We start from the raw sequence: 70,452 nt of genomic DNA on the forward strand, positions 1-70,452 counted from the left end.
TAAGGAAAATGGAGAATCTAAAATGCTTCTGAAAGTTCCAGTTGGATGTTTATAAGATGGGAGAAATTATAGCATGTTTGTGTGCAGATGGGAACGATAGAGGGAAAAGAGACCAGGAGACTTTGCAGCTGAGTTTTTTGAGGAGGTGTGGACAGGGTACAAGTGGAGAGGGGGTTAGACTTGACTTGAAGAAGGGCCAGCTCATCCTGGAAAAAGAAAGGAAAGTTTTATGATTTGACACCCCCTCCAAATTATAAAAAGCACTCTCCTGGTTTGTATATGTTAGCAGCTATTCCACACAACATAAAAGCTTAAAGCATGCCTTTGGACTGCCAGTCTGGTGTTGATGATAATGATACAGCTTCCTTTATGGACCATAATAAATAACTGGGCTGGGCATGGTGGCTCACGCCTGTAATCCCAGCACTTTGGGAGGCCAAGGTGTGAGAATCTCTTGAGCCCAGGAGTTTGAGACCAGCCTGGGCAACATAGTGAGACCCCCGTCTCTACAAAAAAGAACTGAATAAATGTTAGTGATGTTTATTTTTATTCTAAGTGGATGGGGCAAGAAGTAGGGGAGAGCAGCAGGCAGTTTGGGAAGGAAGAGGAGCCCTAGTGGCCTGAGCAGCCAGAACAGGGAGGAGAAGGGGAGGCCAGAAGACGGGGGGAGACTGAGCTTGCAGAGTCCCCGGGGTGAGGCTTGTGGGCATACTGACACAATGGAATACTACCGTGTAATGAAAAGGATGAGCAGCGTGGCTGAATCTCACCACCATCCTGCAGAGCCCAAGACACAGATACACACCAGGGCGTGCAGCAGGGTTCCTTCCAAAGTTCAAAGTTGAACAAAAGGAATCAAAACAGGTCAGGATGGTGGTTCCTGGGATGAAGGGGGCTGTTGGCTGGGAGGGAAATGAGAGCTTTAGGGGGCTAGACACTTCTAGCTTGATCTGAGTGATGGCTACTCAGGTGAATGTATTTGAAAAAATATATTGAGATTACATTTAAAATTTGTGTACTTTACTGTATGTTAAAATATATGTCAGTTAAATAAAAAAAGAGGGCCAGGCATGGTGGCACACAGCTGTAGTCCCAGCTGCTTGGGAGGCTGAGGCAGGAGGATCACTTGAGTGCAGGAATTCGAGGCTGCAGTGAGCTACGATTGTACCACTGTACTCCAGCATGGGTGACAGAGCAAGACTCTGTCTCTAAAAAAAAAAAAAGAACTGGACTCAGAGCTAGACTTTGACAGAAGGGCAGTGGGAAGAATGGGAAGTGTGTGGGTGTTAGAAAGGTCCTCAGGGGCAGTTGGGGGATTCATGAAGGGGAAAGGCCCGTGACTGGCTGTATGACCCTGGGAAGCCCCTGCCCTCTCTGGACCTCCTTTCCCCCACCCAGTCCTCATGAGAGTGCAGGCAGAACAGAAATAGGAGAGGGAAGGAGACAAAATCACCATGAGACTGAGCTTCTGGAGGACAGAGCCCTCTGATTCATGTCTGCGGCCCAGCTCCTGGCTCAGGGCCTTCAGGAAGTGTTGATTTGGTGAGGGGGCTGCAAAACCTGCCAGAAGTGGGGGCATCCAGGCCTGGGCCCCACAGTGGAGAATGAGGGCAGGTGGGCCAGGGCAGATCCAAGATAATTCAGAACACAGGATCTCTTGTATGTTCTCCTAGGTTCTTAGTCAAAAGCCCCTTTTCACTGGTTCTGACCTTGCCTCAGCTGAAACCAACATGGGATGGCTCAGCTGAAACCAACGTGGGATGGCTTCAGGCCATCCCAGGCATTCAGAGGGTTCATTTAATGACATTCGCTGAGGCCCTGCCTATGTCAGGCCCTTGGTGTTGAAGACGCAATCGTGAACAAAAATGAAAATACAATGTGATGGTCTCCTGAGTGTCTGAATGGGCTTGGTGGCTAAGTGCTGGGGCTCTGGGGCCAGGCTGCCTGGGTCACATCCTGGCTCCAAACTGCTTTGCTATGGCTTCGGGCAGTTACCTCATCTGTAAGATGGGACCAACAGTGCCTACCTTGCCTCCTTTTGTGAGGTCACTTATTAAAAGGGCTTAGCATGGTGCTTGACCCATTATTATTGTTATTATTATTATTATTACTACTACTTGAGACAGGGTCTCACTTTGTCACCCAGGCTGGAGTGCAGTGGCACAATCACAGCTCACTGCAGCCTCGACTTCCCAGCCTCCTCAAGTGATCCTCCCACCTTACCCTCCCAAGTAGCTGGGACCACAGGTGTGTGCCCCCACACCTGGCTAATTTGTTGTTGTTGTTGTTGTTTGAGATGGAGTCTTGCTCTGTCACCCAGGCTGGAGTGCAGTTGCACGATCTCGGCTCAAGGCAAACTCCGCCTCCTGGGTTCAAGTGATCTCCTGCCTCAGACTCCCGAGTAGCTGGGATTACAGGCACACACCACCACGCCTGGCTAATTTTTGTATTTTCAGTATAGACAGGGTTTCACCATTTTGGCCAGGCTGGTCTCGAACTCCTGGCCTCAGGTGATCTGCCTGCCTTGGCCTCCCAAAGTGCTGGAATTACAGGCGTGAGCCACCATGCCTGGCCAGACCCAATATTATTATCGTGATAGGGATAGGTTTATGAGGCTATAGGAGTATCAGACAGGGCCTCCTGGAGAAGGGGACATATTAGCTGAGGCCTAAAGGAGGCGTAGGAAGGAGTTTGCCAGCTAAAAGGGAGTGGAGGCAAGGAAAGAAAGGTCCCAGAAGAATGAGTTTGGCAGGGGCTTTGGCAACACTGCCAGGAGGGCTTCTTGCAGGGGAAGGGTGTCAGCAATATCTGGAGGTCTCATCCAGTTCCTTTCTTGAGTCCCCGCCTTTACTCCCCAGGTGGGCTGGCCTCCAGAGGAAGGGCAGTTCGTGGCAGTGGGTGGCGGAGGCTCCAATTTAGCTCTCAGGGATGAAGGGGCGAGGCTGGCTGTGGACTTTAAGGGAAATCCAAAGATAGCTCAACAGAAAAGGATGACTCGCAGCCTGATCTTCCCCTCAAGAGGAGGGAAGCAAGAATGAATCAGCCCCACAAGCTGAAATGAAGTTGCGGCGGGAAGTCAGTCCTGGCTTTGTGGCCCAAGGCCGCTCTGCCTCTGACTCACCTTGGCAGTGGGGCGGGTTGGGTGTGAATCTGGGCTCTGCAGCCCGGATTCCTAGCTTCCGGCTGGGGGCCTGAGGGGAGGCCTGGCTCCTCTTGAAACCTCAGTTTCTGCATCTGTGCAGTGGGGTAAGGAGGGTCAGGAGAGTGGTTATAGTGACTTATAAACAGAGCTGGGCACACAGTAGGGCCTCTGGAAGTGCCAGCCCCCCTCCTTTGCCCTCTTCCCTTTCACATCCTCTCTTGAGCGGATGTGAAACGGGTATGTGGGTGGTTTGGGGAGGTTTGGGGCCTCTGTTAGTCCCTTGATGGGTGAGTTGTCATCTAGATTCTGGTAAGGCATGAATAGAGGGAGAAAAGCAACAAAAAATCAGGAAAAGGGCAGCCACGCATTGTGTGTGAAAATCAAAAACAATAATAAAAATGATTCTTGGCCGGGGACAGTGGCTCACGCTTGTAATCCCAGCACTTTAGGAGGCTGAGGCGGGCAGATTGCTTGAGCCCAGGAGTTCAAGACCAGCATCTGCAACATAGTGAAACCCCATCTCTACTAAAAATACAAAAATTAGCCAGGCGTGGTGGCAGGTGCCTGTAATCCCAGCTACTTGGGGGCTAAGGCAGGAGAATCGCTTGAACTCTGGAGGCAGAGGTTGCAGTGAGCCGAAATCGCGCCACTGTACTCCAGCCTGGGTGACAGAGCAAGACTCCATCTCAACAAGAACAAAAAAAGATTCTCTCTTACATATTTGGTTCCCACTAAATGCCTCTGGGCTACTCTGTGTTTTAATCTTCACAGCAGTTCCGTGGGGAGGCAGTCCCATTTCACAGGTGAGGTAAACTGTTCAGAGGTGAAGCCACTTACCCAAGATCACACAGCCAGTGGATGGCAGAACCAGGATTTGGATCCTGATCTGTCTGAGTTCAAAGCCGTTGCTCTTTGCCTCAGATCTGGGCAGGGGACTGTTGCTGAGGTCTGCCCAGCCTACAGAGCTGGGAGGGCACTTAGAGGAGGAGGCCTCTGAGACAGGTTCAGACAAGGCAACAGTCTTCCACTGGATGGTCTGCCAGTTAGGAGTATAGATATGTTTAGAGAGAAATGGCAACTTCTGGCTTTAACATTTATTACAAAGATAAGAGCAGAGGCTGGTGAGTTACACTTCTTCCTCCCCACCAGGTGCTCTCTGCAGCTCTGGAAAAATGGTGTCCTCTTTGTTGGCCCGCCAGGGGGCGCCACCTCCTGCCCCGCCCCAGCCTCATACCCAGTTCTTCAGCTCGGCCAGCGGTAACTGAAGCCTCCCAGAATCCTGGATCCGGGCCCCTAGTACCCTCTTTCCCAGGGACCCAGGAGTCCGGCCTCCAGTCGCCTCCACTTGTAACTGAGAGCTGGAGGTCATCCATAGCAGCATAGTCAGAGTGTTTTTGATGAGGGTATGCAGAGTGGGGGTGACCATGTTCCCACCTGGGGCCTCAGGTGAGCCAAGGCCTCCCCACTTTAGCCAGCGTCCCCTCCAGCAGCCGTCAGCAGGCCAACCCACTCCAAGCCAGGGCCCCCTTTGGTCCTTGCACTTGAGGTGCTTTGTTCAGGGCTGGGTCAGGAGTGGCAGAGACGATGTCCACCACCTCAGTCCTGGGGAAAGTAGCCTGGTTCCTCCTCCGTGGGTCCTGGAGAGACAGAGAGACTGATGGAGAGGCAGGCCAGGAAGAGGGGGAATGAGAGTGGGACACACCGAGGCTCAGACAGAAACAGGTGGGCAGAAGTGGGAGACAGGGGGTAGGTGTTTCCGGGCCCCAAGGTCAGGAGGCAGGAGGGCATTTAGACAGAGACATTGGATGGACAGAGCCAGAGAATGTGCCCAGGACAGGCAGAGAGAGAGAGAGAGACCAAGCAAAGAGGGAGAAGGGCATCAAGGGTCAGTGAAGGGGAGAGGGTACACCATCTTCCTTCACTGCCAGTCCAGGCCCAAACTGAGTCCTTTCCTCCAGACAGTGCCGGAGCTGATGAGAAAAGGCGGCCTTGTCTCCCAGCCATCCCCCACCCCCTTAGCCAAATAGGGTGCCGGCCACAGGAACCCTGCCTCCAGGATGCCTTCCTGCCCAAGTCCCAGCCCCCTCACCAGCTATGTGGACTGCTGGCTGGGTTCTGGAATCTGCCTCGGCCCCAGGGCAGTGCTAAGCAGCTCCGTCAGGGCATCCAGCTTCCCCGCCAGCGTGTCAATCTGTTTCTCCAGGGCCCGGTGTGAGCTGTTCAGATTCTGCTGCAGGTCATACAGGATCATGTGCATCTGGGTGAGAGGAGAGGATCAGAGGTGTCAGGGGCTGGGGTCGACCCCCACCTGCTCCATAGCGTAAGGCAATGGAACCAATATTGACCACATCCTTATGGTCCTCTGAGGACTACCCTCAATAATAACTGTTACCATGTATTGACCACCTACCACTTCCCAGCTACCTGCCCAGGTGTTTCCCTATATGGTTTAAAATCCTCCTAAAAGCCACAGGGAGTGGGAATCCTGTTCCCGTCTTACAGCTGAGGAAACAGGCATGCAACAGTTAAATGACATGCCCAAAGCAGGTCCTGAAATAAGACGTAGAACATAGTAGGTGCTCATTAAATATTGCTAGCATGGATGATGCCTGACTTCCAAATCCATGTAATCTTTTACTACATTCTCTGGCTGGGATTCACTGCTTGATCCCTGAGGGTTTGTGGATTTTCTATGGAAATTCTTGAATTCTGTGTTTTTGGCTTGATAACCTTCAGAAATTACTGCCTGCCAATTCCTGCAGATCTGGGCCACTGCCTCCTCACTGAGACCTGCCATGCGGTTTTGGGGCCTGCATCTGTGACCGTGCTTACCATGGCATTTGTGCCAGGGGCCACTGTTTGAACTGCCGTGGGCTAACGAGAAAAAGCAAAGGCCACTGGATAAGCAGAAGATGCTGTGAGCCAGGCCAAGGGGGTGTTGTGACATCATTGTCCCTAAGCACTGGCGAAATCAAATGTTCTCAGCAGAAGAAGGGGGCAGGTAGCTGAGTCACGCCTTGGCCAGGCAAACGTGCGTGGAAGTCCCTGTGGCCCTGAGTACCCCTCCACAAGAGCAGCAGAGATTGAGTTTTACGGAAACAATGTCACCTGTGTCCTTGTCAGTGTTGTTCATTTTAATTGTATTGGTTTTGCCATCTATGGGCTTGGTTTGTAAATTTGCTTTGGTTTTATTGTATGAGTTGTAGTTGGAAGGAATTTTATATCCGTCCACATGTAAGTAACTTAACAATAAAGATAATTTGAAACCAAACACTGGGGTTCTTTGTGCAATTTTTTTTTTCCAGTTTGTAAGGGATCTGTGCCTTCCATGAATGTAAGAAGCTCTGTGGTGCATCATTCATTCCTTCCTTCCTTCATTCAACCACAGACCTTTACTGACTGCCTGTGTGTGCCAGGCCCCTGCCAAGGTTCCCTGTTCTAGGGCCAGATTTCTCTCCCTGTGGCCCCAACCTCCCCCTTCTTCAAGACCTCCTGCCATGGGATCCTAGTACCTTGGAGATGTCTACCATGGAGTTCACTTGTTCCCGGAGCTTCCGGTGTTTCAGCCGCACCTGGCGGAACCTGTGGGAAGAAGTGGGGAGTCAGTTTTACAAGCCTGGTCCCTGAATGTAGCTGTAGCTCAGGGGTGGAATGAAGGGAGGAGAGGCACATGAAGAAACGAAACAAAGAAAAAAAGTTGTCAAAGAGCTGAAAGAGTGGGAGAGGATGCACCCTGCCTCCCCACAAGTCCCCATCCCCAGTAGAAACCCAGGTACCCAGGTCCACAGACACGCCGAGATATGCAAAGACAAACCAGCACAGACACGTAGAGCCATGCATGGTCAGATCCAGGTGGACAAGCTGTTGAGTGAGACCACACCTGGGTGTCCTGACCCGGACAGGCATGGACACGCACACACACAGCCGTGCAGAGAGGTGACTTGGACATGGGTGCACATGGACACGTGTGCATACAAAGCGGCCCTCACGCGTTGATGGCGGCCAGCAGCTTGCGCTGATGCCTGCGGGCAGCATGAGACTCCTTCCTGCGAGTATGTTTGTAGAACATCCAGGCTTCTTGTAGCACTCGGGCAGCGGACTCCTTCATCTAGGAGTGGGTGGCACAGTGTCCGTGGAGATAGACCCTTACGGTTCTGGGAAGGCAGGGCTAGGGCTGGGACTCTTGGGTCCTAGGGGAAGCGGGGGGGCCTGGACTCCTGCCTCTTGGAAGAGGGGTGTGCCATGGGTGCCATATGCCCATCTCACCTCTTTGGTATACTGGATATCCATCATGAAGTTGTGCACGTGCTTCTCTGCCTTATTAAACTCCAGCTTCCGGGCCACCACGGCCACCAGCAGGGCTGTGCAGCAGACCCCCTGTGGGCACAACAGGCACTGTGGCATGAGGCTGTGCCACCGATTCCCTCCTTGAACCTGCCCAACAGCCACAGAAGGTAGGCACGACCATCCCCAGTTGACAGACAAGCAAAGAGGCTCAGAGAGGAGAGCCAAGGTCCCAGCTCAGAGTGGTGGAGCTAGAATCATAAATCGCATATGTCCGAGCCCAAATTTGATGCATAGTATTCACACCCACAGGATGGCCTCTTGAATGAAGGATAGGATTGGAGGAGTGAGAGGAAGGCTGGGTTCTGAGCCAGGGGCAGGCCTCTGGGTCCTCACTGCTCATGTGGTCAGCCATTGCATTGTGGAGGGCGACCATCCTTCTCCCACTCCCACAACCTCTTCCTAGCTCCAGCCCTGTCTTCTCTCTCCTGGACCATCTCCAGCCTCCCACTCATCCTCCCCTAACCCCCTTGGTCCCCTCTAATCTCCTAGGCTTCCACTGGCCTGAACTTCTCAGCCTGACTCCCAAGGCCTTCCAAGGTCTACACCTCCCACCCGGACAACTCAGCCCTGGCTCCACGCTGCCTGCCCTCCCTGAGCACCTTCCTCCGAACACTCATCCTCCTCCCTTCCTTCTCCCAATGCTCCTGGCCCTTCAAGGCCTTGGCGATTCCTAGCTGCTTGTGGCACCTGCTCACCTGTCCCCAAGTTAGAATGAATCTTCCTAGGAAGCATCCCCCACCCTATAGTTTCAGCTCTTGATCACTCAGAACAACTTCCAGTCACAAATACTGGCTCCAGGGGACTGCCTGAGTTCCAAGCCCAGCTCTGAGCAAGTTATTTAATCTCTCGGTATTTCAGTGTCTCATCTGTGAAGTGGCCTCATAGGGTTACTAGGTGGATTTCATGAATTACCCCTGGCAAGTGTGTAGGGCAGAGACTGGCACAGAGTATGTGCCCTGGAAAAGTAAGCTATTATGGCTCAACTGTGCCATGGAGCCTTTCTGCCAGGAGCAGGCTGTGAGCTCAAGTGCACAGTACCCTATCTCTCTAGGTTTCCGTTTCTCCTTCTGTCAAATGAGGGAGGAGGTCCTGAGCGGTGCTGCAGGTCCCTAACTGAATCTCTGCCTCTCTTCCCTTGCTCCACACCCTTCACCTGTGCACCTAGGGATTGGGGTCACCACATCCTTCACCTGTGCACCTAGGGATTGGGGGATGAATATGTCCTTCCTAGGCCCACATCTGGGCTAGGTGCTGGTGGCTTAGGTCCCCGAGAGTGAGGGGAACCCGATCTTGCAGGGAGGTGAAGGCCAAGGCATTAGGTGCTGGTCTCTAGAGGGGGCCAGGGCTGGGTGGGAGGACCTGAGTGACTGGGTCTATGGAGGGAAGGAGGTGGATGTCGGGGTTCAGGAAGAGGCTGACTCAGGCTGCAGAGCCTCTGCCTCATCCTTGAGGGCACAGGAGCTGGTGTGGGGTGGCTGGATGCCTGGGCACCCCCAGACCTGTTTACCGAGCACCTCCTGTGGGCTGGGCACTGTTGGAAGCACTTTACAAAGTTGAACCCATTTAATCATCTCAGCAAGCCCATGAGGAGCATCAGCATCCCCATTTTATAGATGAGGAAAGTGAGGACCCGAGAGATCACGTGGCTCGCCTGAGCTCCCCAGCCGGGAAGTGGCAGCCGCAGGATTCGGACCCAGGTAGCCTGGCCCCACAGGTATGGACTTGATAACTGGACTCTACACCCTTGGTGGAGGCTGGGAGACGATTTCCGCGTTCTGGAAGAAAATGGGGCTGCGAAGTCAGGAGCCTGGGTCCCTGAGGAGGATAAGGGCTGGGGCCCTAGGTTCTAGAGAGAGCAAGGACTTAGGGGCTGGATTCCTAGGTCTGATTTTTTATTTTATTTTTTAAGAGACAGGGTCTCTCTCTGCCACCCAGGCTGGAGTGCAGTGGTACGATCATAGCTCACTGTAACCTCAAACTCTTGGGCTCAAGTGATCCTCCCACCTTGGCCTCCCAAAATATTGGGATTACAGGTGAGTATCTTGTTCTTGAAGAGAGAATGGGGCTGTGTGGCCCCCAGACACTCAAGTTTCTCAGGAGCTGTCCCTGAGAGCCTGTGTTGAACCCATTTAATCATGGCTTCCTGGGGCCAGAGGATGACCAGTTTGGGATAGGCATCATGTCCCCAAGGCGGCTGTACTCACCATGACTCCAGTGCACAGGCAGACGATCTTGCCCCACATGGTGCCCGGCACCACGTCACCATAGCCGATGGTCAGGAATGTGATGGGGATCAGCCAAAGTGTGTCTGAAAGGTGCCCGGTGGCATTAACAGCCTGCCTATGGGGAAGGGTGGGTTAGTTCTAAAACACCACCATGGAGGTTTCCATGGTATTCACTCCCCCTCCCTCTATACCCTCCCCTCCCCTTCCCTCTGCTTCCGTCCCTTCCCCTCCCAGTATACACCCATAGTCCTAAGAATCACCTGGACAAAAAGCCATTAAGTTCTGAGCTTTGGAAAGCCTGCATGGCCTCCTTTCTGCTTTGTGACCTGGGCAAGTTGCTTAGCCACTCTGGGATTTGAGACTGGGTCTGGCCAATCCCAATGCCGGTATGGTCTCAGCTAGGCTACCCGGGCTGCTGTAGCATTCAGAGCATGTGGTTGAGGGTGGAGAGTCGAGAGGGGGCCAAAACCCAGTCAGACCCTGACTGGTGGCTACATCCACCTGGAGGAAGGGGTATATTTTTCTAATTTCCACAAAGATGCTGTGTGGTCCAGAAGTGGCCCTATCAGGACCAAAAAGGACTCTAAAAAGGCTTGGTGGGACTCGGCCTTCCTTTCCCCTCACTTCACAGAGGAGACATTTAAGTCCAGCCACGGAAGGAGTTGAAACATTGAGATTTGTCTAACTTTGTCCACAGGCCCCTTGCCGCAAGATCAGCAGGGAAAGCTTCATTTATGAGGGACCCAGACACCCCAGACCCACCGGGTTAGAGTTTCTAGGAGCAAAGATGGAATCTGCACTGTTCACAAACCCCACCCCCCCATTCCGAAGTACATTCTAGTTTCAGAACTTCTGCTTTGGAATTTGGAACTTTGACTTCCTCCCCATTCTCCCATCATTCAGATGAGAAACATGGTGGGGGGATCATTCATTAATCCTGATTCTGACCAATTTCCCAATTGTGAAAACTAAGGTCCTGGAAGGTGAAGGAGTTTAAAATAATGACAGAGGCCGGGCATGGTAATCCCAGCACTTTGGGAGGCTTAGGCAGGAGGATCACTTGAAATCAAGAGTTCAAAACCAGCCTGGGCAACATAGTAATGTGGTCTCTACTAAAAATACAAAAATTACTCAGGCATGGTGGTGCACATCCGTAATCCCAGCCACTTGGGAGGCTGAGGCACGAGAATCGCTTGAAGCTGGGAGGCAGAGATTGCAGGGAGCAGAGATTGTGCCACTGCACACCAGCCTGGATAATTGAGACTCCATCTCAAAAAAAAAGAACTGTCAGGGAGACTACAGATGGTGGAACGTGACACCCATTTTTCAGATGAGGAAACTGAGGCTCAGAGAGGAGAGATCTAAAGCCAGATCTTCTCATTCTCCTCCTGCCCTCAAGGATCTTTGCCACATACACTAGACCAGAAGTTCTCAACCTTGGTTGGGCCATAGAATCACCTGCACGGCTTGCTAAAGCGGATTGCTGGCCCTACCCTCCAGGATTCAGTAGGTCTGGAAGGGACCTGAGAGTTTTCATTTGCAAGTTCCCAGGTGATGCTGCTGGTCCTGAAACCACACTTTGAGGACCACTGGCTGAGATCACTCCCAACCTCTTTCTCTGTAAGGGATAGAAATTGAGGCGCAGCATCGGGTTACACAGTATCTAGCTGGCAATCAGGATCTAGTTCCAATTCTCTGCTTGGAATTATTTTCCAGAGCAGTTCCAAATCATCCCCTTCCTAGGGTCACAGAAAGCACCTACCTACAGTGCATTCCGTGCTAATTGGGAAAATATGTCCCCTTCCTCCAAGGCAGAGGCAACCCTTTAGGTAGGTCCCAGAGATTGGGAGACCGAACAGATGGCCTGGAAACCTGAGGCAGAGGTCAGGCAGCCGGAAGGGAAGGGCTTTCTAGGGTCTGTGTGTGCGTTTGGGGAGACTGAACGCTGCAGGTGGAGGATTGGTTGGGGGCTTGTCTGTTGGTTCCTCTCACCCCAGTTGATGGGAGTGTGGGCAAATTTCAGCCAGCAAGAGGAGAAGGGGTCAAAGTGTGAACTTTCTCCACTGCTTGGTCCTAGGAGGCCTCAACCTGCACGCGGCACACGACGGCCGCCGTGGCTGTCCGGGGTTCCCTGCCCTGCGCATTTATGCCTCCAGCACCCTCACCTCTCGGCCACGGACAGCACCCAGGCGGTGGTCAGCCAGAGGCCAAGCGTGAGGCCGAGCAGCAGGCGGCCAGGGTGCGTGTTCATGTAAAGCTTGGCCACGAACCAGTGGCGGAAGCGGACTTGGTTGAGAGCTCCGATGCTGCGGTAGGAAGCGTTGAGCAGGACGCCGCTGCGCAGGAGCACCGCGCGGGGCACCAGGTAGAGACGCAGCAGCATGGCCAGGGACAGCAGCGCTTCCCCTTGGCCCAGGAATCCCGGCCAGGGCTGCGGGGAGGTCAGCGGCGCCCCTAAATCCTGCACGCACGGCGGGCCCCGCACGGGCGCCGGGTGCAGCCCACACACCACCAGCTCCAGCACGATCTGCGCCGCCTGCCGCCGGGTCAGCGCCACGCGCCAGTCCCGCAGCCCGTTGTCGGTCATGAACAGCTGCCGGGAAGGGGCCAAGAAGGGAGGGGTCAGGAGCAGATCAGGCTCAGGTCAGGCGGCGGCCCGCGCCTGCCTGCGCCCTGAGATAAGTGGGGTGTGCCCGCCTGGCCAGGAGGGAGGGAGATAGCGCAGGGCGGGAGAGGGATAGGGAGGGAGCGTGACAGGACTTGAGGAAGACATCTCTCCACTTATTCCTCCTTCACCACCCACCCCACTAGTTTCAGCCCACTTCCAGCCTTTGAACACTGACTGAGCGCCGACTGTGTGCCTGACATTGTTCTATGTGCTAAGGATACACAGTGAACCAAACAGACCCCCTGCCTCCCTAGAGCTTGCATTCCACATGCCTGGAGCTCGCTCCTACTCCCGTTTCGGTTGACACGCGTAATAACTGTAATAATAATATCAGCAATAACAAAGCCATGGGCCGGGCGCGATGGCTTACGCCTGTAATCCCAGCACTTTGGGAGGCTGCGGTGGGTGGATCACTTGAGGTCAAGAGTTCGAGACAAGCCTGGCCAACATGGTGAAACTCCATCTCTACTGAAAAATACAAAAATAAGCCGGGCATGGTGGCGCACAGCTATAGTCCCAGCTTCTCGGCAGTCTGAGGTAGGAGAATCACTTAAACCCAGGAGACAGAGGTTGCAGTGAGCCGAGGTCACACCACTGCACTCTAGCCTGGGTGACAGAGCGAGACTCCATCTCAAAATAAACAAAACAATAACAAAATCAGCATGTACCAGGCACTGTGGATACGCCAGGCACTGCTCTATCCCGTTTACATGTTGTGACTTAGTAAATACTCACAACCCAGTGAGATTGATATTATTATTGCCCCCATTTTATAGATGTGGAAACTGAGGCCCAGGTCCCTTCCATGGGCAATGGCGCACTGGGCTACAGGCCACTTAACTACTCTATGATAAGATGATAATGTGCACTGTTTACTGAACACCTCTTATGTGCCAGGCACTGCTCAGAGAATTGCCACACATGGCCGATAATCCCCATTTTACAGGCAAAGTTATGACAGGAGAGGGGGAAGAGGGGAAAGGGAATGGAGCAACAGGATCTGGGGCAATGGGGCAATAGGGGATGGGATGTGTCTGGGTGAGACCCAAGGTGGGGTATGGATGGGGAGAGCTCCTGGGTCTGGGGCAAGAGGGAGGTTATTGGCACAGAGATAGGGTGATTAGGAGTGGGCACCCCGGGACTGGACCAGGTGCAGTGGCTCAAGCCTGTAATCCTAGCACTTTGGGAGGACAAGGTGGGCAGATTGCTTGAACTCAGTAGTTGGAGACCAGCCTGGACAACATAGTGAAAACCCGTTTCTACTAAAATACAAAAAAATTAGCTGGGCGTGGTGGCATCTGCCTGTAGTTGCAGCTACTTAGGAGGCTGAGGCATGAGAATTGTTTGAACCCAGGAGGTGGAGGTTGCAGTGAGCAGAGATCGTGCCACTCCACTTTAGCCTGGGCAACAGAGCAAGACCCTGTCTCAAAAAAAAAAAAAAAAAAAAAAAAAAAAGGAGTGGGCACCCCTAGGACCTTAGGTTGCTTGAGGACTGGATTGGGGATGCAATGTTGGAGCATAGAGATCTGGGAAGCTGAGTGCCTGGGAGCAGAGTGGACAGAGGCCTGGCGGCGGAAGCAGGGCTGCAAGGGCGCTCTCAGCATCCGTGAGTGTGCAAGGGGGGACTGGGGACTACAGGGGAAGAGTGGGGCTGGCTGGGGAGGCTCTGCCTGTCTGCTCATGGTTCATCCCATCTGGGTGGGTGAGGGTGCGGACACAGCATCTAGGACAGAGGAACTTCATTACTCAGATCAGGAGTAGGAGGAGGGTGGAAAGTGTGAGCTGACAAGGCGCTGAGGGGGTTGGAGGTAGCAAGGCTTGGGGGCGGGGCCTGCCCTACCTGGACCTCTTTGGCATGAAAGGCCACGATGAGGCAGAGGAGTAAGAAGGTGGAAACGCTGATCATGCATTTAACCAGGAACAGGTAGAGCGCCCACTGTCAGGGGGGACAGAAAAAGGGGTGTGAGATCCCAGGTCTCCCTCCACCTGGCCCTCCACCTTTCCTTCAAAACCACCATTTTTTTTTCGATTCCCAATTTTCCTAGCCTCCTTCCCCTGCAAATCAGTCCGTCTTGATGTGTCGGTTCTGGAGAAGTCTCAAAACCATCATCTGGGCCCAGTGCGGTGGCTCACACCTGTAATCCCAACACGCTGGGAGGCCGAGGCAGGTGGATCACCGAAGGTCGGGAGTTTGAGACCCCCTGGCCAACATGGTGAAACCCAGTCTCTACTAAAAAAACAAAAATTAGCTGGGCGTGTAATCCCAGCTACTTGGGAGGCTGAGGAACCAGAATCTCTTGAACCCAGGAGGTGGAAGTTGCAGTGAGCTGAGAGATCACGCCACTGCACTCCAGCCTGGGCAACAGAGCGAGTCTCCGTCTCGAAACAAGCAAGCAAGCAAACAAACAAACAAAATAAACACCATCATCTGGTCCCCAGGAATGCTCTCTTTCTCCCCAACAGGACAACCCTGTCCAGATGCTGGTGTCTACCCTCTTCCTCAGCTCTTCTCCCAAGACCCATACCCATGAAGGGGGACCTTGAAACTCACATTCCTTCTTATTCCTGTCCCATTTCCCATCAAAAATAGTTCTTCAGGTGTGTGTGTGTGTGTGTGTGTGTGTGTGTGTGTGTGGTGTCTAGAAAAAGACATCTAGCCTCTAGAGAGTGCCCCCTCCCCTTCCCTTCTACCCAGCTGGTGTTGCCCTAGAAACCAACTTCAATCAACCCCAACCCCAAATCTGGAAGAATGTAGAAACTACCATTCAATCCTCAAAGACTGAGTCACACCCTTCTCTGCTCTCATCCGGAGGGCTGAGTCCCTGAGACCCAGCCTCAGCTCTGAGACAGCCCCCTCGGTTCTGCCCCCCTGCAGCTCCCCACCCCCACCCCCTCTTCTGGCTCTAAGCCCAGGGCAGATCTGGCCGGAAGCACAGGGCCTCCAGAAACCACGGAGTAGTTGTTGCTTTTTTTTTTTTTTTTTTCCTCTCTTTGTGTGGCACAACCTTGGAGGAATCTAGAATTCTGGAGAGAGGGATTTAGAGGGGATTGGGACTGTTGGATTTCCTAAGAGGGGTTGGTCCCTGCCTGGCGGGTATTTGCAGGGGGAGGGGACCACCTGGGCGTGCTTACAAAGCACTGCACCTGTTTCTCCTAAGAGGGCTGCCAGCTCCCCTGGCTGGGCCAGCATCCCGCCTCTGAGCAGGGGAAGAGGGCCAGTTTCCTGCCCCAGGGGCCTGCTCCCCAACCCCCTACCAGAACAATAGTGCTGTTGTCACCAGCCCCCCCCCACCTTCTATGGCTCCCTGATTCCCTGCCTCTTTCTTCAGTCTGTCTTAACTGCCCACACCACTAGACAACAAGCTCCCTCCTCACACTGTAATTTGCTTCTCTGGTTGTCCTCTCTACTTTTCCATTTCCTCTTCCCCCAAATCCCGGACCTGTCTGCACTTGGGCCTGTACTCTGTTCTCTGAATTTCCCTGTTTCTAGGGACGGTTGTTTCTGTCTGTCTATGTGTTTTGAGGGTCTTTGTTTCTATTGTCTTTTTTTTTTTTTTTTTTTTTTTTGAGACGGAGTCTTGCTCTGTCACCCAGGCTGGAGTGCAGTGGTGCGATCTTGGCTCAATGCAAGCTCAGCCTCCCGGGTTCACACCATTCTCCTGCCTCAGCCTCCCGAGTAGCTGGGACTACAGGCACACGCTGCCATGCCTGGCTAATTTTTTGTGTTTTTAGTAGAGATGGGGTTTCACCGTGTTAGCCAGGATGGTCTCGATCTCCTGACCCCGTGATCCGCCCGCCTTGACCTCCCAAAGTGCTGGGATTACAGGCGTGAGCCACTGCGCCCGGCCCTCTATTGTCTTTTCTAACGCTGTGTGTGTATCTCTCACTGGTGGATTTCTCAGTAGCTTGATAGCCCTATTTGTCTTTCCCTGTAGCTGTACCTCTCTATCTTTCTGCATCTTTGTCTCCATCTCTCTGTCTTTTTCTCTCCATGTATCTCTGTGCCTCTGTCTCTCTCTGTACCTCTCCCCATCCCTCCTCCTCCACCCCACCTGGTACTTTTGGATATCTCTATCCGGTTCCCTTGGACTCCCTAGGGTTTTGCACCTGCCTCTCTGCCAGCCCCTCCCCCTGGGGAGCAGGTGTCTGGGTCCTTTGCAGAAATGAGCTCATTAGGTTGAGATGGAGGTGGTGAGGGGCGGTGGATGTTATTAAGAGAGCCCTCAAAAGGGGACTGAGGAGCTGTGGCTCAAGCCTGTAATCCCAGCACTTTGAGGCAGGAGGATTGCCTGAGTCCAGGAGTTCAAGACCAGCCTAGGCAACAAAGCAAGGTCCCATCTCTACAAAAAATAAAATAAAACGGGAGGAGGGTGACCCTTAGGTTCGTGTATTTTAACCCTCATCCCAATTTACAGATGGGGAAACTGAGGTTCAGAGGGTTGTAACAGCTTCCCCAAGGTCCCACTGATAGAGGCAGTAGCCTGGCCATGGTGGAGGGAAGGAACAAATGAGGGGTGACAAAGCAGAGGGGGGAAGTGGAGTAGGATGGACCCCGTCTCTTCCCATCTGCCAGGGTCACTGTGTTCCCACCTCGGCTGCTGGGTGCGGTGCTTCAGCGTGGGAGCGGCGGGCAGGCCCTGGCCATGCTTCCTGTTGGCATGGACTTCGGCTGCCCCACCCCCTCGGTGCCCGCCGCTGGCCAGAGGAAGCTGCTTGCCTGACCCTCCATGTGGTCCTGGTCACTTCAGAGCTGCCCACCACCCCCTCCAGATCCAAGTCGGAACATCAGACCCTCAGGAATCTACCCAATCTTCAAATCAGTGTCCGCATCTGGCCCTACCGGCCCAGTTCCACAACCCTTCCGCCAGAGAGGTCTCCAGCCCCTCCTTTCCTGTTGAGCAAGTCTGTTCTCCCCTCAAGCCACTTATTCCAACCCTTGTCCTTGATCTGCCCCATCACTGGCCTGACCAGGGCTGGAATGTGACGGAAGCCTGCTGAGACCTGCCCTGACCCCACTTTCCCCTTTCTTCCCTACTCACCACTTGTCTTCAGAGTCAGCCCCTCTTCCCCAAAGACAATCAAAACCCCCTTCTCCTTAAGACTCAGGAATCCAAGACCCAGCCCCCTCCTCCCCTGGTACCTAGGAGTCCAGGCCACTGTAAGCCTACCTCTCCACTATTTCCCTGACTAATCAGCATGCAGATTTGGGGAGAAATTGAGCTTGTAAACAGTGGAGACTGGGTTGGGGTGGGAGGGAGGGAGGCAGGTCGGGGGAGAGGTTTGTTTCCCATTTCCCATCCCCACCCCCAAGGCAGTTTTTTCTGTCCTTTGCATCTAAGGCACTGGGTAAACATCAGAGGTTAGTTAAGGACCAAAGAGCTGCTGCCTACTGGAAGAACTTTGTCTTTCCTCTACTCTCCCTTCACCAAACCTGGGGCTACCTCTACCCTTATTGGCTCTTGTGGGGCTTGAGTGTCTGATCAGCCACCCTCTGGCCTCCAGGGGTCCTGGACCTCCTGCCGTCTAATGGCAACATCTTCAAAGACTGAAACACTGAAACAAATATTCCCTTCCTTTTGCAGAGAAGGTCCCCAGCAACTCTCTCCTGGGAGCACCCAGGAGTCCCAGCCAAAGCCCCTCCTCTCTCAGACCCAGGAGTCCAGGCCCCCAACCTCTCCTCCCTCAGATCCAGGAGTCCTGACCCCCAGCCCCTCCTCCCTCAGACCCAGGAGTCCAGACCCCAGCCCCTCTCCCTCAGACCCAGGAGTCCAGAGCCCAGTCCCTCATCCCTCAGACCCAGGAGTCCAGACCCCAGCCCCTCCTCCCTCAGACTCAGGAGTCCTGACCCTCAGCCCCTCCTCCCTCAGACCCAGGAGCCCAGGTCCCCAGCCCCTCATCCCTCAGACCCAGGAGTCCAGACCCCAACCTCTCCTCCCTCAGACCCAGGAGTCCAGGCCCTCAGCCCCTCCTCCCTCAGACCCAGGAGTCCAGGCCCTCAGCCCCTCCTCCCTCAGACCCAGGAGTCCAGGCCCTCAGCCCCTCCTCCCTCAGACCCAGGAGTCCAGGCCCTCAGTCCCTCCTCCCTCAGACCCAGGAGTCCTGACCCTCAGCCCCTCCTCCCTCAGACCCAGGAGTCCAGGCCCTCAGTCCCTCCTCCCTCAGACCCATGAGTCCAGGCCCCCAGGCCATCCTCCCTCAGACCCAGGAGTCCAGACCCCAGCCCCTCCTCCCTCAGACCCAGGAGTCCAGACCCCAGCCCCTCCTCCCTCAGACCCAGGAGTCCTGACCCCCAGCCCCTCCTCCCTCAGACCCAGGAGTCCTGACCCCCAGCCCCTCCTCCCTCAGACCCAGGAGTCCTGACCCCCAGCCCCTCCTCCCTCAGACCCAGGAGTCCTGACCCCCAGCCTCTCCTCCCTCAGACCCAGGAGTACAAGTCCCCAGTCCCTCCTCTCTCGACCCAGGAGTCCTGACCCCCAGCCCCTCCTCCCTCAGACCTAGGAGTCCCAGCTCCCAGCCACCATGCCCCACTCACCGAGCACCCCCCGAACCACAGCATCTCTGCATGCAGCACCATGAGTCCAATGCCAGTTCCCGCCAACACCAGCGCCCAGCCGGCCAGAGACTTCTCCTGCTCCAGCAAGCGCTTTCGGCGTCTCAGGGCCCCCAGGCCAAGCACCAGATCCCCGCCCATGGCCCCCGGGGTCTTGGGGCTCAGCCAGCTTCCTGCCCAGGGTCCCCCACCTCGCAGCACGCACAGGGCAGCCACTGTGGCTTGCAGGTCGTCAGCCTGCTCTGCTGGCTCTGGGACTTTTGCTCTGAGGCACAGCAGAGCCCTGTGCCCTCTGGGGAGTGGTGACGGCCAGACAGGGCGGGGAGGGGCAGGGGAGGCCCCAGGGTAGGGGGAGGCTCCCCAGCTCCCCCTTTTGAGAATAAGGAGGGGCTAGGGTGTGTCTTGGGGCAGAGCAAGAAAGAGACGTCCATCCACGTGGATAAAGACACACACAGACACACGATGGGCTTTGTCACACACAATGGTCTGTACCTTGTGACACACACCTCCACTCACCACACCCAGACACCGAAGGACACTCCACGGCCCAAGACGGAGACTAACACACCAGGGCACACAACACAACCTACACAGAGTGACTCACAACTCCCAGCAAGCTCTGAAACCCACAGCCACACCCAGACACCACACACATGGTGTGACACACACGAGCACTTAGCAAGCAGACAGTGTCCCGTGGCACACACAGCCACCCAAACACCGTCCACACACAGGCACAAATATTACACTCAAAGTTGTCACAACTTTCTCTGACACAAAGAGCCACACCCAAACACCACAAATAAGATGATGCACATCTGTGGCCACACAAACACAACATACACCAGGTGTTACACAAACACACAATATATATTAAAGTAGTGACGCCCTGATGCCACACACCACACACCTTAACAAACACTGTGCAGTCCCAGTTTCCTAAACACTACACACCCTTGGAATGAAACCCAATACGTGTAGACACACAACATTTAGGGACACACCTATAGCAGCCCCCAATCACCCAGCACCTAGAGAATTGCACATACATTGTGGCGCCTGTTGACTCGAACACAAGTGCTCGCAGTGATGATTCAAAACACACTGATTCAGCACGTTCCAATGTGTGATGCGACTCAAATGTATGGTCAGAGGACAAGCTGAGTGGATGCATGCAGAGACCTACAAGGTACAGCGACACACAGAGAAACCCAAGAAGCACATGCCTGAAGCAAGATGATTCTGGTATATTCTGGCCACACAGGACACGACCCAGGATGATGCCCTGGGGGAGGGGGATGGGGTTGGACCTTCATAGACTCCAGTGCCCAAATGCAACATACAGCTGGGTGCAGTGGCTCATGCCTGTAATCCCAGCAGTTTGGGAGGCTGAGGTGGGAGGACTGCTGGAGCCCAGGAGTTTGAGACCTGCCTGGGCAACATAGCAAGATCCTATCTCTAAAACAAGCAAAAACAAAAAAACAAACGCAACATACACCATCACCTCTGACCCATGAGCCACACTCAAACATGACATACAATATCTCCACACAACCCAACACGTTATATTCCAACATGCGTGGCCACACAAACAACATACACGGAGTAATACACCAGCACACAGTAACACAAAACACATAGACACAACGTTTCCCAACACACCCAACCTTCCACAAACGACCACGTGTCCCATAAAACACCAGATGTCACCACTCACTGATACCACTGACACTGAGGTCTACCGCCACCCACACAACACCAGCATCGGGGGAGGGGGTGTATCCTCCGACACAACATAACACACAGCTACACAAACACAAGACACTTGGGGTGGTTGGCACGCAGGGTGGGTGCTGGGGGCTGAGAAGGAAGAGGCCCCCAACAGGGACATGGACCCTGATGTGAGACACAGCAAATGCAAGTGTGGAATGCGCATGGTGACTCCCAGAGCGACACACGACATAGGACATCACCATGTGTCGCAGCACGAGCTACTCATGGATCTCTACACCATACGCTCTGACACAGATCAAACCCTCCTGTGGAGACACACAGGCATGCACTGACCTGGTGACGCACATCACCTCCCAGCATCGTGCACTGACCTGGTGACACTGCCCTTGGCCTCATGCACACCCCTCTGCAAGGAACCTTCGGACACAACCCTCCCCCTCCTTGTGTCCTAGGTCATGTGGGACCCTGGACCCGCCAGCCCCAGGGAAGCGAGACACGCACAGACATGTCTGGCTGCACACCGAGGCAGCCCACACAAACACACCCAGAGACACCAAACCATACACACGGACACGCCCAGTGGCAAAAACACAACCCTCGCGGGGGCTCCGCCCCTCGGCACACACATGATTACCCACTCGGCGAGACTTGGCGGGAGAGGGCTGGAGACACACCCGGGCGCGCCCAGACACCACACATGCGTCCACTTGGGGAAAGTGCAGCCGCCAGGCACTCCCGAGCCTGCAGCCTGGGCACCCCTGCCCACTGGCCGCCCGGCTCGCTGCGTCTCTCTCCTCCCTCTCCGGCTCTTTCTCTGGTTCTTTGGGCCTTGCTTCCTGTCTCAGTCTTTCCTGATGTGGAAGCCTCTGCGTTTGTCTTTTTTTTTTTTTTTTTGAGATAGAGTCTTGCTCTGTCTCCCATGGCTGGAGTGCAGTGGCACGATCTTGGCTCACTGCAACCTCTGCCTCCCAGGTTCAAGCAATTCTCCTACATCAACCTCCTGAGTAGCTGATATTACAGGTGTGCACCACCACACCCAGCTAATTTTTGTATTTTTAGTAGAGACGAGGTTTCACCATGTTGGCCAGGCTGGTCGTGAACTTCTGACCTCAGGTGATCCACCCGCCTCGGCCTCCCAAAGTGTTGGGATTACAGGCATGAGCCACCGCGCCTGGCCAGGTTTGTCTTTATCTCTGTCTCTGTCTGTCTGTCTCCGTTTTTCTCTCCCAGTACCTTTGTCTCTCTCTGTCTCTCTTCACTCTGTCTCTCTGTCTCTGCCTCTCTTAGCCTCTCTGTGTCTCTCTCATCTCTCTGTCCCTTTCTCCATCTTCATGTCCCTCTCTGCTCCTGTTTCCTTCTTTCCCCGTCACTGTCTCTCTGTTATGTCTCTCTCCGTGTTCATCGTTGCCTGTGTCTCTGTCATCGTGTGTCACTCTGTCTCCATGTCTCTGTCTCTAGGGCCCTCTGTTTTTGTCTGTCTCTTGCTGAATCAGTGTTTCTCTCTGTCTCTGTTTCACTCTCTTCCTGCCTCCTGGTCTCCTCTTGGGTCTCTCTCTGTCTCTCTCCGGGCCTCTCTATGCTTGTCTCTGCCTCAGTTTCTCTCTGCTGTTCATTGGCACATCTATGGACAGCCTGGTTCCTTCTGGTTCTACCCCAGTCCCACTCAGGGGTTGAGGGCCAGTGATCCAGAGACTGTGGCCACCCGAGGGTCAGAAGCCACTAAATAGAGAGCGCTCCAGCTGCGGCCATGCCATGGCATCTGTGTCCCAGTTCAGGCACTTGTGAAAAACGGAGACAGAGACTGACACAGAGGGAGAGAGAGATAATCAGAGAGACCTCGAGGCGTTCAGCCAGGGATGGTGGGGGGCATGTATTAAAAAAATCAAAGAGACCCACAGGTGCAGAGAAACCGGAAAACAGAATCAAGACACGGAAGTTAGAGCACAGAGAAATTTTGTCTCCAAATAGGCCATGACTGAAAGAGAAAAACAGCGAAGGCTGGGCATGGGCCTGCCCGGGTGGCAGTGATGGGGTTACAGTGGGAAAGGCACCTGCCTTCAAACTGCAGTCCTGGGATGCAGGGGTCAGTCCTAGGAAACTGCTTCACCCCTCAGCCAGCTGCCTCCAGCCCAGGGAGGGGCTAAGGGGGGAGGGAGAGGTGACTCAGGGCCCCAGGGCTTCTTGTGACTCACGCTTGGTCTCAATCCTAGAATGGGGAGTGGAGGGAGAGAGGGGTTTGTGTAAAAGAGAGGGAGAGAAAATAGTAGAGGACCTCAAAATGCCTAAGAGGAAGGGTCCAGGAGGAAGAAGCTGGGGGTCTGGACTCCTGGGTCTGAAGGAGGAGGGGCTGGGGGCCTGGACTTCTGGGTCTGAGGGAGGAGGGGCTGGGGTCTGGACTCCTGGGTCTGAGGAAGGAGGGGTTGGGGTCTGGACTCCTGGGTCTGAAGGAGGAGGGGCTGGGGGTCTGGACTCCTGGTTCTCAGGGAGGAGGGGGCCTGAGGGAGGGTGGCTGGGGCCTGGACTCCTGGGTCTGAGGGAGGAGGGGCTGGGGTCTGGACTCCTGGGTCTGAGGAAGGAGGGGTTGGGGTCTGGACTCCTGGGTCTGAAGGAGGAGGGACTGGGGGTCTGGACTCCTGGTTCTCAGGGAGGAGGGGGCCTGAGGGAGGGTGGCTGGGGCCTGGACTCCTGGGTCTGAGGGAGGAGGGGCTGGGGTCTGGACTCCTGGGTCTGAGGGAGGAGGGGCTGGGGTCTGGACTCCTGGGTCTGAGGAAGGAGGGGCTGGGGTCTGGACTGCTGGTCTGAGAGAGGAGGGGCAGGGGGTCTGGACTCCTGGTTCTGAGGGAGGAGGGGGGCTGGGGTCTAGACTGTTGGTGTGAGAGAGGAGGGGCTGGATCTGGACTCTTGGGTCTGAGGGAGGAGGGGCTGAGGCCTGGACTCCTGGGTCTGAAGGAGGAGGATCTGGGGTCTGGACTCCTGAGTCTAAGGGAGGAGGGGCAGGGGCCTGGACTGCTGGTCTGAGGGAGGAGATGCTGGGGTCTGGACCCCTGGGTCTGAGGGAGGAGGGGCTGGGTCTCATACACTGGAAGAACTGATTCCAGAGTCTCCGGCATTTTTCCTTGGCCTTGTCCCAGCTGCACCACCTCTGTCGCAGCCCCATCTCCGGGCCTGGAAAGAACCCAGGTGCCTCGGGGCCCAGCAGGAAGGGGCCAGGGACAAAGAGTTGTTTAACTGGGCAGGCTGGTGAAGGAGAGTAAAAAGGGTGTCTCAGGCGGAAAGGTCATTCATCGCCCAAGGCTTGTGCAGGGAAAGGCAGGGCTCAGCCCCGAGGAAGAGATCCTGAAAGTCAGAGGTCAGTGGCAGCAAATCCTCCACCGCCATCTCTGGGACCTTGGAGCCTGGAAGCTCCAAGGCTTATAAATACTGTCCCCTAGTGTTCACTTAGGGAACTGCAGGCACTCTCCCTGTCCAGCCTGGTTTCTTGCCAACCTAGAGCAAACACCTACTGAGTGCCAGGCACTGCTCAAGGAGTTGGCGATATGTAATGAACAAAAACAGACAAAATTCTTGCTCTTGTGGAGTTTCCAGGCTAAAGGAGGGAGACCTCGTGGTTCCATCAATCTCAGTCTCTTCTTTGCTCTCAGTCTTCATTTTTCTCTCTGTATCTCATTGTCCTTCTTTCTTTTCTTTTTCTTTCTTTGTTTCTTTTTCTTTCTTTCTTTCTTTCTTTCTCTCTTTCTTTCTTTCTTTCTTCTCTCTCTCTTTCTTTCTTTTTAATTAAAAAACATTTTTTTGGTCATAAAAACAGTTCCCACTATGTTGCCAGGCTGGTCTCGAACTCCTGGTCTCAAGCCATCCTCCTGCCTCGTCCTCCTAAGGTGCTGGAATTACAAGTGTGAGCCACTGCGCCTTGTCTTGCTTCTCTGTTTCTATCTCCTGGTCTTAGTCTCCAAGTGCATGCTTTTCTCCTTTCTCCTTTCTCCTTTTTTCTTCATTTCTGCTTTTATTTTCTTCTTTGTATCTCTGTGTTCCCCACCAGTTAAAAACGTATGTATATTATGTTATTACACAGAGACATACACCCACATACTATATATAGTATATGCAGATATGTAGTATAGTATATGGCATAGTATACAGATGTATAGTGTATACAGATGTATATTGTATACAGATATCTATATCTCACAATATGGAAGTCTAGAGACCTTGGTTTAAGCCTCGATGTGACCATTGACTTTATTCATTCATTCATTCATTCATTCATTCATTCATTGATTCATTCATTCAAGACAGAGTCTCGCTCTGTCACCCAGGCTGGAGTACAGTGGCGTGATCTTGGCTCACTGCAACCTCCACCTCCTGGATGCAAGCGATTCTCCTGCCTCAGCCTCCCAAGTAGCTGGTGCTACAGGCATGCACCACCACACCAGGCTAATTTTGGTATTTTTAGTAGAGACGGGGTTTCACCATGCTAGCCAGGCTGATCTTGAACTCCTGACCTCAGGTGATCCACCTGCCTCAGCCTCCCAAAGTGCTGGGATTACAGAGATGAGCCACCACACCCGGCCTAACTTTATTTTTGTATGGAATATATCATACGTACAGCCTGGTTTAGACACAAACCTGAGTTCAAACCTAGTTGCCATCCATAGTTGTGTGCTCTGTGAAACTTGTAAAAGAGGGATTATGTTTCCTATGTGACAGGGCTGCTTGAGGCTTAGGTGAGGGAGAATGTCTGGAGCCCTAACACTGGGCCTGGTCTACGTTAAACTCTTGTGATACATTGTCTCCCAAGTTGCCTGCCAGTGACTCCTCCCTTCCCTGCACTGGCAGGTGGCTTCTCCCACGAAGAGGAACAGTATAGTATGTTCCTTCTCCTTCAGTCTATCCGGCTGATGACTTGCTTTGACTAATAGAATGTGGCAGATATGACACTGGACCAGTTCCAGGTCCAGATGTTAAGGAAACTAGAAGCTTCTGCTTTTGTACCCTTAGAACTAGAAGACCACCATGCTGTAAGGAAGCCCAAGCTAGTCGCATGGAGAGGACATGCAGGGAGAATGAAGCTATCTTGGCTAAAGCCCCAATCCTGCCCTAACAGAATGCAACCATGTGAATGACTTCAGGAGAGACCAGCAGAAATGCCCAGTCAACCCTCAATCATGAGATTGTTTATTTTAAGATACTAACTTTTGGAGCGGGTTGTTACACAATAAAAAGTAGATTATTATACCCTTATGTTCATTTCTGCATGTTTGAAGTTTTCCATAATAAAAAATATATATATATGGGCCAGGCATGGTGGCTCACGCCTGTAATTCCAGCACTTTGGGAGGCTGAGGCAGGCAGATCACTTAAGGCCAGGAGTTCAAGTCCAGCCCGGCCAGCATGGCGAAACCTCATCTCCACTAAAAATACAAAAAAAATTAGCCAGGCATGGTGGTGGGCACCTGTAATCCCAGCTACTCAGGAGGCTGAGGCATGAGAATCACTTGAACCTGGGAGGCAGAAGTTGCAATGAGCCAAGATCGTGCCATTGAACTCCAGCCTGGGTGACAGAGTGAGACTTCAACTAAAAAAAAAAAAAAAAAGTATATGCATATGTATGTATATGTGAATAGATAATAAAATAATAAAATGTATAATGCAAATTGCACTCCATAAACTGCAACTAGCATCATTTTGCTCCTAATTTTTTTGCCTATGAGCCTTTCCTGGCCAATCTCAGCTTGTGTCTCAATTTTCTTGTCTGTCTTTCTCTATTGCTTTCTTTCTGTGTGTCTATTCCTATCTTGGCGAAACTCCTCCCATCACTTTCCTTTGCATTTACTTTGCTTTACCACATTGGCCTTGTTGCTGATTCTCAAACATACCAAGCTTTTTTCTGCCTCTGGGTCTTAGCATTTTCTGTTCCCTCTTCCTGAATGCTTTCACCTCCACTCTCTTCATGGGCCATTCCCTCACTTCATTCAGTTCTCTGCTCAAATATATATATAAATTGTTATATATATTACGATAGTATACAATAATATATAATATTATATAACATATATTATATAATATATAATAAAAATAATACATATATCAATAATATATAAATATATAATCATATAATAATATTATAAATATATTATATATTATATGTATATGTTATCTATAATTTATATATAATATTTAATAATTATAATTTATATAATATATAAAATTTTATATTATCATAAACACTTGTTTATATTTATATTATAAATATTTATATTTATATTATTATAAACATATAATTATATTTATATTTATATTATAAAATATATATTATAAATATATATCATTATATTTAATTTATATTTGTGTTTATATTATTTATATTTATAAATTTATATACATTTATATTATTTGTATTTATAAATTATATAAATTTATATTATTTATATTTATAAATTTATATAATTTATATTATTTATATATTCATATATATTTATATATTTATATATAATTTTTATTTCCTGTTTTATTAAATTTTTTTGAGACAGGGTCTCGCTCTGTCACCCAGGCTGGAGTACAGTGGCACAATCATAGCTCACTGCAGCCTCAACCTCCCAGGCTCAAGTGATTATCCTGCATCAGCCTCCTGAGTAGCTGGGACTACAGGTACAAGCCACCGTGCCTGGCAAATAAAAAAAATTGCTAGAAAAGGAGTCTTCCTATGTTTCCCAGGCTGGTCTTGAACTCCTGGACTCAAATGATCCTCCTTCCTCAGCCTCCTGAAGTACTGAGATTACAGGAATGAGCCACAGCATCCAGCCACTCTGCTCAAATATAATCTCTGCCTTAACCACCTCTTCAAAAACGGTCTCTTCCATCTCCCTCAATCATCCTACATCTTATTTCACTGCTTTATATTTTATCATAGAACTTATGACTATATAAAATGATCTCGTTTTATCTGTCTCATTGTTTAAGGACAGGAACCTGGCCATCCTGTGTTCAGAACAGTGCCTGGCACATAGCAGATGCTCAATGAATATTTGTTGAAGGAATGCTCTTGTTCAATGATACTGATAGGCTTTTTTCGACTAGCCTCTTGTTCTGTTCCACACTGTTCAAGATGGCATTTCTTCATTTCCCTGTCTTTTGTCCTCCCTTAGTTGAGTTGCTGTCTGTGGTTCTGAGACCCAATACTGTGGATCTGTCCTTGGTGCTGACCTGGACTTCCACTTCCACTTAAGCTAGGGAGGGTGGGGGAATCTTGGGAAGGGACAAGGTTGTATGTAAAATCCAGGCATTAGGTAATCATTATCTGCATTACCAGGAGAAGAGAGACGTCTGGGTTCCCAAGGAAGTGGGTGTATGGATCACTGTGAGTTAAATGGGTATTAGTTCTATCTATCTATTATTTACTTTTTCATATATACATACATACTCATATATACGTACATATATATTTATTATCGAGAACTTCAAACATATAGAAGTGAACAGAAGAGTATAATAAACTTCCATGTATCTATTTAACAAATACCAATTCGTGGTCAATTGCATTTCATCTATGCTTCCATTTACTTCCTCACTTCCTATGTTATTTCAGTGTAAATCCTAGACGTAATACCATTTAATCATATGTGGCATTTAAAATTGTTTTCTTTTTCTTTTTAGAGGTGGGGTCTCACTCTGTCACCCAGGCTGAGTGCAGCGGCCCAATCATAGCTCACTGCAGCCTCGACCTCCTGCCCCTGAGAGATCCTCCTGCATCAGCCTCCCAGGTAGCTGGGACTACAGGCGCACACCACTGCACCTAGTTACTTTTAAAATTTTTAGTAAAGACAGGGTCTCTCTATGTTGGCCAGGCTGGTCCTGAACTCCTGGCTTCAAGCAATTCTCCTACCTTGACCTCCCAAAGTGCTGGGATTACAGGCGTGAGCCACCAGGACTGACCTAAGATTGTTTTCTTTTTGTTGAGGTATAGCTTACACATTGTAAGTCCACAGATCTTAAGTGTATGGATTAACTCAGTTAAACCTGTGTACAGACATGTGTGACCACCATCTCGATCAAGCTATCTCCATCATCACAAGAGGCTCTCTAGTAACCCTCCCAGGTGATACACCAGAGATAACCAGTATTCTGAATCCCTATCACCAAAGATTAAAAAGCTCTAATGTGGATGTCCAAAGACCTGAGCTCTAGCCTTGTCTTTGCTTTTGACATTAAAAAAAAAGTAGGTCGGGCGCGGTGGCTCAAGCCTGTAATCCTAGCACTTTGGGAGGCCAAGGCGGGTAGATCACGAGGTCAGGAGATGGAGAACACCCTGGCTAACATGGTGAAACCCCGACTCTACTAAAAATACAAACAAAAAAATTAGCTGGGCATGGTGGCGGGTGCCTATAGTCCCAGCTACTTGGGAGGCTGAGGCAGGAGAATGGTGTGAACCCAGGAGGCAGAGCTTGCAGTGAGCCGAGACTGTGCCACTGCACTCCAGCCTGGGCAACAGAGAGAGACTCCATCTCAAAAAATAAGAACAATAATAAATAAATAAATAAATAAATAAAATATACCTTATATGCCGAAAGTGCATAAAACACAGTGGTACATTTTGGACAAATGATGTATTGTGAACCTCCATAAAATCAAAGGCACACCAAGAGAAAGTATTTGCATTCCCCGGAATCTCCTTATGTGCTCCTTTATGATCGGGAACCCCCAACCTCCAGAGGAAACCACTACCCTCACTTAAAAGGGACTTTAACTCCTTGTAGGCCATAACACTCACACTCTGGTTTCTCAGTTCCTCTTTCTGCCTCCAGCCTTTTAATCCTAAATGGCCCTTGACTCTGGAAACCAGGCAGCATGAGAGGCCCTCTCACTATCCACCTCCCTGGTCTCCCTGCCTCCAATCTCACTCCCTTGGGCCTGTCTCCTGCATGGCCACAGGGAGAGCCTCATATCACCTGGCTTTGACCATGCCTCTCCCCTTCTCTATATCAGTCCATGTATCCCCATTGGCTGTAGGAGAAAGTTCAGAAAATGTTATCCCTATTTGACATCATAAGCCCTTCAGGGGCACTGCCACCTCTTCATTCACATCTTCCTCACTTAAAAAAAAATAGAGACAGGGTCTTACTCTGTTGCCCAGGCTGGAGTGCAATGAAGCGATCATAGCTCACTGCAACCTCAAATACCTGGGCTCAAGCAATCCTGCCACCTCAGCCTCTCTAGTAGGTGAGACCACGGGCATGCACCATCATGCCCCACTAATATTTTTAGTTTTTTGTAGAGATAAGGTCTCACCATGTTGCCCAGGTTGGTTTCAAAGTCCTGGGCTCAAGGGTTCCTTCTACCTTGGCCTCCCAAAGCGCGGGGATTACAGGAGTGAGCCACTGCTTCTGGCCTTCCTCACACTTTAAACACGGGCAGGTACTGAAAGATAGTTTTTCAAAGTGGTTGTTCTATTTTACACACATACTACTTGGATGTGAGAATCCCGGTAGCTCCACATCCTTTCTAATAAATGAAGCTTTTTATTTTACCTTTTTTTTTTTTTTCAGACGGAGTCTTGCTCTGTCACCCAGGCTGGAGTGCAGTGGCGCAATCTCGGCTCCCTGCAAGCTCCGCCTTCTGGGTTCACACCATTCTCCTGCCTCAGCCTCCCACGTAGCTGGGACTACAGGCGCCTGCCACCATGCCTGGCTAATTTTTTGTATTTTTAGTAGAGACAGAGTTTCACCGTGTTAGCCAGGATAGTCTCAATCTCCTGACCTCGTGATCCGCCCGCCTCAGCCTCCCAAAGTGCTGGGATTACAGGCGTGAGCCACTGCGCCCGGCCTATTTTACTTTTAATTAAATTTTTTAGAGAGATGGGGTCTTGCTACATTGCCCAAGCTGATCTCGCACTCCTGGGCTAAAGCAATCCTTCCACCTCTGCCTCCAAAATTGCTGGGGTTACAGGTGTGAGCCACTGTTTCCAGCAGGTGAAGCTTTTATTAGGTGAGTGCAAAAGTAATTGCGATTTTTGCATTGTTGGAATTTGCCATTTGATATTGGAATACATTCTTAAATAAATGTGGTTATGTTACACATCATTTGTTTGTTTTTTTTTTTTTTTGAGACAGAGTCTCGCTCTGTCACCCAGGCTGGAGAGCAGTGGCACGATCTAGGCTCACTGCAACCTCCGCCTCCCAGATTCAGGCGATTCTCCTGCCTCAGCCTCCTGAGTAGCTGGGATTATAGGTGTGCACCACCATGCCTGGCTAATTTTTGTATTTTTAGTAGGGACAGGGTTTCACCATGTTGGCCAGGCTGGTCTCGAACTCCTGGCCTCAAGTGATCTGCCTACCTTGACCGCCCAAAGTGCTGGGATTACAGTTGTGAGCCACCATACCTGGCCTGTTATACATCATTGTAATGGGCATTTCTTGCTTTATGTTTTTCTGCTAATGACTTATTACTTGATGTTTATTTTATGTTTATTTTAGACTCTGGAAATGATATTAGACAAAAAGCAAATTAGAGCGACTTTCTTATTTCTTATTTGAGTTCAAAATGGGTCATAAAGCAGTTTGTTGAATTCTGAAGCACGTATTTTTATACTACAGGAATCAACAAACTTATTTCTCAATGGCAAAAATGTGTTGGTTGTAATGGTTCTTATTTTGATTAATAAAGATGTGTGTGAGCCTAGTTATAATGATTTAGAATTCACGGTCTGGACTGGGCATGGTGGCTCATGCCTGTAATCCCAGCACTTTGGGAGGCTGAGGAGGGTGGATCACCTGAGGTCAGGAATTTGAGACCAACCTGACCAATATGGTGAAAGCTCCCCTCCCCCCGGCCCCCATCTCTACTAAAAATACAAAAATTACCCGGATGTGGTGGCATGCACCTGTACAGTCCCAGCTACTCAGGAGGCTGGGACAGGAGAATTGTTTGAACCCAGGAGGCGGAGGTTGCAGTGAGCGGAGATCGTGCCACTCCAGCAGTCTAGCCTGGGCAACAGAGCGAGACTCTGTCTAAAAAATAAATAAATAAAATAAAATTTATGGTCCAAAACCATAATTACTTTTGAAAGGCATCTCCCTCTCTGCTAAGCACTCAGGAAGGCATCTGGGTCGCAATACCCAAGCAGCTACATAGCTGAGTCCACAGTTTCACTTGGACTCCGCATACTATGAGTTCTAAGGCAGCCGGTGCATCCCTGTTCTACTTAGTGAGAGCTGTCAAGTATAAGCTTTTAGAAGTTTTTGAATCACTCTCATGACAAAGAACTGCCAATTGCTCATGTATTTCATCTCACAGGAGTCCTTGGCCACCACACCTCAGGGAGAATCTTCTATCTCAGAAGTACAGTCATACACTGCCTAACAACCCCTTGGCCAACGACGGACTGCCTTTATCATCACTGTGGCACCATAAGATTATAAAGAAGCTGGCAGGGCGTGATGGCTCACGCCTGTAATCCCAGCACTTTGGGAGGCTGAGGCAGGTGGATCACTTGAGGTCAGGAGTTTGAGACCAGCCTGGCCAACATGGTGAAACCCCGTCTCTACTAAAAACACACACAAAAAATTAGCTAGACGCGGTGGCTCATGCCTGTAATCCCAGCTACTCAGGAAGCTGTGGCAGGAAAATCGCTTGAACCTGGGAGGCGGAGTTTGCAGTGAACTGAGATCGTGCCAATGCACTCCAGCCTGGGTGACAGAGCAAGACACTGTATAAGAAAGAAGAAGAAGAAGAAAAAAAGATTACTATGAAGCTGAACGATTCCTTTTTTTCCCCGTTCCTCAGGCTGAAACCTATTTACCCTGTTCCTCAGGCTGAAACCTAGGAGTCATCTCAAGTACTCCTCAACCAATATATCAGCAAGTCCTGTCTTCTCCACGAATAAAATCTGTTCCTTGCAGCCTGTTAAGGAGAAGCTAAACTTAAAAAAATCTATTCATTTTCCAACTCCTTGCACTACCTCTGCCATCATCTCTTGCCTAGGTATATCATCTCTTGCCTAGACTGGTGCAGTAGCCACCTCACAGGTCTAGCTTCCATTCTTGCCACAGGGAAGCTTTTAAAATGTAAAGCATGTACACAAGAGCACATGCTGTAGGATTCCATTCATATGAAGTTTAAAAATAAGCAAAATTGATCTGTGATAGAAGTTGGAGTCATGGTTATCCTTGGGGTGGGAAACTGACTCTGAAGGGCTATGAGGGAGGCTCTGGGGACAAGGGCTGGAAATATTCTACATCTTGACCTAGGTGGAGGTTATTCAGGTATGTACATATGGAAAAATGGCAATTTATGCATTTTATTGTATATATTTTATACTTCAATGAAAATGTTATATCATATATTACATGTAATTATATGTGCATATAATTATATACACATACAACATATATATGTATATATGCACACCTATATATGATTATGGCAGTCTTCTGCTTCTCCAATGCATTCTTTTTTTTTTCTTTTCTTTTTTTTTTTTTTTGAGACAGAGCCTCAGTCTGTTGCCCAGGCTGGAGTGCAATGACATAATCTCAGCTCACTGCAACCTTTGCCTCCTGGATTCAAGCGATGCTCCTGCCTCAGCCTCCCAAGTAGCTGGGGCTACAGGTTCATGCCATCATGCCAAGCTAATTTTTGTATTTTTAGTAGAGACGGAATTTCACCATGTTGGCCAGGCTAGTCTTGAACTCCTGACCTTGGGTGATCCGCCCACCCCAGCCTCCCAAAGTGCTGGGATTACAGGCATGAGCCAGTGCGCTGGCTCCAATGCATTCTGTGTTAGTCTTGGATTAACCAGAGAAACAGAACCAGTAGACGATCTATAATATAAAATTTATTGCAAAGAATTGGCTTATGTGGCCTGGCTAGGCAGGTCAGAAAGAGCAAGCTGGAATCTCAGGCATGGGCTGAAGCAGCTGTCCATAGTTGCAGTTTTTTTCTTCCTCAGAGAAGCCTCATCTCTGCTCCTAAGGCCTTTCAGCTGATAGAGTCAGGCCCACCCAAATTGTCTAGAACAATCTCCCTTCCTCAAAGTCAACTGATTATGGACTTTAATCACATCTACGAAATACCCTCACATCAACACACTGATTAGTGTTTGATTGAATAACTGGAACTGTCACATAGGTAAGTTGACACATCAAACTGGCCATCCCAACTTCAGACCACATTTGCAATAAAATCCAAAATCTGGCTGGGCATGGTGACTCACATCTGTAATCTCAGCACATTGGGAGACTGAGGCAGGAGGATCGCTTGAGCCAAGGAGTTTGAGACTAGCCTGGGCAGCATAGTGGGGCCCCATCTCTATAAAAAATACAAAAATTAGCAGGGTGTGGTGGCACACACCTATAGTCCCAGCTACTAGGGAGGCTGAGGTGGGAGGATTGCTTGAGCCTGGGAGATTGAGGCCGCGGTGAGCTGATTGTGCCACTGCACTCCAGCCTGGGATAGAGCGAGACCTGGTCTCTAATAAATACACAAACAAAATCCAAAGTTTGCTTTGGATTGCTAGCCCATCAAAAAGGCTAGCTCCTTGAAGGTGGGAATTTTTGCCACTTTTGTTCCCTGTTGTATGCCCAGCAACTGGAACAGCGCCTTGCACATAGTAGGTGCTCAGTAAATGTGAAGGATGAATGAAGACATCCAGCTTCCCCTTGTATGTCAGGGTGTAAAGACACCTGAAGCCCTTGTCACATTGGCCTTACAGGAACATAGGAGCGGAGGGTTTCTGAATTGCCCCCCTTCCCACAAGGCTGCTTGCTGACATGGAGCGAGAAGATACGAGAGTCCACCCTTGCTATGCACTTACTCTGAAAATTGCTCTCTCACTGTGTTTTGGGCATCTTGTCTGTAAAACAGGAACATGTCTTAGTCCCTTGAGACTGCTGTAACAAAATACCATAGACTGTATGGCTTATACACAACAGAAATTTATGTCTCATAGCTCTGGAGTCTGGGAAGTCTACAATCAATGCACTGGCAGATTTGATGGCTTGTGAGGACCCACTTTCTTCCTTATAGACACCTGCTGGCTGTGTTCTCATGTGGTGGAAGGAGTAAGGCAGCTCTCCAGGGCCTCTTTTATAACGGCACTAATCCTATTCATGGGGGCTCCACCCTCATGATCTCACCACCTCCCAAAGCCCCATCTCCCAGTAACATCACTTTGGTTATTAGGTTTCAAAAGATGAATTTTGAGGAGACACAAACATTCAGACAATAGCAGGATGCAACTTACTTTTTTGCTTCCCTCACTGAGTTGCTGGAAAGATCAAGTGGCAAAAAGCGTGTGAAAGAACATGGTCAAGCATGTGCACAGAGAACATGCTGAAGGATCCCATCTCTATGAAGTTCATGTACTTATGAAAGTGTCCTGCACACCCTGTGTTCCTTCCTCCCTCAGACCTTTGTCCAGGCTCTCTCTTCTACCTAGAATGCCCTTCCTCCTGCTTCTTTTTGCCAGCTACTATTGATCCTTTAGGATTTTGTTCAAGGGTTAACTCCTCCAGGAAGTCTTCCCTGATCTTTACAGCTTGGAGAATTTCACCTTGCTGAACTTTGCCTTGTGTGTTTTTCTGTGAAGTTAATCGGTACTCATGTGTTTAGGAGGTGGGGTTGCTTAGCAGTTCATGGGGCTGGGAATCTGGTTCCTGAATCTCTACTCACTAGATACACGAGCTCAACCAAGTGCTTTTGCCTCTCAGTTTGTTGACTTGTGACTTAGGGCTTATGACAGTAGCCCATTTATACTGGGCCACTGCTGTGTCCCAAGCACTAAATGTTCATCACGTTGAATCCTCACTGCAACTACTGTGAAGCAGTTCTTGTCATCGTTATAGAGTTTATTTTCACCTCTACCTTATAGGTGAGAAAATATTGGCACAGAGAGCTCAAGTAACTCACTCATGGTCTCTGCAGGCTGAATGGTGGAGCTGGGATTTGAAACCATGCAGCTCGGCTCCAGAGTCTGGCTTAAGTAACTCGCCCATGGTCTCTGCAGGCTGAATGCTGGAGCTGGGATTTGAACCCATGCAGCTTAGCTCCAGAGCCTGGCCTACTAACTGTTAGGGCATACTGCTTATTGGGCCTCTCATGATGACACTAATAAAGACATCATTGTATAGCTCCCTCCTAGAGCTGCGACAGGCTCTGAAGGGAGAGCACAGGAAGCCGTGTTACAGGGTGCCTGGTGCCTGGCTGGTGCTCAGTGAGTAACAGCTGTGATCAGAATTGCTCTTCATCAGGGCAGGACGTGGCTGTTTTTGCCCTCCGCTGGGATGCTGGTGACTGTGTCCAGTTTCTTCCAGTCCTGTTGACCAGGTTGTGGGGCACAAGGGAGGGAGAGATGGAAGGCCAGAGGGACAGGAGTGCAATTCTTATTTTAACATCATTTTCCAGTGAGCTACGTGATAGGGGCTGAAGCAGCAAGAATGAGGTGTGTGAACCCTGTCCCCAGCATTCTGGAGGGGCGGTCTATGCTGAGAGCCCCACCAGCAGGAGGACTGGGAGGAGCAGGGCCAGGACCTGTAGTGCTCGCGGAGGGGTGGTGGCTGAAGCACTGGTGAAGGGCTGGGTCATGGATTTCCCGTTGCAGAGGTGCCCCTCACAGCAGGAGCCCTGGAGGTCGATGGCTGTCCAGGGGCTGGTGGTGCCCTCGGTGGTGCAGGAGGGCCGGTGGCAGGTTCTGATGTACACAGGGACTGAGAAATTGCCTAGGGGTGGGCAGAGCAGTGAGGAACAGTCAGAACTGAGGGAGACAGCTGCACCTGAACCTCCACCTTAATGGCTAGGGCCATGCCTCGGTCCTCAGACTTGCTTCAGGTTTTCCTCCTAAGACCAGGGCCAGGCCTCCCTCAGACCAGGGCCATGCCTCTTCCCTCAGATCCCAGGGCCATGCCTCTTCTCTCAGAACAGGGCCATGCCTCCTCCCTCAGACCAGGGGCCATGCCTCCTCCCTCAGACCAGGGTTATGCCTCTTTCCTCAGACCAGAGCATGGCCTCCTTCCTCAGAGCAGGGCCAGGCTTCTCCCTCAGACCAGGGTCATGCCTCCACCCTCAGACCAGGGCCAAATCTTCTCCCTCAGACCAGGGTCAAACCTTCTCCCTCAGACCAGGGTCATGCCTCCCACCTCAGAGCAGGGCCATGTCTCCCTGTTGAGCCTGTCTGGTATCACTACCCTCATGGCTGCCCTGCCTCCGTATCCCTTGCCCAGGCCCTTCCACCCTTCCAGCCCCTTACCGACTGTCATTCTGCCATTGCCCTGGAAGCAGGCGGTCTGGTCCTGGTGACACTGGACCCGTCGGGACCTGCCGATAGCGCAGTCATCCTGGTGGACCCCGATACAGGCGTAGCACTCGGCGCCGCTGAGCGTCGGTGGGTCGGGTGCTGGCAAGAGAGCATAGATGCACACTCAGGCAGTGGTACCCTGGCACAGTCGTGCGGGCTGCGCACTGCGCCAGAGCCCGCGCCTAGCACATCTAGGGGGCTGGGATCCTAGCGCGCCCAGAGAAGGCGCTCAGCGGAGGCCACGCTTTCCCCGAGGCTGCCCGGCCTCTCATCGTCCCTCCCGGAGCCCGGCCCCGCTCTCGCGCGCACCTTGGCTCAGGTTGGGGAGGGCGTCATGAGTCATGAGGTGGGCGTTGCATTTGTCAGTTGTGCAGCCGCGCACCACCGAGTAGTCTGGCGGCAGCGCGTCCGGGTTCGATTGCGTCTGGCCCGCAGGAGGCCCGGTCCAGCAGCCCTTCCGCACCAGGGTCACCGGCGCGCGATACCCTGAGGGCGGGATCAGGGCTCGTGCTCTGCTTCCCGAAACACTTCTCCCTCTAGTCTCAGCGTTCTTCCTCCTCCCTCTACCCTTTTGCTTTCACCTACACCTCCTCCCCTCCCTCCTTCCCTCCTTCCTCTCACCCCCAGACCTTTTCCCCGAGTTCTTCTCTTCCTCCACTCTTCCTCCCTGTGCGCCTCTCCCACCTTCTCTTCCTTGCTTCCCCATTGTCTCCTCCCCCCACCGCTCGTCCCTCATCCACTTTTTCTTTTGTGGGGCGGGGGACGGAGCCTCGCTCTGTCGTCGGGCTGGAGTGCAGTGGCCCGATCTCGGCTCACTGCAACCTCCGCCTCCCGGGTTCAAGAGATTCTCGTGCCTCAGCCTCCCGAGTAGCTGGAATTAAAGGTGCCCGCCACCACGCCCAGCTAACTTTTTGTATTTTTAGTAGAGACGGGGTTTCGCCATGTTGGCCAGGCTGGTCTCAAACTTCTGACCTGGTGACCGCCAGCCTCTGCCTCCCAAAGTGCTAGGGTTACAGGCCTGAGCCACTGCCCTAGCCCTCATCCACCCTTTTCTTTCTCTTCCTCCTCTTCTTCCTCTCCCTCCCCATCTTTCTATCTTTATCTTTTCATCTTCTACTCAATTCCCCTCCCTTTCTGCTCCCCTCTCCCCCCTTTTTCCTCCCTAATCTTTCATCCCTGTCCCCCTGCTCCCGCTCCTTACCAGTGTCCAGAGACAGGATAGCCTCAAAGCACTCATGAGGACAGGAGATGCTGGGCAGCTTCATGGCCCTGAGGTCAAAGGGGCCAAAGTAGGTGTGTTCAAAGCTGTAGCACTGCAGGGCTTGGGACCCTGGGGAGAGAGGCGTGGCAGAGTCAGCAGGGCCAGTGTGAGCCTGTCCCAGGAACTCACAGCTCCACCCAGCAAATGACAGGCACACAGGCCTGGCCCCTCTGCTCCCAGGGAAGCCACGCCTTGAGAGACCAGGTGCTGCTATTGCAGCTGGTCACAGCTGTGTCTGTCTCATGGCAGAGTAATGACCTCTCTGCAGCTGACAGTCCAGTTTTTTCCCTCCAGGCCACTCCAGGTCTCCACCCTCTTCCAGGAAGCCCTCTCCCTAGCTATAATTTAGAATAGGAAGGAAAAGTGATTCATTCTTGCTCTGCCCATCCTTCCCCACGCTTAACTCACAATGTGGACAGCACAGTAAGAGACCCCTGAAGGGAAACATGCACTCCAGGATAGGTAGAGTGAAGTGTGGTCCTGTAGTGCCCTGTAAACCCATACATCAGCCCCAGCAACACACAAACTGACATAAACACACAATAACAACATATACACAGGTTCATCCAAGTCTCACAAATATACACGGAATATCCTGAATGCACCCAGGCAGAGTTTTACATTCCCACACAAAACAAGTACACACCTGGACCCTGCAATATAAACCCCTCTAACTAAGGCACAGCACTTCACACGTGGAAAATCACACAGGCACAAAGCATGTGTCTGTGAGGATGCTTGTGCATGTGTGATAACCATATCAACACAGAGAGGGACCAGATGCACAGAAAATCACACCCAGAGAGGTCCCAAATCACAGAAGCACAAATAAAACCAGAGGCCACAATTATGCAATGTTTAGAGATACAGGAAAATGAGACCACAAAAACATACAGTTTAAAATCATATATGGAGGCCGGGGGTGGTGGCTCATGCCTGTAATCCCAGCACTTTGGGAGGCCGAGGCGGGAGGATCACCTGAACACAGGAGTTAGAGACCAGTCTGGGCAACATGGTGAAACCCCGTTTCTACTACAAATACAAAAATTAGCTGGGCATGGTGGTGCATGCCTGTGGTCCCAGCTACTCAGGAGGCTGAGGCATGAGAATTGCTGGAGCCTGGAAAGCAGAGGTTGCAGTGAGCTGTGATCGCGCCACTGCACTCCAGCCTGGGCGGTGACAGAGGGAGACTCTGTCTGGAAAAAAAAAAAAATTAAAATCACATATGGATACAAAATGTATAGACCCATGTAACGCAGATACATGGAGAGAAAAAAAAAAAAAACACATCAAAAGGCCCAAACAATTGGCCAGGCATGGTGGTGTCCCCCTGCAGTCCCAACTACTTGGGAGGCTGAAGCAGGAGAATTGCTTGAGCCAAGGAGTTTGAGGCTGTAGTGAGCCATGATTGTGCTACTACACCTTAGTGTGGGCAACAGAGTGAGACCTTATCTCTATTTAAAAAACAACCACAAGAAAAAAGGCCAGTCTCATTGGCCGACGTGGATGGATTGCTTGAGCTCAGGAGTTTGAGACCAGCCTGGGCAACATAGTGAAACCCCACCTCTACAAAATCATACAAAAATTACCCAGGTGCAGTGGCACATGCCTATAGTCACAGTTACTCAGGAGGCTGAGGTGGGAGGGTTGCTTGGGCCCAGGAGGGCAAGACTGCAGTGAGCTGTGATTGTGCCACTGCACTCCAGCTTGGGGGACAGAGCAAGACCCTGTCTCAAAAAACAAAACAAAAAAACAAAAACTGAGCATATATACATAGAGATAAATATAGGCTTACAAATCACAGAGATACATAAACACAGACACAGATACACAAAATTACACACGCATCTCTTTTACAAAGAAAGCAAACTCAGAAACAGACCCACAAAAGCATTTGTTCAGACTAAGACTTTGAAACCTATACAGAGAAACACAGAAGCACAGAGACCCACAGAACATACTGAACCTGGACACATACAGAAATCAAACTCTGTCCCATTAAGGAGCAGAAACACACAGATTTAGTTGTGTGCAGGAATAGCTTCCTTTCTACATTTCTAATTCCCTGTCTTTGTAACCACTTCCATTCTGAAATGAGTTATGTTCCTGTCCTAGCCCACAATGGGGTAGAGGTTGCCTGAAGGTGAAGCCAGGGTTCCTGCCAGTTCCGGAAAGAGTCCTGAGGGCTCCCTGGAAAAACCTTTGAATTGGGGGTTGGGCAAAGACGAGAAGAAAGGCTGGGATGGTGGGAAGAGAGACACCAGGAAAAATGACTGATGGGAGAAGAACAAAGGCAGGGAAGAGAAATGAAAATGACATAGCCTCCAGGCTCCTGCCCACCAAGACCCAAGAGTCCAGGCCCCCAGCCCCCTCCTCCCTCAGACCCAGGAGTCCAGGCTCCCAGCCCCCTCCTCCCTCAGACCCAGGAGTCCAGGCTCCCAGCCCCCTCCTCCCTCAGACTCAGGAGTCCAGGCCCCCAGCCCCCTGCTCCCTCAGACCCAGATCAGGCCCCCAACCCCTCCTCCCTCAGACCCAGGAGTTCAGGCTCCCAGCCCCCTCCTCCCTCAGACCCAGGAGTCCAGGCTCCCAGCCCCCTCCTCCCTCAGACCCAGGAGTCCAGGCTCCCAGCCCCCTCCTCCCTCAGACTCAGGAGTCCAGGCCCCCAGCCCCCTGCTCCCTCAGACCCAGATCAGGCCCCCAACCCCTCCTCCCTCAGACCCAGGAGTCCAGGCCCCCAGTCCCTCCTCCCTCAGATCTAGGAGTCCAGGCCCCCAGCCCCTTCTCACTACTGGATTCAGAAGTCTGGGTACCTGTCAGGCAGAGCGCAGCCCCAAAGAGGCAGAGCAGAATGACTCTGGGGACCCCCATTGCCATTGCTGAGCTGGGCCACCTGGGACAGCTCCTCCCGCTGTGATGTGCTGCCTGGCTGGTTCTCCTTACTGAGTCCTAAGCATCCCGGCCACCCAGCCTGGCCAGTATTTCTCCATCCCACCCTCCCTATGTGGGCGGGTCTCTTCCTAGGTAATCGTGATGGAAACAGGGTGATCCTCAGTTGCTGGAGATCTACACTTCTGAGTCTGAGGGAGGAGGGAACTAGAAGTCTGGAACCCTTAATTTTGAATGATTGGTGTCTTGTTGGCCTTCTTCCTACACCCCTCCCAACACTCTGCTCTAATCTGAGGGTGGCACATATGGCCTTTTGACTCCCCTTCCCTCCCCCTACCCCAACACACACCACCCACACAGCTTCCAATCCTGGGACGTCTCCACACCCAAAGACACGTTCATCGTCCCATCCTCTAAACCTTCTCTGACCCCCATCTCCCCACTCATCCACACACCCTCAGCCTCCAGCACCTTCCTGTCTCCCAGCCCTGATCAAACTAGGCTGGGCTGGTGTCTGTCTCCCCTACCAGGCTGTGAACTCTTTGGGGGCCTCCAGGAATGTCTGAGATACTGTATGAGTGAACGAATGAATCAATGAATGAAGACACAAACAGAGAGGCACCAAGAGACATAGAGGGAGAGACAGACACAAAAGAGAAACAGAGAGAGACAGTGTGCCTTCGAGGAAGCAATTACACATGAGATGCAGAAAGACAGACACAGACTGGTGTGAACAGATGTGACTGTGTAGTCACACAGACAAACCTAGAGGTGAAGAGGGACATCCCGATAGACACAACATGCCCCCAGGTGTTTCAGAAACATTTATTAAATGAATGAAATCAGGAAGATGGAGATACAGCAGACAACCAGAGGGTCACTGTCCCCCGAGGACACAGACAGACACATGTGGATGCTCAGACACTCAGCAGATGAGGAGGTCCAGAGGAGGCCCCAGCAGGTGGTTGGTGCTGAGGCAGAGACCCCAGGCTAGCACCTCCTGGTTTGTCTCACTTCTTGCTGCTTGGAGATGCTGCCTGCTGGATCAGGCTAGTGGATACTAGCCACAGAGTGGTCATCAGCCATGTGCAGACACCTAGAACCTCAGACCCACATCTGGATGGCAGATTCCACGTAACACTGGTGACCAAAAGAGCCTTAATGGTCCCCTCAGATCGACTAAACTTTAGACAGGTTTCTTCCTGACTCTTGGCCCTGGATCATGCTTTTTATAGAGCACTTACTTTAGAAAACTTGTACAGTCATCCCTCGGTATTGTTTTCTATTTCTATGTTGTTTTATTTTTGTTTTATTTCAAAATATTTTTTATCCAAAGTTGACTGAATCCATGGAGGTAGAACCTGTGGATGCAGAACCCCATAGACACAGAGGGCCGAATATAATTGCAAATTCTTTCTCTGCTCCCCCCAACCCCTCTCTTTTTCTTTTTTTTTTTTTTTGAGACAGCGTCTCACTCTGTTGCCCAGGCTGGAGTGCAGTGGCGTGATCTCAGCTCACTGCAAGCTCCGCCTCCCGGGTTCACACCATTCTTCTGCCTCAGCCTCCCGAGTAGCTGGGATTACAGGCATGTGCCACCATGCCTGGCTAATTTTTGTATTTGTAGTAGAGACAGAGTTTCACCATGTTGGCCAGGCTGGTCTTGAATTCCTGACCTCAAGTGATCTGCCCGCCTCGGCCTCCCAAATTGCTGGGATTACAGACGTGAGCCATTGCAACCGGCCTTCTCTGCCCCTTTGAAATGTAGGTAAATCTTCTCCTGGTCTCTTGCCAGCGTTACAACCCAGAAATGTCTTTTTCAAGGACCTGGGAATTATCTCTTTGAAATCATCAAGGGAGATAGCACCCCTATCGCCCAGTCTCTGTGGGAGGGGTAGGAGCCTCACTCTGATAATTGACAATCAGCAAACTCAGATGGCCCAATCACAGAGAAAAACATTTGAAGACTCAGGGATAACTCCATGTGATGGACACATCCCACTGACCCACCTCCCCCATTGTCCTCCAGTATTTTTCCATTAACTCACCTAGGGCTTAACCACCATAGCACATTTGTTTCAGTGGAGTTGAGTTCAGTGTCTTTTTCCCTATTGCAATCACCTTGAATAAAGTCTGCCTTGCCTGTGCAATTTTTCTTTGACAGCAGCTACTATGGACACTCACCAAGCTATGTCCTCCCTTACTGTCATCTTGCCAAATCCCTCCTCTTCCCATCAGGCCTCACTTCCCAGAACCTGTTTTGCATACACATTATTCTTCCTTCCTGATTCTCCGGTTTCTGCCCCAGGCTCTCAGTGGGGGTCTATCCAGACCGGGCCAGGGTTGTGCTCAGGGTCTCTGGAGAGTGGAGTCTGGCCAGGAAGGAGGATGGTTTTTCTGAAGCCCCCGTGGAAGGTGGAGGCATTGGAGGTCTTCACAGCAGTTGTCAGTTTCAGGGATTGAGGCTTACAGGGTAGGCAGACCAGTCTGGTGAGATTGTGAGTATGTGAGTGCTGTGTGCACTTTTGATTCCGGTATCATTCAGGTACTTTTGGAGACTTTGAAGTGTCAGCTCCCTGTACCTTTTGGGAGCATCCATCTGGCTGTCCTCATCTGCCTGTCCTCATCTGCCTGGTGTCTGAGTGTTCATGAGTCTGTTGAATGCCTTAGAATTTTGAATGCCTTAGAATGTTCTCAAGGATCTTCTGTTGCATTCCATCAGTTTCCACGCATGGTTCCATTTCCAATCATGTTTGCAAACATCTGGCCTCTCAAAAATTTTTTCCATATTTGATTTTCATAAGCAGTTTACTAAATGTGGGTACCTTCTAGGGTTTGTGACCCAAATAGTTGAGAAGTATTTAGTATTTCTTGCCTTATTGGAAATGATTCCATTAATCAAACAAGTCATAATTGTAATGCGTTTTAAGATATTCCCTAAGTAATGTGGGTCATCCCTTGCTTCCAGTCTTCATGTTCTGCATAAATGTTATTCCATACATTATCAGAATTGTGAATTTTCTTTTGGAACTCTAGTCACTACCTTGTCAAAAATTGGATCATGCAGATTGTGTGCCAATATATTCTTTTGTTATTTTGTTATTTTTATTTTTTGAGACCGAGTCTCACTCTGTCGCCCAAGCTGGAGTGCAGTGGAGCCATCTTGGCTCACTGGAACCTCTGCCTCCCAGGTTCAAGTGATTCTCCTGCCTCAGCCTCCCAAGTAGCTGGGATCACAGGTGCCTGCCACCATGCCTGGCTAATTTTTGTATTTTTAGTAGACACAATGTTTCACCATGTTGGCCAGGCTGGTCTCAAACTCCTGACCTCAGGTGAGCCACCCACCTCGGCCTGTTTTGTTGTTTTCACATACATTCTTCCTGCAGCATCCACATCTCTTTCTTTCAAATCAGATCTTAATTTTCTTTTACAGTTCAGTAGTATCAAGTGTATTCATGTTGTGCAATCAATATCCAGAACTTTTCATCTTGCAAAACTGAAACTCTTTACCCATCAAACAACTCCCCTTTCTTCTATCCCTCCTCTCCACACCCCCTGGCAAGCATCATTCTACTTTGTTTCTGTGAATTTGACTACTCTAGATCAGGGATCCCCAACTCCCGGGGCCTGGTACCAGTACCTGTTAGGAACGGGGCCGCACAGCAGGAGGTGAGCGGTGGGCGAGGGAGGGCAGATTCATCTGTGTTTACAGCCTCTCCCCATTACTTGTACTACCACCTGAGCTCTGTCTCCTGTCAGATCAGTGGCTTAGATTCTCACAGCAGCGTGAAACCTATTGTGAACTTTGTGTGCAAGGGATCTAGGTTGTGCATTCCTTATGAGATTACAATGCCTGATGATCTGTCACTGTCTCCCATCACCCCTAGATGGGACCATCTAGTGGCAGGAAAACAAGCTCAGTGGGCCGGGCGTGGTGGCTCACATCTGTAATCCTAGTACTTTGGGAGGCTGAAGCAGGAGGATCACTTGAGGTCGGGAGTTCAAGATCAGCCTGGTCAACATGATGAAACCCCATCTCTTCTAAAAATATAAAAATTAGCTGGGCATAGCGGGCACACCTGTAATCTCAGCTACTCAGGAGGCTGAGGCAAGAGAATCCTTGAACACGGAAGGCGGAGCTTGTGGTGAGCTGAGATCACACCACTGCTGTCCAGCCTGGGTGACACAGCAAGACACCATCTCAACAAAACAAAACAAAACAAAACAAAACAAACCCAACAAGCTCAGGGCTCTCACTGATTCTACATTATGGTGAGTTGTATAATTATTTCATCATATATTACAATGTAATAATAATAGAAATAAAACGCACAATAAATGTAATGCTCTTGAATCATCTGAAACCATCCTCCACCCCCTGGGTCCATGGAAAAATTGTCTTTCACACAATCAGTCCCTGGTGCTCAAAAGGTTGAGGACCGCTGCTCTAGATAACTCATGTAAGTGAAGTCATATAGTACTTGTCCTTTAGTGACTGGTTTATTTCACTTAGCATAATGTCCCCAAGGTATAACCATGTTGTATGTAGCATGTGTCAGAATTTCCTTCCTTTTAAAGGCTGAACAATATCCCATTGTGTGGATACACCGCATTCTATTTATTCATTCATCCATCCATCAATGGACACTGGGGTTGTTTCGCCTCTGGGCTATTGTGAGTAATGCTGTTATGAATATGGCTGTACAAATATCTGTTTGGGACCCTGCTTTGAATTTTTTCGGTTATTATATAAAATCATTTTGAATGTTGCACGCTCTTGTGGAAGTGCCCCCCTCACCTCATTTTCTTTCTTTTCTTTTTTCTTTCTTTTTTTTTTTTTTTTGGCAGAGTTTCGCTCTTGTTACCCAGGCTGGAGTGCAATGGCGTGATCCCAGCTCACTGCAACCTCCGTCTCTCAGGTTCAAGCGATTCTCCTGTCTCAGCCTCCTGAGTAGTAGCTGAATTTACAGGCGCCTGCCACCACGCCCAGCTAATTTTTGTATTTTTAGTAGAGATGGGGTTTCGCCATTTTGGCCAGGCTGGTCTCGAACTCCTGATCTCAGGTGATCCGCCTGCCTCGGCCTCCCAAAGAGTTGGGATTACAGGTGTGAGCCACTGCGCCTGGCCCACCTTCTAATTTTCAAATAATTTGTGATAGCTGTGCTCACCTGTGTTGTTGCAGGCTAGGCTCTCCTGGGAGGCAGATTGTGAGGCTGAGATTAGCGTGCAGGACCTTGGGATCAATAGCTGCATAAAGGATGCAAAGGAAACTGGATTTTGAGCAGAGGGTGAGATTGGGTCCTGATTCAGTCAAACCAAGGGTTCAGTGCACCCCAGGGGGAGGTCTGGCACTGGGCTTGTGGGTTCTGATCAGCTGAGGCAATTGCCCAAGGGGCTGATATCAGAAGCAGCTGTCAGAGTCCTTCATTCCTAAAGAGATCTTGGTGGCAAATCACAGCATCCACCACATTCTACTCATTTCTTTGGTTTAGTGTATTTTTCTCCATCTCCAGTGTATTTTTTCCACCTCTTTGAAATAAAGATTAATTACAGAATCCTTTGAGATTAAACAAAGTTACCTGATCTGGTCATTTATTCCTCAGTTGAAAAAATTGATGTGAAACAACTTTTCCGTCTACTGTTATTGTCTTTTGGAAGTTAAATGCTTTTTTTTTTTTTTTTTTTGAGACAGAGTCTCACTCTGTTGCCTAGGCTGGAGTGCAGTGGCGTAATCTTGACTCACCACTGCCTCCCAGGTTCAAGTGATTCTTATGTCTCAGCCTCCCGAGAGGCTAGGATTACAGGTGTCCGCCACCATGCCTGGCTAATTTTTGTATTTTTAGTAGACACGGGGTTTCACCATGTTGGCCAGGCTGGTCTCAACCTCCTGACCCCAAGTGATCCACTGGCCTCAGCCTCCCAAAGCATTGAGATTACAGGTGTGAGCCACCGCACCCAGCCTAACTGCTCTTAAGGTGAATAATTTTTAAGAGTTTAAATTTAAGGGTTTAATATTTAAATATTCACATTTAAAGAGTTTAATATTTAAATTAGGTGGCTGGGTACCTGGATTGACGAAAAGAACATGTAATTAAAGGGTTCATTTATTCTCCACTTTTCCCGTCTTCCAGTTATTTCTTGAATTTTATTTTCTTGGCTTACACAAAAGTGGAAGGAGTAAATTCATGGTCTGTTCTGCTCAATAATTAATGGATCTGTGCTACATTCTGCCAAAATAGCAGCTGTGGAAATTTTTTCCCCTTGCAACTTTGTTTTTCTCAAAAATTCATTCGATGATCCACTTTGTTTCATAATAGCTTTCCATTTTCTGGTCCTGATTATTTTTTGTTCTTGATAGACATCGAATAAGGTTAATATTTTATCTTAGAATTTTAGCGTCTTACAATACTATGTAGGTAACAAATCATTAAATTTTCATAAGTTTTTTATACTGATGAAATTTCTAAAGCAATAATAAACAACTACTATAATAATATAATTAACAGACTTGCATAATACTCTTTAATTTCAACCCACACACATTCTTTGTGGATGATTAATGGTAACCGGATATTAGTTTGTTGTGTTATTGTTGTTGTTGTTTTGAGACAGAGTCTTGCCCTGTCACCCAGGCTGGAGTGCAATGGTGTGGTCTCGGCTCACTGCAACCTCCGCCTCCCGGGTTCAAGTGATTCTCCTGCCTCAGCCTCCCGAGTAGCTGGGATTACAGGCGCCTGCCACTACACCCGGCTAATTTTTGCATTTTTAGTAGAGACGTGGTTTTACCGTGCTGGCAGGCTGGTCTCGAACTCCTGACCTCGTGATCTGCCCACCTCAGCCTCCCAAAGTGCTGGGATTACATGTGTGAGCCACTGCACCTGACCGGATATTATTATACAGTGATTTGTGCCAAGTGAAAGGACTTGTAGATTTATTTATTTACTTATTTATTTATTTAAGACAGAGCTTCGCTCTTGTCACCCAGGCTGGAGTGCAATGGCGAGATCTTGGCTCACTGCAATCTTCGCCTCCCGGGTTCAAGCGATTCTCCTGCCTCAGCCTCTGTATGGGATTACAGCCGACTGCCACCACACCCGGCTAATTCACTGGGCTAATTTTTGGTGTTTTTAGTAGAGACAGGGATTCACCATGTTGGTCACGCTGGTTTTGAACTCCTGACCTCAGGTGATCCACCAGTCTTGGCCTCCCAAAGTGCTGGGATTACAGGCATGAGCCACCGTGCCTGGCCAGGACTTGTAGATTTAAACATAGAATTCAACAATTCCAGTCCGGTAGAGTAAATAATTAGATGAAAATATTAACTGCAATATGAAATACTGAATACAGACAATGTGCTGGCACCATTAGGGACTTTAACAAAATGTTCTGCATATCAGGTGGAAGAGCAGCTCATTGTTTAGAAGCACAGACTATTTTAAATGACATAAAATCAACACGTCTTTCCATTTCAAAACCAATGTCTCCTTAGTATATGGAAGTAGAATGGTAGCTACCAACCCTCTTGGAACAAGACACTTTACTGCCATCTGCTGGAACATAGTTGCAATAAATTGTAAATCACTTTTGCAACCGGCAATAGCATACACAATACACAATAATTTTCAAAAAATTGTTTTCAAAATAGTAAAGATGTCTGTGATACGAATAGCACCTCCTTAGGTGTAGTGTTCTTGTGCAGTGCCCAACATGAACAACTGCACATGGTGACAGTAGAATCACGGCATCTGCAAAACAAAATCCATTTTACTTTTTCCTCTCCAATCTTTATGCCTTTTTTTCTTTTTCTTGCCTTATTGTATGGGCTAGAACTCCCAGTACATGATTGAATAGAATTAATGGGAGTAAACATGCTTGTCTTGCTACTGATGTTATATAGTCGTGTGTTTTTTTTAGACAGGGTCTTTCTCTGTTACCCAAGCTGGAGTGCACTGACATAATCATGGGTCACTGCAGCTTCAACTTGCTGGGCTCAAGTGATCCTCCCTCCTCAGCCTCTTGAGTAGCTGGGACCACAGTTGTGTGCCACTATGCCTGGCTAATTTTGCTAGTTTCTTCCCTTCCCTTCCGTTCTTTCCCCTCCCCTCCCCTCCCCTTTCTTTCCCTTCCCTTCCTTTCTTTCCGTCTTTCTTTATCTTTCCTTCCTTCCTTCCTTCTCTCTCTCTCCTTCCTTCCTCCCTCCCTCCCTCTCTCTCTCTTTCTCTTTCTCTCTCTCTCTCTCTCCCCCCTCCCCTTTCTTTCTTTCTTCCTTTCTTTCTTTTTTTCTGACAGAGTCTTGCTCTGTTGCCCAGGCTGGAATGCAGCGATCTCGGCTCACTGCAACCTCTGCCTCCTGGGTTCAAGCGATTCTCCTGCCTCAGCCTCCCAATTAAACTGGGATTACAGGTGCCTGCCACCACACCCGGCTAATTCTTTGTACTTTTAGTAGAGATGGTGTTTCGCCATGTTGGCCAGGCTGGTCTTGAACTCCTGACCTTAGGTGATTCACCTGCCTTGGCCTCCCAAAGGACTGGGATTACAAGCGTGAGCCACTGCGCCCAGCCTAACAGAAAAATATTTTTTAAATAATAGTAAATATATACCAGACCACCCACAGTGTGATCAAACACTTTTCTTTGGCAGCATTTGTGTAGTTTCTAATACAGCTTTAAAATATGTTCATAAAGAATTATTAAATATCTTTTGTATTTATATTTTATTTAGAGCCTGGACAAGGCTCTAAATAAAAGGTGAGAGGTGAATATTTTGAGTCAACTTGATATAAGCAATGTTTCACAGATTAACTTTGAAATATAGGATGACATGGGGCTGGGTGTCATGGCTTATACCTGTAATCCCAGCATTTGGGAGGTTGAGGCAGGATGACTGCTTGAGCCCAGGAGATTGAGGGCAAAAAAAAAAATGGATAACATGGACTAGTTGAGAAACGTGACATCATGAAAATAAAGGCGATTTTTCTAAATTTTATTGCAAACAAATTTAAAGGTATGAAAGTGTTGAAAAATTAGCTCATCAGCTGGGCACGGTGGCTCATGCCTGTAATCCCAGCATTTTGGGAGGCCAAGGCGGGCAGATCACCAGAGGTCAGGAGTTCAAGACCAGACTGGCCAACAGGGCGAAACCCTGTCTCTACTAAAAATACAAAAATCAGCCTGATGTGGTGGTGGGCGCCTATAATCCCAGTTACCTGGGAGGCAAAGGCAGGAGAATGGCTTGGACCTGGAAGGCGGAGGTTGCAGTGAGCGGAGATCACGCCACTGCACTCTAGCCTGGGTGACAAAGGGAGAAAGAAAGAAGGAAAGAGAGAAAGAAAGAGGGAGGGAGAGAGGGAGGAAGGGACGGAGGCAGGCAGGCAGGCAGGAAGGCTCATTGATCATCCATATAGCAATTATGTGGATCAAAATTGTTAGCATTTGCCATATTTGCTTATTCTATCTCTATCTTCCGTGTCAGCTTCTGGTGCATAGGAAACCACAAGCAAAATGTAGGGGCTTAAAACACCAAGCATTTTACCCCTCTCCAAATCCTGTGTGTCTCTTGGGTTGTTCTTCTGACATGGGCTGGCTTGACTGATTTCTGCTGGGCTCTCTGTCATGTGCTTGTGGTCAGCTGGAGGGTTGGGTGGTGGCTGGATGACCCAGAATGGTCTCACTCACAAGACTGGTAATTGGCTGGCTGTCAGGCAGGCCTCAGTTCTCCTCCAAATGGCTAGCTTGAACTTTATCACATGGGAGTTGCAACGTTCCAAAGGGGAGCAAAAAAGGGCAACCCCTAATAAGCAGGTGCTTTTCACACCTTTGCTTATGTTATGTTTGCTAATGTCCCATGTCCCATTGGCCACAGCAAGTCACCAGAGTATCCCAGAGTCAGTGCAGAAGGGCACTAACAAAAGGTGTGGATAGAGGGAGGGGAATGATTTGTGGTTATTTCTTCTATCTATCTATCTATCTATCTATCTATCTATCTATCTATCTATCTATCTATCCCTCCATCCAGCTATCTATCATCATTATCATCTTTATCATCTATTATTTGTCTATTACTGTTGAACCATTAAAAGCAAGTTGCAGACATCTTTTGCTTCACTCCTAAATATAAATTCTGGCATAGGCAAGGGTCTTTCTCCAATTCAATTCTTCCCTTCCCTTCTTTTCAGACTATTTTTAAAGGGCTAAATAACTTGAACCTTGATTGTTCATCTCACATTCACACAATAATTGTGACAGTGATAAAGAACATGGAGGGAAGACCTACAAGGCCAACTAATTAAAATATTTAAAAACATTCATTTTTACCCACAAGGAAATTGTAGGTTTGAGCTACAACATCTAACCAGATTTCTTGGAGCTCAAAGCCAGTTTTGCAGTCATCTTTACACTCTTTTAACTACATGCAAATTAAGGGACAGATGACACAGACATTTCTAGGAAAAGAGTGGTAACTTCTAGGTCATCACCATGGAAATGGGTGGTAACTTCCAGGTATTGCCATGGCAATGGTAAACTGACATGGCACACTGGTGGGAGTGTCTTATGGAAAGCTGCTTCCACCCAGGCCCTGTTTTAGCTAGTCCTCAATTAGGTCTGGTGTCTGAGCCCCGCCTCTGGAATCGAGTCCCACCTCCGACCTCATAAAGATGTTAAGGACACTGTAAGAATAAATTCCTGCCCCATTCAGGAGATGTCTTGTGTAATTACATTACTATGAGGTAGCTGGCTGGTCTCCTTGAGAAGCAGTTCCATGTCAAGTGCTCAGGGTCAGCCTTTGCTGCTAGCAGATTGGGTACTCAGTAGTGGCGGTAACTTGATTAGTTTCAGTGAAAGGGAGTCTCTGTGTGGTGCCCTCCCGCAGTAATGAGTTTATGCAAGATCTGGCTGTTAAAGAGTCTGGGAACTCCACCGTCTCTCTCTTGCTCTCTCTCTTGCCATGTGACACACCTGTTCCCCCTTCGTCTTCCACCATGACTGTAAGCCTCTTGAGGCCTCACCAGAAGCAGATGCTGGCACTATGCTTTTTGTACAGTCTGCAGAACTGTGAGCCAAATAACCTTCTTTACTTATAAATTACCTAGACTCCGGTACTCCCTTATTGCAATGCAAAACAGACTAACACAGGCATAGCTTTCATCCTTGCCACCATGGCCACTCTGTTCATGAGACCATTGAACCAGCATCGGGCTGGCTGAGGAGATGGACTGACTTACTTTCATGGGATGGATCATCCCTGTTGTTAAGAGCCTTCTTTGTGGGGATTATTGTTGTATTTATTTGTGTATTTATGTATTTATTTATTGAGACACCGTTTCATTCTGTTGCCCAGGCTGGAGTGCAGTGGTGCAATCTTGGCTCATTGCAACTTCCGCCTCCCGGGTTCAAGTGATTCTCCTGCCTCAGCCTCTTGAGTAGGTGGGATTACAAGTGCACACCACCAAGCCCGGCTAATTTTTGTATTTTTAGTAGAGATGGGGTTTCACCATGTTGGCCAGGCTGGTCTCGAACTCCTGACCTCAAGTGATTTGCCTGCATCGGCTTCCCAAAGTGCTGGGATTACAGGCATGAGCCACTGTGCCCAGCCAAGGATTATTTTTAGTAGGAATTAGGATGAGACACATATATGCATGCATTTTGTGTGTACGCCCATAAATGTATCCACATACTTCTTCCTAGACCTACTTGCCCCTGAGCTTCCAGTCTCATTCCTCACAAGATCCTGACCAAACAGAAAGCCATGGGCTATTTCCCAGGAGCCCATGTATATCTGCACATTGGGCCACATCTCACTCCAATTTAAGTGAAGGGGCCAGGTGTGGTGGCTCAGCCTGTAATTCCAGCACTTTGTGAGTCTGAGGCGGGAGGATGGCCTGAGCCCAGGAGTTCAAAATCAATCTGGGCAACATAGGGAGACCCCATCTCTACAAAACATTCAAAACAAATTAGCAGGTGTAGTGGTACATACCTGTAGTCCCAGCTACTGGGGAGGCTGAAATGAAAAGATCACTTGAACCCAAGAGATTGAGGCTGCAGTGAGCTATGATCCTGCCACTGCACTCCAGCCTGGGTAACAGAGAAAGACCTGTCTCTAAAGCAAACAAATGAAGTGAAGATCTCCAATCACAGCTCTGTACACCAGGATTTACCTTCACCACTGCCTGTAGGACCCACCTCTGAGTAGTGGTCCTGTAATATGATAATTCAGGTTCAGCTTCCAAAATACATCAGTCATACTGATCCGTCTGTGAGCCAGACCTTTTCTTCCTTAATATTCTACAGTAAAATCTTCATATGATGTCATGAATGTGAATTAAAGGAACAACATAGCTGCAACCAAGGTCAGTGACATGAGAGTCTGAGCTGTCTGTGTGTGTAACTCTTTTGTGCCATCTAGATCCCTTACAATGAATTAAAACTGTGCCTAAATGACATTATGACTCAGTGGGTTAGATACCCAACTCATGACAGGTAGTTTTAGTCATATAGGTACTTGATGTCCCATGGTCAAAATAACAGACTCTACTAGTACTCAGCAGCTGGTTTTCAAATTGAAAGCACTTATATGCTGCATAATAAATGGACTTACTTCAGAACCTTACGGGCTATAGTTTTGCTTTTGTATCTTGCCAGAGACTCCACATAACAGCTTCAACCACTACAGACAGAGGTGACACCATCAAAGTTGCTGATTCATGTGGCTCAGGGACAGGGAGATTGCATCGCAGGCTTTACCTGCTGTAGAGCTCTCACCTGCTTTGAAACTCAGCAGCCTTCAAGTTTATCTGAAAAATGAGTCAGAACAACATTCCAGGCCAGTCGTGATGGCTCACGCCTGTAATCTCAGCACTTTGGGAGGCCGAAAGTGGGGGGATTGTTTGAGGCCAGGAGTTTGAGGCCAGCCTGGGCAATATAGTGAGAACCTATTTCTAAAAAAAAAAGAAAGAAAGAAAAAGGAGTTTGAGACCAGCATGGGCAACACAGGGAGACCCCATCTCCACAAAAAATTTAAAAACTAGCCGGGCACAGTGGCATGTGCCTGTAGTCCCAGTTACTTGGGAGGCTGAGGTGGGAGGATCTATTTGAGCCAGGGAGGTCAAGGCTGCAGTGAGCTGTGATCGTGCCACCGCACTCCAGCCTGGGCAATAGAGCAAGACCCTGTCTAAAACAAAAACAAAACCAAAAACCCGCTATAAAAGACACCTAGAACTATTTAAAAAACAGAAAAAAAGAACACTATTCTGAAGTGTGATTTATATATGTATCATATAAATCATATATATTATATATAAACACACATCTATATACACCCATCTATTATTTTTATTTTATTTTATTTTTGAGACGGAGTTTCACTTTGTCGCCCAGGCTGGAGTGCAGTGGCGCGATCTCAGCTCACTGCAACCTCTGCTTCCCGACTTCAAGCGATTCCCCTGCCTCAGCCTCCTGAGTAGCTGGGACTACAGGCGTGCACCACCATGCCTAATTTTTGTATTTTTAGTAGAGATGGGGTTTCGCCATGTTGGCCAGGCTGGTCTCGAACTCCTAACCTCAAGTGATCCACCCGCCTTGGCCTCCCAAACTGCTGGGATTCCAGGTGTGAGCCACCACGCCCCACTCTATTATCTATCTATCTATCTATCTATCTATCTATCTATCTATCTATCTATGTATCTATCACTTTCAAATGTCAAAGAGCCCTACCAAATTATGTGCCTGTTTATCAGTTTAGGAAGTGTGAGTTGTAATAACTTATTCTTTACTTTAAGGGAGATACTATGGCATGTCCCAGATGATTGGACTTCTAAAATCTTCACTGATGTGGTAAGTTAGTGAACATTCATGAGGTTTATCTCCCTCTTTCTGTCACTCATTTGCATTACTATGGCTTCTACAGTGATTGCCACTTCCTGATCACCAGGTCAAATTAGCATGATTTTATTGGTGGAATGAACCAGTGCTATGTTCTTCAGAATGTAAAGATGATCAAGGCCTCTGTGGACTACAATATGATGGAGATTAGGAGGGTTATCAGGAACCGGGGGCAAGACAGTGCTGCAGTCCTTACCATGCACACATGAATGGCTTTTGATTCTCCTAAATGTCAGAGATCAAGTAAAATACATTTGTCAGATCACTAAGCACATACTAAGGACCAAAAACTAGGTTGGTCACCTCCAGTAAAGATGTCACATCTGACATAGCAGCTGAAATTGGAGCTGCTATTTGTTTACATTTGAAGTAGTCACTATGAATTAGCTTTGGCCACATAATAAGTCATACGGTTTGGCTGTGTCCCCACCCAAATCTCATCTTGAATTGTAGCTCCCATAATTCCCACACGTTGTGGGAGGCACCCAGTGGGAGATAATTGAATTTTGGGGGTGGTTTCCCCCATACTGTTCTCATGATAGTGAATAAGTATCATGAGAGCTGATGGTTTTATAAGGGGAAACCCTTTTTGCTTGGCTCCCATTCTGTCTTTGCTGGCCGCCATGTAAGACGTCTCTTTGTTCTCTTTTGCTCTTCTGCCATGATTGTGAGGCCTCCCCAGGCACGTGTAACTATGAATCTATTAAACCTGTTTTTCTTTATCAGTCACCCAGTCTTGGGTATGTCTTTATCAGCAGCATGAAAACAGACGAATACAATCAGTAACCCCAAAACTTAGAGGCTTGAAATTACAAATATTATTTCTCACAATTCTGGGGGCTTTCTGAGCATTTCTTTTGCTCTGGGCTGGTTTGGCTGCAGCTGCATAGTATAGTCAGGCCTCACTCAAAGTTCTAATGGTTGATTGGTTATTGTCGGGGAAGGGGCATGAGAATGACTTGGCCTTATGTTTCTCATCATCCCTCAGTCTAATTCAGGCTTGCTTGAACCCATGGGAGCTGGGTTCAAAATGCAACAAGAAAGCAGTTTCCATTCAGTGAGTGGTTTTCAAACCTCTATACGTGTCACATTTACTACTGTCTCAAAGAAAATCAAATGCACATTCCCAGATTCAAGGAGTGGAGAAATTGACTCCACCTTTGAAGGGAAGAGCTGCAAAGTCATGTTGCAAAGAATATACACACAGGAATGGGAAGAATTTGTGGAATTTTTTTTCAATCTACCATATCCACTAGCTTCAGTCATGCAGGTTTTTTGCAGGGGCCAAGTGAAATGAATGGGGATATGATAGGGACAAATAATCCTGCATCCTCTAACTTTTTGATGATTATGAATCTCTGCAATTCCTCCCACAACACAGTATTGAGTTTCAAGGGTTTCCACTTGGCCCTTTATACCATAAGGACTTTTTTTTTTTTTTTTGAGACGGAGTCTTACTCTGTCACCAGGCTGGAGTGCAGTGGCGCCATCTCAGCTCACTGCAATCTCTGCCTCCCGGGTTCAAGCTATTCCCCTGCCTCAGCCTCCCAAGTAGCTGGGATTACAGGTGTTCACCACCACACTCAAGTAATTTTTTTATTTTAGTAGAGATGACGTTTCACCTTTTGGCCAGGATGGTCTCTATCTCCTGACCACGTGATCCACCCGCCTTGGCCTCCCAAAGTGCTGGGATTACAGGCATGAGCCACCACGCCCAGCCTATAAGGACTCTTAGTTCACAAGTTAGGAAGCCACTATAATGAGTTCTACCAGAAGATGAGCATATCTATCCCAAATATATGTTAAAGGATAGAGGAAAACAACCATAGGGTGAGTTCATGGACTTACTGAACTCACTGTGAGATCAGACTTGGGCCAAACGTGGATAAGTAACAAGCTTGAAATCCTATCACAAGGATCTTGAGGGTCTCTCCTGGAAACACTCCTCTTAGCTTACATTCCCTATAGGGAGGACCCTGAGAAGAAGTTTCTGTGCTATTATTTTATCAGCAGGTACAGTTCCAGGGAAGCAGGAGAGAGGGAAAAGTATAGTGTGGTAGGGAAGGAAACAACACTTGTATGAAGGTCTTACTGAGCTGGCCACTGCTTGCTATCAAGTGTAATTGATTGTTTAATTTTGTATTTTAAGACCACCTAGCTGAGGAGAAGAAGGGAGGTGAATTCATCCTCTGGTTCATGAAAGGTTTGTCCCAGAGACTATTAAGTCCGCTGTACTTCCAGGTCGCGTGTGAATAGTTCAATGGGTTCTGTAATGTCTCATGCATCAGCATTAACAGGAAAGCCCTAGGGCTTGAGACAAATAGTGCCCATTGCAGGCATGAGGTCAGGCTCTGTTGCTGCTTGTGCCCATGTAGAGTTGCTCTGAGTTCATGCAGGGATGTTGCTGCAGCAGTGAATCAAGAGAAACAAGTTTCCAGAGGCCCCAGGCACAGGTGAGGCTGAGAGGATCTGGAGTGACACATAAGATGTGTCTGAACTATTTCTTAATTCAACTCTTGCATGCAATTATCTGAGCCTGGTGATGATTAGAATTTAAATTCTAAACTACTGATGCTGTAACATTAATGACTAATTGTCTATTATTAAAAGTTTCTGTCTCTTCTTGTCAATTCTTTAAGTTATAGCTTTCTAGGAAATTGACCATTTCATCTGTTTTCAAATTTATTCTAATTCAAAAAATATTTTCTATTCTTGTGTAGTCTTTTTCTTTCTTAATATTATTTGTGCCCGTTCTCTTCTTTATTCATCTTTTGAAATAATCTATTTTTTAATTATCTCAGAAATGGATCACTTCAAATAAGCAGTCGTTGGCATTTAGCCTCTATTGCATCAGTGTTTTCTATTTCTTTAACTTGTGCTTAATGTTGACTTCAACCAACTTTCTTTGTATTTATTCTATTATTCTGTTTTCTAACTTCAAGTTGGACATAGCCTTCATTCTTTTCATTTTTCCCTTCATCGTCGTCGTCTTTTTTTTTTTTGAGATGGAGTTTGCTCTTGTTGCCCAGGCTGGAGCGTAATGGCATGGTCTCAGCTCACTGCAACCTCCACCCCCAGGGTTCAAGCGATTCTCCTGCCTCAGCCTCCCGAGGGGTCTAGGAGATTAGTGATTATTAGTTCTAGTAGGTTACAGTGACCGGTAGCACAGGAGGGATTGGCGTCCTTTTTCTGAAGGTGAACCAGGTCTTTTCTGTCCTTTTTCTAAGTAGCTTAAATAACACATGGCCAATAGGCACAATTTTCACAGGCCTCTAACTCATGACCCACTAATCCCCTAGATCCCTGTTGGAAAAAAGGAGAACGTGTAATCCTGGAGATCAATGGGTCAGGGCTAAACCCCCAAGTTGCCGTTTTAGTTTGAGGGGAGGTACACAGGCACTCTCCCAAACCAGTGTTTCAAACTTTTTATGATGAGCTGAATCTGCCAAAACCAGAGCTTCCAAAAAAGACAAAGAACTTGTTTCTTCAGTTAGCAGAAAGTGTAGCTGATTTCCTCAATGTTACTTTCTGTTATGTATGTGAGGGAACCACTATGGGAGACTGATAGCCTTGGGAAGCTCGAGAGTTGGTGCCCACTGATCCAGTTCCTGACACAATTCCAGTTCAGAAGGCCCAAATTAGCAACTTCTGGGTCCTAAAACTTCAATTATTGGACAATACTGTGTAGCTAGGGAAGGAAAAGACTTCATTTCTGTAGGAAAGCTCAATTGTCTAGGACACACTCCAGCTGTCACTCTACACACAAACCCACACACTTGTGTCACAGTCACAGAGTCATTCCAGTCCTGTCATCCACCAAGCACTTTCTTCTCTTTGACACATACACAGTCTGTCACACAGTCACAGAGAAACACACCTGCTGTGTCATGAGCACACACGCAGTCACGAAGACATACCCTGGCCATTTCATGTGCACAGATGCACACACACACCCCATTCCATGTGTCACAAGACATCCCAGCCCTGGCACGTGCACTCTCATACAGACGCAACGTCACCATTCGCCCGGTAGGGCACATCCTCGGCTCTATCACGCACATAATATTGCACACACCCCCTACACCATGTCTGCCACCACCACGGACGGTCCATCACACGCGGCCAGGGAGACGCCCGACCTCGTTTTGCCCCACCCCCTCCCTCGTCTTCATACCCAGCCACACTGTCGCCTTCTTCGGCTGCTCGCATTCGCCTCATTGCCTCTCCCACCCTCACCCGCACTGCCGACTGGGGCATGAGTTCGCAACGTCCTCTGCGCCTCGCCCTGCTTCGATGTCTCCTTCCGAAACTACTTGCTTACACGCAGAGCCCAAGAATCACTGGGATGCGCAAAGCGCCTCAGGAGCGCACGCCCATTCGGCCCGGTGGCCTGTGGGAATTGTAGTCCAGGGCCGGAAACGCAGGAGACGCCAGAAACCCAAGTGCTTTGGGACGGCGCGTCCCGGGGGTTTCTGGAAGTTGTAACCTGTGCTCCGAGTGCGCAGGCGCAGGAACGCTTCAGGAGAATCCCTTTAGCAGGGAGCGTATATTGAAGAGTGCGTGCGGAGGTGAGAGGCAATAAAGTGATAACGGAAACAGATGACATACTTCATTTTCAGTTATCAAATTTCAAAAACTAAAAATGTAGATAGTACGCAATATTGTTGAGAATGTGGGGAAATGAGAGCTTTCACACGTAGTGGGTGGAAATGACTACAGCTCTTTTACAGTTTTGTATAGTAGCATTCACAAAGTGTGAAAGCAAACCCCTAAGCAACCAGCATTTTTACATACAAGAATCTAGCCTACAAAAATGCTGGCATGAAAGACAAAGATGTGGGTACAGTAATGCTTACCAAAGCCATGTTTGTAATACTGAAGAATTCACATTGTAATACTGAAGAACCTTAATGTTCGTTTTTTGAGACATTGTTAGTCTGTGCTGGCCAATATGATAGCTATTTATGGCTTTTTAAAATTAAATTTATTAAAATTAAATACAATTCGAAATTCAGTTTCTTACTCACACTAGCCATGTTTCAAAGGCTCATTAGCCAAGACAGCTAGTGGCTACTGTATTGGACAAGAGGGATATAAACATTTCTAACATCACAGAAAGTTACATTGAACAGTGCTGGGTTAGGTAATAATTCAACGTTAAAAGGAATGAATTAAATCTATAACTGACATGAAATGAAGTAGAAGAATGTGTTGAAGTGGAAAGGGCAAGTGGCAGAATTATATGGATAGCATGATCCCATTTCTGTATAAAATAGCTGTGTCTTTATACATACATTCAGTGCACAGAAAAATCTGGAAGAATACCTGAAAATATTAACTTTGTTCATTTCTGTAGATAGGGAATGAGTAGGGGGACATTTTCATTTCCGACATTATTTATCATCAGTTGTTTGAATATTTAAAAACTGCAACAATTAACTGAATGTTGCTAAATCCAAATAAATATTTTTATTACTTATTTTGAAAGATTTTTGACTGCCTTCTACTATCTCAGCGATGTACTCTTTCTTGAAATACTTAACCACTTTAACTTAATAGGCCTCCCTCATTTCTGTTTTATCGCCTCACTGAAAAGCATTAGAACATGTCTACAGCTATACCACTCTGAATGCTCCCGATCTTGTCTGAAAAGCATTAGAACATGGAATTACTCGAGTGATTAAAAGTAAAACAATAAGAAATTGATTGTGGCATCAGAAAAAGTGAAATCAGTTGGATCAATTTAAAATCCCAACATAAGTTTTTTTAAAACGTTTTTCTTTTTACTTTGTAATTACAAAAGTAATGCATGTTTATTACATAAAATATGAATATAGAACAAGTGCAATAACAGAAAAGATCCCTGTAGCCCATGGAGTGGCTGAAAATGATGATTGCTAATGGGTATCGGTGTCTTTTTGGGTCAATGAAAATGTTCTAAAATTGATTGTGATGATGGTTGCATAGCTCTTTGAATAAACTAGAAACTACTGAATTCGGCCGGGCACAGTGGCTCACGCCTGTAATCCCAGCACTTTGGGAGGCTGAAGCAGGCGGATCACCTGAGGTCAGGAGTTCAAGACCAGCATGGCCAACATGGTGAAACCCCTGTCTTTACTAAAAAATACAAAAATTAGCCAGGCATGATGGCAGGCGCCTGTAATCCCAGCTACTCGGGAGGAGGCTGAGGCAGGAGAGTCGCTTGAACCCAGGAGGCGGAGGTTGCAGTGAGCTGAGATCACACCATTGAACTCCAACCTGGGCAACAAGAGCAAAACTCTGTCTCAAAGAAATAAAAAAGAATCTACTGAATTGTACACTTTAAATGGATGCGTTTTAGAGTATATGAATTATATCTCAGTGAAAGTATTACAGAAAAGCAATAATCTGTGTTAACTAGTTAACCACCTGGAAAAATAAAGTAACTTCCATCCCTCACACATTAAAACAAATAATGTTCACGACATGTATAACTTAAAAATAGACTACCAGAGTGCTTATCAAATTACAAATTGATGTTATTATAATTTTGGTCTGTAGGCTTGACAGCCAAACACAAATTATGAAGTAAATAGTTAATAAATTATAGAAAATATAAAGTATGTTTCAGTAAACTTCCCTCCCTCCCTCAAATTTAAGTAGCAAATAAACTAAGGGAAAATATTTCAGATACAACAAACAGATAATAAATTTAAATCAACATATAGATGAATACAAAAATGTATAGAAATAGGTAAAGAATATAGACTCTTAAAAGGAAAAATTGAAAATGACCAATAAATACTTGAATGCATATCTAAGCTTATGAGAAATAAAAGATATGGAAATATTATGAAAATAAAGGCCGGGCGTGTTGGCTCACGCCTATAATCCCAGCACTTTGGGAGGCTGAGGTGGGTGGACTGCCTGAGGTTGGGAGTTTGAGACCAGCCTCACCCACATGGAGAAACCCCATGTCTACTAAAAATACAAAATTAGCTGGGCTTGGTGGCGCATGCCTGTAGTCCCAGCTACTTGGGAAGGCTGAGGCAGGAGAATCGCTTGAACCTGGGAGGTGGAGGTTGCGGTGAGGCAAGATCACGCCATTGCTCCAGCCTGGGCAACTAAAGCAAAACTCTGTCTCAAAAAAAAAAAAAAAAAGAAAAAAGAAAAAGAAAATAAAATGTTATCATTGGTTTAAGGACTGGGAAAGGGTCAAAACAGTTGTAAATTTTAAGAAGATATTCATTCACAATACTTTTGGTGGGAGGAATCCACTTACAACCTTTCTGAGAGTAACTTTACATAAATATTGAAGAGAAGCATCTATTTTAATTCAGGAATCCATTTCTAGAAATGTAGTCCAATTTGGCAAAGTTTCCGACGTACACAAATTAGTAGCTCTTCTTTACACCAACAGCGACCAAGCTGAGAATCAAGTCAAGAACTCAACAACTTTTACAACATCTGCAAAAATAAAATAAGATAAAATACTTAGGAATATACCTAACCAAGGAGGTGAAAGACCTCTACAAGGAAACTTCAAAACACTGCTAAAAGAAATCACAGATGACACAAACAAATGGAAACAAATCCCATGCTCACGGATGGGTAGAATCAAGATTGTAAAAATGATCATACTGCCAAAAGCAACCTACAAATTCAAAGCAATTCCCATCAAAATACCGCCATCATTCTTCGCATAACTAGCAAAAGCAATCCTAAAATTCATATGGAACCAAAAAAGAGCCCGCATAGCCAAAGCAAGACTAAGCAATGGAGGCATCCCATTACCTGATTTCAAACTATAAGGTCATAGTCACCAAAACAGCATAGTACTGGTATAAAAATAGGCACATCGACCAATGGAACAGAATAGAGAACCCATAAATAAACCCAAATACAGTCAACTGATCTTCAACAAAGCAAACAAAAACATAAAGTGGAGAAAGGACACCCTATTCAAGAAATGGCACTGGGATAATTGGCTAGCCACATGTAGGAGAATGAAACTAGATCTTCATCTCTCACCTTATACAAAAATCAACTGAAGATGGATAAGGACTTAAATCTAAGACCTGAAACTGTAAAAATTCTAGAAGATAACATTGGAAAAAGCCTCCTAGACATTGGCTTAGGCAAGGATTTTGTGACCAAGAACCCAAAAGCAAACGCAATAAAAACAAAGGGCTTGGGACTTAATTAAACTAAAGAGCTTTTGCATGGCTAAAGGAACAGTCAGCAAAGTAAACAGACAACCCACAGAGTGGGAGAAAAATTTCACAATCTATACATCTGACAAAGGATGTATAGCAAGAAAAACAAACAATCCCATCAAAAAGTGCGCTAAGGACATGAATACACAATTCTCTAAAGAAAATATACAAATGGCAAACAAACATAAGAAAAAATACTCAACATCACTAATGATCAGGGAAATGCAAATCAAAACCACAGTACAATACCATCTTACTCCTGAACGAATGTCTATAATGGAAAAAAAATAGATGTTGCCGTGGATGCGGTGAACAGGGAATACTTATACACTGCTGGTGGGAATGTAAACTAGTAAAACCGCTATGGAAAACAGTGTGGAGATTCCTTAAAGAACTAAAAGTAGAACTACTATTTGATCCAGCAATCCCACTACCGGGTATCTAGAGGAAAATAAGTCATTATACAAAAAAGATACTTGTACACACATATTTACAGCAGCAGAATTCACAATTGCAAAAATGCTTAACAACCCAAATGCCCATGAATCAATGAGTGGATAAAAAAACTGTGGTAGATATATACAGTTGAATACTACTCAGCCATAAAAAGGAATGAATTAATGCATTTGCCTGGATTTATTTATTTTTCCTTTTTTTTTTTTTTTTTTTTTTAAGATGGAGTTTCGCTCTTGTCGCCCAGGCTTAGTGCAATGGCGCTATCTTGGCTCACTGCAACCTCCACCTCCCAGGTTCAGGCAATTCTCCTGCCTCAGCCTCCTGAATGGCTAGGATTATAGACACCCACCAGCATGCCTGGCTAATTTTCATATTTTTAGTAGAGACGGGGTTTCATCATGTTGGCCAGGCTGGTCTTGAATTCTTGACTTCAGGTGATCCAGCCGCCTCAGCCCTCAAAGTGCTGGGATTACAGGTGTGAACCACCACGCCCGGCCTGGAGACTATTATTCTAAGTGAAGCAACTCAGGAATGGAAAATCAAACATCGTATATTCTCACTCATAAGTGGGAGCTAAGGTGTGAGGATGCAAAGGCCTAAGAATGACACAGTGGACTTTGGGGACTTGGGGGAAAGGGTGGAAAGGGGGTGAGGGATAAAAGACTAAAAATTGGGTGCCATGTATACTGTTCAGGTGATGGGTGCACCAAAATCTCACAAATCACCACTGAAGAAGTTACTCATGTAACCAAACACCACCTGTTTCCTAAAAACCTATGGAAATAAAAAATTAAAAAAAATCAAAGACCCTCAAAATATTCAGAGTGGTACTTGTGAGAGTCATTGAGCAAGTAACATGGGAAGAGAGGAGGCTGCTTCCACCAGTGGTTTTGGAGGTGGAGCAGATGCTGATGATGATGAAGTCCCAGATGGGAAATGGGAATGGGTGCCGAGGAAAGCTCAAGGACCCTGCAGATGAGGACTCAGACCCACGATACTGGATGAGGCATCCATGTCACCATGGGAGTCAACCAGGGTAGTGGCCTCAGCTGAGGCAGGGGAAAAGCTGGGATCCAAGAGCTCTAGTCGTCTCTTGATAAGCAAGGGAGACCAGGAGGTGAGAGATGGCAGAGGATGAGAGAGGTGATATCAGTGACCAGAAAGAGGCCCTAAAAAGTAACTTCCTTTTCTTTCTGTTAGTTTTAATATAAAATTTTGCTTTAATATTTTTAGACAATTCTTTTTTAAAAAAATATTTATATCCAAAGGTTCTTACCACACCAACCACAGCCCCAATCTTTTTGCCCTAACCTCAGAATCAGTTAGTTGTCTCCTTTAAAACCTTCTCTCTCTCTCTCTCACACACACACATGCACACACACAAACACACACGAGAGAGAGAGGGAATATATAGTATTGTTTTTGGAGTATGAGTGTGTGCTTCAGAATAAATGGTTTCATACGCTATAAAAAATGAGATTCAAATTTTATAATCCATCAAGTTTTATTGGAACACAGCCATGCTGGATTGCTTGTGTATTGTTTATGGCCGCCTTTGCACTGACACAAGTCTCCACGGTCACAATATCCACTCACGACCACTTATTGTTGTCTTTCAATAGCGGCATATAAAAATCTGTAACACAGTTCATCTCACACCTAATAAAACAGACTCACACAGGCATAAATTTAGAAAACATCCCATGAACATAAACAGGTCCACGCAGGGTCCCAGACACCGAATCCAACTAAGAAACTCCCTCACAGCAAGACACGCCCATCTGTTCAATTGCCAGACACTGTTCCAGGTGCTCATACCCAGGTAAACTGGTAGTGTCGCGCAGGTCATTTCCAGGGAACCTACCCCAGATTCCCCTGCTCGCTCATGTCTAAGTCCCCAGACACCCCAGTCCCATCTTCGCCTGTTCTAGACTCCAGAATGCGTTCCTTAGCGAAAGCTGAGAACCTTTTAATTCGCTCTCAGTCAACACCAAAGACCCTCAAGCAAAAGCTAGAGCTCCCGGGCGTCTTCGGAAAAAGCGCTTTTGACAGCTGAAGCCAAGTTGCATGCTGGGAGCATCCCTGCTGTCCAGGTTTCAACTTCCGGAGACTCTCCCGCTGTGGACTACATTTCCCAGAAGTCTCCGGGACACAGGTCTTTTAGGGGCGGGGCGAGCTTGCCTGCCAGAAGCTCCTCTCCCAGCCTGCGAGCATTTCCAGGCTCTTGTTTCCCATCAGCCTCTGGGTCCAAACTAACCACGGGTCTCTGAGTCCAAACTAACCACGGGTCTCTGGGTCCTTTTCCGGTGTCCTTAAGGTTCTTGGACTCTGCATGGTGAGTTGGTCGTGTCCGTAGAAGTAATCAGCCCGGGTGAAGCTGGGAGGGCTCGCTGGCTTTACCGCGGCCCGATTGGAACCGGCAGTGAGGGTGGGGGTGGCATCGGGGGCGCTGGAGGTGGGGAGGGCTGGGTCACGGACAGAGCGTGTCGTGTCCGGATCCTCAAGCCTGTGTGCACGCGAGCAGCCGAGGGATAGTGTGTCTCAGACGGCGTGGCAGGGACGGGGCGTGTCTCCGCGGAGGTGGGTGCAGTTGTGAATGTGTGACGGGCTGACGGGGTGCGTGGCCGTATTTGTAAGTGTGATTTGCTTTGACCAAATGCTCTAGGTTCCCTTTAGCCTGTCTTCGGGCCTGCCACAATTAAATGACCGCAAGAAAGAAGTCTATGCTAAGCCCCATAATGAACGTTTCAAGCAAGAAGGATGAGAATTTTAGATCTGGAGGTGTCCTCGGGACAGGATCTTGTCAAGACCTGATGGGGAAGTTCTAGAGGTGGGATTTCTAGAAGAGGCGCCTCTAGGAGCTCTTTGGTGGTGAGCTACATGTTTCAGAGCCATTGCAAGCAGACCTCTGTCCCCAAGAATTGCCCTCAACACAGAGACAGACTCTAGCCTCCCTTTTCATTCCGTTTGGTTTTGTGTGGATGAAGGCAGAAGTGGCCCCAGAGGGTGTTTTGCTCTTCTTTTTCTTTTTTAATTAAGTCTGTGACGCGCTAGAAATGCTGATGTCTCATGTTACTGTTTTTCACCCAGTGCTGCCAGGTTGCCAGATTTCTAAGAAGGGGTTTGAAGAGGAGAAAAGGATTTTTGCATGTTTAGAAATCAAGGTTCAGGTGAGGTTTTTTATACATACTTTTAAAATACATGTACATACAATTACCTTTGCTTCTAGGTCATAAGTGACAGGAAGAATATATTCCAGTCATTAAGAAAACTGAACAAACGGGGCCAACACTGAAAATCAGTGGGCCTGAAACAATTTACACTTACCAGCTCTTGAACATCCTGTAGCTGTTATTCAATGTAATGAGACACGTTCACTGTCAAGATTCTCCTGTAAATCAACACAAATTAGATAAACCACCTTTCCAGTCACATGACCCACCATGCTGGTACATATTTCCTCCTAGTGGCCCCCTATTGTTCTTCTCAATCCTTACCCACCTGTTCATATGGCAAATTGTTCAAATACTTCAGTGCATTATGATACGCTGAAGAGTTATAGAAAGGCACCTCTTGTAGATTGCTATTAGAGCATTATTTTATACTATGATTATTTGAAGAGACTGGTAATTAGGTGGTGTTATATACAAATTATTTTTTATCTTTTCTGTAGTCATAATTTAAAAAAATTTTTTTTTAACTTTTTTTAGAGACAAGGTCTCACTCTGTTGCCCAGGCTGAGTGCAGTAGTACAGTCATAGCTCAGTGCAACCTTGAAGTCCTGGGCTCAAGTGTTCCTCTGGCCTTGGTCTCCCAAAGTGCTGGGACTGCAGGTGTGAGCCACCACGCCTGGCCCATAGTCATGATTCTTAAAGAAAGGCAAGGTATAAGGGATTTTAAGTAAGGGAATGTTTCTGGCAGTACATGACAATGTTGTCTGCTTTGTGAGGCTTTTAGGGGTGGAAATATGATTGAGCTTTGAGCATAGGGATTTGTAATTTGCACCAACAAGAGTGGGGACTTCCAGATAATCTTTAGATAGAAGTCTGTAACATTTCCAAGCATGACTTGTTTCAAGTCCAGCTTTGTGTGGCATGTAAGAAGCCGTACTATGTTGTAGTTAAAAATAAGTCTCTGGGGTTGGGCATGGTGGCTCACGCCTGTAATCCCAGCACTTTGGGAGGCTGAGGCAGGTGGATCATGAGGTCAGGAGATCGAGAACATCCTGGCTAACACGGTGAAACCCCGTCTCCATTAAAAATACAAAAAATTAGCTGGATGTAGTGGCGGGCGCCTGTAGTCCCACCTACTCGGGAGGCTGAGGCGGGAGAATGGCGTGAACCTGGGTGGTGGAGGGTGCAGTGAGCCAAGATTGCACCACTGCACTCCAGCCTGGGTGACAGAGAGAGACTCCATCTCAAAAAACAACAACAACAAAAAAATTAAGGCTCTGGATCCAAAGTATCTGAATTCAAATCCTGGCTCTGCCTGTTGGTAGCTGTGTGTACTTAGACAATTGATTCAGGCCCTCTGTGCCACATCTATAAAATAGGGACAGGGTAGTACTTACCTAATGGAGTTGATATGATGTAAGGTGAGTTATTATATGTAAAGCTTCGTAGAGCAGTGTCGTCCCCGTGATATGGGCTTACTGAATATTGAGTTGCTATTATTGGGCTCTTCTAGATTATTTCCCGTAAACTTTTTATAGATTAGAGTAACGGAAATATGAAGTTGATTGTGTGGGTGCTTGCAAATTAACTAAAAATAGTGGGGGGTGGGGGTGGTGGCTCACGCCTGTAATCCCAGCACTTTGGGAGGTCGAGGTGGGCAGATCACAAGGTCAGAAGTTCAAGACCGGCCTGGCCAGCATGGTGAAACTCCGTCTCTACTAAAAATACAAAAAATTAGCCGGGCATGGTGGTGGTTGGCTGTAGTCCCAGCTACTCAGGAGGCTGAAGCAGGAGAATTGCTTGAACCCAGCAGGAGGAGGTTGTAGTGCGCCGAGATCACGCCACTGCACTCTAGTTTGGGTAACAGAGCAAGACTGTCTCACACACACACACAAAAAAGTGACCAGATGCTCAAATGATCTAGGACAGGAAAACTTTGTTTTTGTTTAAACAGGGTCTTGGCCTTTTGCCTAGGCTGGAGTGCAGTGGCATGATCATGGCTCACTGTAGCCTTGGCCTCCTAGGCTCAAGCGATCCTCCCATCTCAGGCTCCCAAGTACCTGGGACTACAGGTATGTGCCATGAAGCCTGACCAGTTTTTTTTGTATTTTTTATAGAGAGGGGGTTTTGCTATGCTGCCCAGCCTGGTCTCTAACTCCTGGACTCAAGTGATCTGCCTGTCTCAGGCTCCTCAAGTGCTAGGATTACAGGCGTGAGCCACTGTGCCCAGCCTTACGACAAGAAGTCTTAACCTGAGGTCTTCTTGTTCCATTGACGAGCTTCCAGGTGACCAAAATCCCTTGAAATTGAGACTAAATTTTTGTAAATATATGTAAATGTGTTTTTTTAAGTGGGCAAAGTGTCTATAATTTCATGAGATTATCAAAAGTGACCATGACCCAAAAAGATCTAACTCCATTGTTCTGGAAAAAAGACCGTAATTGCTGGGAAAGAGCTTGAAAAATATTAGTGTCCAGCTGGGCGCAGTGGCTTGCGCCTGTAATCCCAACACTTTGGGAGGCCGAGGCGGGTGGATCACTTGAGGTCAGGAGTTCAAGACCAGCCTGACCAATATGGTGAAATCCCATCTGTACTAAAATTTCAAAAATTAGCCGGGCGTGGTGGCATGCGCCTGTAGACCCAGCTACTCAATAGGCTGAGGCAGGAGAATTGGTTGAACCTGGTAGACAGAGCTTGCAGTGAGCCAAGATTGCACCACTGCACTCCAGCCTGAGTGACAGAGCAAGACTCCATCTAAAAAAAAAAAAAAAAATTAGTGTCCAATAGAATGGAAATAGTCAAGTAAATTGCAGTATATCTAGTGATGGAATGATATGCACCTAATAAAAATTAAGTTTATAAAGAGTCAAAGGAAGGAAAAATATAAATGATACAATTTTAAGCAATCATTACAGTTATGAACAAAAGTGCTCAAGAATATTGTGTTATGTGTCAATCCCATCTAATAAGACAGGGTTTTGGAAGACATACTTCAAGGATTAAATTAAAATGTTACTTTAATTGGTCATTCACTGAAGAAGTGGAGAGGTGCAGCCATACTTACGGAGCATCTACTCTGTACCAAATACTGTTTTGTTTATGCACATTTATTTTCTTCCTCAGACTTTGAAGGTGGTTTATCTAATTTGTACTGATTTACAGGAGAATCTTGACAGTGAACGTGTCTCATTACATTGAATAACAGCTACAGGATGTTCAAGAGCTGGTAGGTGTAAATTGTTTCAGGCCCACTGATTTTCAGTGTTGGCCCCGTTTGTTCAGTTTTCTTAATGACTGGAATATATTCCTCCTGTCACTCAGTTTTTTACATTTGGAAATGTCTTTATAGTTCCAATTATGGAATTAATGCAGGCTTGGTCCAAAAAAAACTCAGCAGTCCAGGAGACATATAGAGAAGGAAGCTAAAAATCGCATCCTCTAGAGTTAATCATTTTTAATGTTTTGGTGTTTTTTTTTTTCTTTTTTGAGATAGTGTCTTATTCTGTCACCCAGGTTGGAGTGCAGTGGTGCAATGTCAGCTTACTGCAACCTCCACCTCCCAGGCTCAAGCGATCCCCCCACCTCAGAGGGAAGGTAGCTGGGACCACAGGTGTGTGCCACCATGCCCGGCTAATTTTTCATGTTTTTGGTAGAGATGGGGT

General features: G+C 48.1%; 3 protein-coding genes across 20 annotated transcripts in view; 1 reads left to right on the forward strand and 2 right to left on the reverse strand.

Annotated features, from left to right (window-relative positions):
* Window positions 1–4,224: 4,224 nt before the first annotated feature.
* Window positions 4,225–21,331, reverse strand: KCNN4 (potassium calcium-activated channel subfamily N member 4). Of its 6 annotated transcripts, none has more exons than XM_054463490.2 (9): window positions 18,915–21,331; window positions 14,223–14,318; window positions 11,880–12,307; window positions 9,694–9,829; window positions 7,409–7,519; window positions 7,132–7,250; window positions 6,655–6,724; window positions 5,232–5,399; window positions 4,225–4,779 (listed from the first exon to the last, which is right to left on the reverse strand). In XM_054463490.2, the coding sequence occupies exons 1-8, from the start codon at window positions 19,071–19,073 to the stop codon at window positions 5,235–5,237; spliced, it is 1,284 nt and encodes a 427-aa protein (XP_054319465.1). In that variant the 5' UTR covers window positions 19,074–21,331; the 3' UTR covers window positions 4,225–4,779; window positions 5,232–5,234. The 6 variants fall into 6 exon arrangements, with proteins under 6 accessions (XP_054319465.1, XP_054319469.1, XP_054319468.1 ...); XM_054463494.2 differs by having other exon boundaries at window positions 21,038–21,055; XM_054463493.2 differs by having other exon boundaries at window positions 19,439–19,577.
* A 12,138-nt stretch (window positions 21,332–33,469) lies between these two features.
* Window positions 33,470–41,137, reverse strand: LYPD5 (LY6/PLAUR domain containing 5). The gene is made up of 5 exons (XM_054463496.2): window positions 41,017–41,137; window positions 38,147–38,275; window positions 37,255–37,431; window positions 36,898–37,044; window positions 33,470–36,370 (listed from the first exon to the last, which is right to left on the reverse strand). The coding sequence occupies exons 1-5, from the start codon at window positions 41,078–41,080 to the stop codon at window positions 36,132–36,134; spliced, it is 756 nt and encodes a 251-aa protein (XP_054319471.2). The 5' UTR covers window positions 41,081–41,137; the 3' UTR covers window positions 33,470–36,131.
* A 24,637-nt stretch (window positions 41,138–65,774) lies between these two features.
* The window catches only part of ZNF283 (zinc finger protein 283), a 21,776-nt gene continuing 17,098 nt past the window's right edge, over window positions 65,775–70,452 (forward strand). For 3 of the 13 annotated variants that reach the window (XM_054463500.2, XM_054463501.2, XM_063658039.1), the window contains exons 1-3: window positions 65,812–65,952; window positions 66,283–66,488; window positions 66,708–66,787. Coding sequence is in view for 5 of the 13 variants with exons in the window: in XM_054463497.2 (XP_054319472.1) it covers window positions 70,003–70,016 (14 nt within the window). In the remaining 8 variants the exon portion in view is untranslated. Of the gene's footprint in view, window positions 65,953–66,282; window positions 66,489–66,707; window positions 66,788–68,907; window positions 69,077–69,952; window positions 70,017–70,452 lie in introns of all 13 variants that reach the window. The other 10 variants (XM_063658036.1, XM_063658041.1, XM_063658033.1 and 7 more) reach the window with 9 other exon arrangements.

The sequence above is a fragment of the Pongo pygmaeus genome, chromosome 20 (assembly GCF_028885625.2).
Source record: "Pongo pygmaeus isolate AG05252 chromosome 20, NHGRI_mPonPyg2-v2.0_pri, whole genome shotgun sequence".
Lineage (NCBI taxonomy): Eukaryota > Metazoa > Chordata > Mammalia > Primates > Hominidae > Pongo > Pongo pygmaeus.

What these genes read in the sequence shown, in the direction of transcription:
- LYPD5 (XM_054463496.2), bottom strand. Translation starts at nt 41,080, where the DNA reads ATGGCAATGGGGGTCCCCAGAGTCATTCTGCTCTGCCTCTTTGGGGCT. An exon ending in GGCTGCGCTCTGCCTGACAG is followed by an intron (nt 38,276 to 41,016) that starts GTACCCAGACTT and finishes CTCTCTCCCCAG; the next exon opens with GGTCCCAAGCCCTGCAGTGC. An exon ending in TATCCTGTCTCTGGACACTG is followed by an intron (nt 37,432 to 38,146) that starts GTAAGGAGCGGG and finishes TCCCGCCCTCAG; the next exon opens with GGTATCGCGCGCCGGTGACC.
- KCNN4 (XM_063658042.1), bottom strand. Translation starts at nt 19,363, where the DNA reads ATGGACGTCTCTTTCTTGCTCTGCCCCAAGACACACCCTAGCCCCTCC. An exon ending in CTGCTGGCCGCCATCAACGC is followed by an intron (nt 6,725 to 7,131) that starts GTGAGGGCCGCT and finishes TTCTTCCCACAG; the next exon opens with GTTCCGCCAGGTGCGGCTGA. An exon ending in CCATGGTAGACATCTCCAAG is followed by an intron (nt 5,400 to 6,654) that starts GTACTAGGATCC and finishes CCTCTCACCCAG; the next exon opens with ATGCACATGATCCTGTATGA.